This window comes from Atractosteus spatula, chromosome 5, assembly GCF_055471065.1.
Source record: "Atractosteus spatula isolate fAtrSpa1 chromosome 5, fAtrSpa1.hap1, whole genome shotgun sequence".
Lineage (NCBI taxonomy): Eukaryota > Metazoa > Chordata > Actinopteri > Semionotiformes > Lepisosteidae > Atractosteus > Atractosteus spatula.
The window spans coordinates 40,775,615-40,836,562 of NC_142710.1; the positions used below are offsets into that span (position 1 = coordinate 40,775,615).

A 60,948-nucleotide genomic window follows, 5' to 3' on the forward strand; every position below is an offset into this window, starting at 1 on the left:
GATAATACAACATGTTAAGCCAATCCTCTCCACACATACTGTATGCATAAGGCAGAGTATCTGCTGAAAATTAAAAAATAAGCATTTACACATATTTTGGCACACAGAAGAAGACACGGCATTGAATTGGTTAGAGGTGACTGTTTGTTCACCATTCTTCACAGCAGAATTTAGCTTTAGCTTTTTTTAGATGCAGTCTAATTCGACATGAGTTCCCAGGACATGGACCAAACATATACTGTACCAGTGAGGTCTCCTCAGCACACTACATAACACTGACTCTGTACCCATCTGTTTGCACTGTGGACTTGCAATGTGAAACAGTAGCAGGTGATAGAAAGGCTTGTTTATGAGCAGAAAGTATGAGTGTGTACCATGTAGCATGTCTTCTTCATGTTGGCTGGAGCTTTGCAATGTTGATTAGCAAATACCAGTTACAAAATCTAGTGGCTACTAAAGCTTACAAAAAAAAAAACCCAAAATCTGGTGATTTCAAATATACATGGAAAAAATTTGGAAGAAAAAGGCCAGAAGAGAACCAGGTCGAGGAGTCAGTTAAGTAAATATTGCTATCCGTGGTTCCTGTCAAACATTTGCCATTAATTCCTGCTCAGGCAGTAATTGTTCCCTAAACAAGTTGTACTACTTACTAAGCAGAAGCTAATTCCAGAATCTCAGCACATGTGCTCTCCCCAGTTTGACACCATATGAGCAGTTGAATACCAGGGACTTTTTTTTTAATTACATTGCTCGGTTCATTGGCACATTCCAAGCTGGAGAGAGGGATTTAAAGGAGCTGGCAAAGGTAGTGCAGGAAGGCAAGAAAGTATTGCTTCAGTCCAGAATTCATTATCGACCTTTTTCAGATCAATGGCTCTGTTGACTGTGAAGCACATACTCTTTTTGAACAGCCTTGAAGGAAATTTACTTGTATCAAAACATATCATTATCGGCAATTACTTACTGGATCTATATATGCTTCTTAAAGTTTTTTTTACCTATCCCTTAAAAACACATTTTAATACAATCACAGATCTTTTAATTTCCTAAGTTGCTTTAATATCTTTTATGTTATTGCAATACCTCTCAAAAAAATTCAAACACCTCATACCAGGGGGTGTAGGATGGTTCCTGTAGGAATGCTTAGTGTATTCTATGTCTATGTGGATTAAGTGCCCAAGGCTGTGTTTTAAGTCTAGAGTCTAAGGATACGTTTCAATAGCAGATCTTTTCTGGTTTAACACACTTAAATCTTTTGCTGTAGCTTGCATTGCACAAGTAACTTCCAGTATGAAATGATACTAAAAGCACTTAATGATGTCTCTAAGTAACAACACTGCTTAATGTGTGGTTTTCACAAAAAAAACCCAACTAACACAACACCTGACATCAATTAACATTGAAAATTGGATGTAAGTTATGTAGTATTCTAACAAATGGAGTTTTTAAACAATTTTGGCAGGTTAGACTTTATTCTTGTCCATTATGGCTGTCCTACACAGAAATATCTCACCAATCCATCATCTCCTCACAGTTTCCAGCTTTCTTAACATGGTTAGACCAAAAATCAATCCACAGTTCAGGACTTAGAGTACTTCAGACTCCTTTCTGCTATTAGCCCTACCCATCTCTTCATTATTCTTTTTGCTTTGCTCTGTCAGATATTATGTCCATACTAAATAAGCATCTGCAAGTAATCACTTAATAACAGTTCCCCTAACAGCCTCCATCCAGGACTAACCAAAGCCAGTCACAGCACCGATAGCTTTTGGATCAGTTTTTTTGGGCCAGCGCAACATCCTCAACAGCCCATCAGCAATCAAATTCCAATTCAGTGATCCTCTGAAATCACAAAGCTTTGTGATTGAAGAACTCTGCATCAGTGTTTTGGGGTTCCTCTGATCTCTTTGCAATCCTGTTAGCACTGAAGACAGGTCGCCATTTCCTCAGCACAGTGAGTTACATCAAATAAACTTCAAACACACTGTTTCTATAAAATTTGTCACCCTACTGTATTACAGTTAGACAGGACCACTAAATTATTTTTAGTGATAGAGGTTAACAATGTCACCTTTTAATAGCTTAATGCTTAGCTGCTTTATTTTTGGGTTTTGGGGTTTTATCCAACAAGACTCGTTCTGTATTTTTCTTCAGACTGCCTCTGTACTGTCTGTTCCACCAAAAGCTGTAAATGTTTTAAAGCAGGACTCAATGGAAGAGCAATGCAGCCCTGAAAAGATAGGGCTGAAAGGTTAGATATGGTCTTTATTAAAGCATTTTTAAAAAACAGTCAAATGTTACATAGACAAGAAAAACAAATACCCAAAACGGAATAGATTGCAAAAGGGAGCAATAAAATATAATCTAAACACATTTCAGTTCTGGCAAAGTTATTTTTCTTTTAAGTTTACTGCAAAATACATTTTCAACAAAATACTGTTAATGTTGATTTGTACTGCAATACCTGTGAATCTTTCCTCTTTTCAATGGTTTTCAAGCACTGCACAGCAGAGCGTCATGTAGAGCTGATTGTAGCTGTACATATGCCTGACTGTGCGCAAGATGGCATGTTTATTATCATATTCTGTCTAGTCGTCCAAGTGAGCGTATGCAAAGCTATTGGAGTGCGAGTTGACTGATTAACTACCAATGAAAGGACAATCCTCTTGGATATTCATGCAAAATAAATTTAATCAGTATCCTGACTCCACAAGAGCACTGTTGACCCACATATCCTCATTGTTGCCAATGAAGAGTGACAGGGGTACCATGTTGCAGCAGTTTCGACAGGATAGAGTAGGAGTTTTAATTCCCTGCCCATGAATTCAGGCAAGCCTCTTAGCTGTCTCTTTTCTTTAAAAAGTGCAGTACTTGCAAGGAATACCAGTGAAAAACAAATTTCAGCTGTCACTAACTGAATCTGAAACCACAAAGGAAAACCTAGAGCATAAAACAACATACCAGGTGGGGGGGGGGGGTCCATTTTTTTCATTTTTTTCATTTCACCAGAGCAAAAGTTATTTGCTCTCTTTTTTCAGAAAGCATAAATGAAGTTAGCAGAAGAAAAAACACAGGTATACTAAACTGAAACTAAATCAATATAAGTCATTCAAACCCAATCAAGTGGTAGCAGCACCAGGATGCACTAGAGTGGTTTTTCAACATGGATTTCAACCAAGGAAAATGGCAAAGGACACAGTTTTTGGAGGGCTTGCTGAAGGATATAAAGGAGATCAGAGGGGGAGATGCGAGGGGCCCTTAACACCAACTTTAGAACTCAACAGCACAGTATTATATCTGGGCCATGTGCTGCCCATTCTGTTACACCAAGGGTAGTTTTAAGTTTCAGTATAATAATGTTCATGGAAAGTGTCCTTCAAGAATTTCTGCATAATACCGATCTCTGTACTACGGGGGCAACAGTCTAATGAAGAAGCAGTGCGCTTTTTCAATGTTCATATCCACTGACATCACTAATTCTCCTAACTTAAATGCTGCAGGTTGTCTCTCCTAGCACATGTAACATGTGACCTTCCTCGGGAGAAGCTTGTCCAGGAATGATGTAAATGTTTTTCATTCATAAACTGTATGATGAATGTTGCTTTTAATCAGAAACCATGCTTCTTGCTAGTTTTGTTTTCAAGAGACCTCATGAGCATAAGGTTTTGAAGTTTCTGACATACAGGGGATTTCAATATTTTCCTTATATATAGCGTAGCTCATAAAAAAAAACTAAATTATATTAAATTATGTCTTTAAAACAGAGCTGTGTATTTTTAAACTTTTAAATTCTGTCTGTTGCTTTCTGTTCAAAGTGGACAGTTTGATTTGTTAAAACCGAGCTTACAGAATGTGTAATTTGAAAAGAGCTGAACTAAATATAAACTACCAAACAGGACAGATGGTCTGAATGTCCTCCTCTTATTTGTAACATTTCCTATTATTATTATTGAAGAGTTCTATGCCTTATTTTACCATCTTATGCCCTTGTCCCCCACCTCCTTCCCTCTCCTAATGCTTTTGCAATAGTTTAAAAGTGAAATGTGAAATAAAATGAAATAAATGCATGCATCATGACACTGGAAAAAAAACATTGGGAATTTAATATTCTACATCACAAATGCTGCATAAAAGATTTTCTCATTTTTCTTAAACAATAAAAATAAATATTCAGTGTTCTATATAGTACTTAATGGAATCCCTCCTCCCACATACAGAAACTTCCAGAGATTCACACATTTCTTCTCTACATAACACCCTACAGCTTAAGGAAATAAATAAGATGGCTCAAACATAACTGCCACTGGCATACTCAAATAGAAAAAAAAGCTTTCATTTTTTCCCAGTAACAGTTCAAAATCTCCTTCTAAAAAGCCACTTGGCAAAAATAGGTAAGTTATTTTCCACACTAAGTAATCAGCTCCAACAGTGATATTATCCAGTATGTTCATAGCTCAGCAATGTCGTTGTAAGTGTCTAGAGCAGACCATGAAGGCCAGGGTCTACAGATCTAGAAACTATATACTGCTGTGTTTGTGTCTGTTCTGTTTTCTTTGGTGTTGTGCATATTAGGATATTGCTCATTTTAATTCTTGCTCTCCATGATTGATTGGTTTGAGAAAAGACCTTTAATAGAGTTGGCTTTCAAATTAATTGTTCCAACTCTATCAAGTCTGATGTTCTTCTTCTGATTCCCTTTCCCTTTGTCTGTATGGAATCTTGAATTGCCCATCTCCAACTTGTTGGGTTTCACAGACAGCAGCAATGTTGATGTCATATCTCCAGTATTTTCTGGGTAATACATAAAGTTCTTGATATTCCAAGTCCCAATTTTAATCATTTTTAACTAGATAAAGCTATTTCCTCTGGAAACAGCGGTGCTGTTAGACTATTTTAGGCCACCTTTCCCAGACCAGAAGAGTTTAACATAGCGGACCCTAAAAATGGATACTCAAGCATAGTTACAGTTACAGTTTCTTAAACCCAAGTGCTTGACCCTATTGGAAGGGCAGCTTCTAAACCAGATCATAATGAGCAGCTTCCAGACATTTCTATCCTTACATCACTATCCGTCACCATTATCAGACTGTCAAAGCTTTTGGACAATTTGCTCAGTATGGAAAACAGTTGTGCAACATCTTTAACTGTCAAAGTTTCAACATATATCTTATCAAAAGGCAAATTATTATTATTATTATTATTATTATTATTATTATTAAGTATACATGAAGCTATAAAAAAGCCTATAAAACATGTAATGAAACATTACTATGTGGAAAGAATCTACAGTAGTTTGTTTTCCTGGAATCATTTTACTAAGAATGTCACTCCACCATAACATAGCTGAAGGTAGAAAACATAGTAACATTTTTTAATAATCAGTACAAAATCGTAACTTCCAATAGATGACAGAAATAATATATGAGTTATTTTTTTGCCATGGCATCATGGACTATTGTCAGTTTGGAAATTTTATCTGGCAGGTTATGGAATGAGATCATAATCATAACGTAGTTCAAGTAGGGAGCTGCTTCAGCATGCATAGGCTGCAAAGGAACAAGTAAAGGTTATATATCATGCTGAAAAGAGAAGAAAGAAAAAACAAAGTTTCAGCTGTGGAGCCTTCATCGAGTGTGACAGCCGAAGAAGGCTCCACAGCAGAAACTTGCGTGTCTTTTCCTCTCTTTTCAGCATGGAATAAACTTTTACTTGTTCCATAATCATGATGTGCTCTTGTCTTGGTCTTTCAGAATTCATCAGGAAGCTATGCTTCTTATTAGAAGTGTTATCCAGCATTATTTAGTCTTTAACTTTTTGTAAACGTTAACTGCATTTATTGTAAAAACTCTTACATCCAAGCTGTTAAAATTGTGAGGGTCAACACAAATTCACTACACCCACTCAATTTTGAACATGCAGACTTTTATCCATGTTTGACTTATCTGCTAAAAAATGAAGTTCCTTCTCACAGCCAATTTATTTTGGGGGAAAGTGCTTATGCTGACAGACTACAAGAACTAGGGAGATTTACTAGCCCTTAATGGAATTTTGATCATGACTGCACACCTGTCAGCTCCTCACATTGCCCTAATATATTTGAAGAGCACAGCTTTTATAAAGAGGAACAGCAAAAGTACATGCCTGTAATACTTTAAGAGCGCAATCACAGGACTATAACAGGCAGGGCATGTCAATAGAATATCACTGACTGATAACTGGAGTAATCACTTGTTTATTTTATGACTAATTAATACATTAAACTGTAATTGAAAGGTCAGGATTCTTTGGAGTGGAGATAATTAAGTGGACTATAATATGCTATAGAAAGAGACGGAAGGCTGCCTTTGAGTCTTAGAGCTTGTTATTGACAGAAGTCTTTTGGTTGTTGAGATTTCAGTTCTTCAGCACCAGGTGTGTCCTTTCCATTAAAAACTGAACTCCACAACACAAAAAAGCAAACAAACGTCATTTATTCTCAACACTAATAAGGAAGTGTGGTAGCGCTTATATTTAAAATTACATGATATAGTGCTCAGTAGGCCTTTTAAACTGATTGAAGCATCACTGTTTCCCTATCATCACTGAGACAAGGGCAGTAAGTACTCATATTGCCCAGGGCTGCTTAAACAGAACAGAATTGCTAAAATGAAGGAAAGCATTAGCCTAGCTCTCAAGGGGGCCTCTCCTGCTGGTGTTCTATACCATCTTTGTATTTACAGGTCTTTTTTTCATTTAACTGTTTTTTTTTCGTTTTAATTTTCTTGCCTGTGACAATTACTCTGCATGTCAGGCACTATTTGACCAAATTAGAGTTCTTGTGTATGTTCAGTAAAGAGGTGTTTATTTGCTCGTTTCCACTTAATTCCTGATTAAATTGCAGCTGTGCTCCAGGTGGACTGCAAGGTCCCATGGACCCACTATGGAAAAATGTCTCTTCTCAAGTTGACAGAATTAGGGAAGGGCTGGAGCCAGCGAAAAAAAACACAAGCTGCTGGAAAATAGATGAAAGAAAAACTACTGAAGCTAAGTAAGGACTGGGTCCCAGCTCTAATTTCCTTTCCCAGCATTCACTGCACAAACTTGATTGTTTTGAAACATCAACCTCTAGTGGGACGAGGTGGGCATTCAGAAGCAGACCTATTCTTTATTTACAATTAAAGGCTTTTAATTGATTTATAGTGAACGCATCTGCAGGGCTTATATGCTCATCTATAGTAGTTATGCAAGGACACCTTCTAATTACATCAACATTCTATTGGCAGAGCTATTATTAATTTTATGTCAGTGATGTCTTGTTTTGAATCCAGTGTTTTTCAATCCTCAGATGTATACGTGTGTTTAGCTGAAAATAATAAGAAATAAGCCCTTTCATTTTGAGCAGCGCATTTCAGCTCAAAGGATCCAAAAGCACCTGACACATATGAAGGGACATACTTCATCCACCTGTGATGTGCAGCACTGGGTGACACATGCCAGCAGCCAAACTACACAGCAAATCAGAGATAGTTCCTCACAAACTGAACTTAATCGTAGCCCAAAACAGAATTTATTGAAGATACCAGGGTAAACACCCCTGCTCTCATGATCATTGCTACAGGATCTTTACCAACCAAGTAGTCAGGATTTCAATTTAACAGCATCTCCTACAGCAGGTTTGAAAAATTCGGGTCTAGAGGGAAGTTCCCCACTTACTGCTCCCCCACCTATAGCAAGAGTTTCTATCCCTGGTCCTGAAGAACCCCAATGAAATAGTTCACCCTAAACTAGGAGTCTCCTGATTAGGGATTTTAAAACCAGGCATTTTCTGGTGACAGCCTAACTGCTTCTATATGCAACGTTAAGCATGTACTGCTCCACCTGGTGGTTTTAACAAGTAGTGCAGTCCAACAACTGAATATTTTTTTAAAAGGGCAGAATGCTGCGTTATACGGCGTGCATTCTGAATGTCTGGATCTGTAGGTTAGGGTAAGGGTTAAGACTTTCTTCAAAAATAATTTCCATAATCTTCCACTGATTCTAGAGGAAAATATTCTTCACAGAATCAAAATATTTGTCTAAAATGACTAAGCAACCTCACCAAACCAAAGAGAATGTATCAACATTCTCAACATGAATACATAAATGTATCAATGGTAAAATTATATTTTTTACCAGTATTCTGTTATTGGAATTTTTGTGCTGAATGATTTTTGTTCCAAATGACTGCTCTAAATTGCTTAATCAAACATATAATTTGTTTAAGGAAAACAAACCACTGGTATATGAAGTCTATATAAATTACTGTAACTATAAAACCTGCTGGACAGGGACACTTCACAGCCAGAGCTGGAGGTTTCCGACTTACAATGGCAACACTATTTTTCACAAAAGACTCTCATCTCAGTCCCAATCAAGGTAGGCCTTGCTTAGCTAGAGGTCCAGTGAGACCAGGCTACAAGGTCATAATTCTGTTATACTGTAATCAACTCAGAATAAACAATACATTAAAATTATCCCTAACCTTATGCAGGCCCTCCAGTATTATATTATATACATTGAGCTACAGTATATACTCTAGGTAGGCTTTATGGGCAATTGGGAATGAACAGTCTAGTGCTGTGCTTGAACTGTGGACTCAGCAAAAAGAAAGTTTCTTTAAGCTGATGCTTCACTCTCAGTAATAATGTTAAATGTTAAATGGATTGATCATACAAAGCACTGTTGTCAAAATGTTTTCAGCTGGCAGCCAACTGGAAGCTTTTCCATAAAGAAAACATCCTTCAAAAATTGGATTATATTTGCTGTACCATTTGAAGTTAACATTACGGCAATCAGAAAAATTGTTAAATGGACCAAGGAAAGTTATGTCAGCCTGGATTCATGGTTTATCAGATGCAGGGCCATTTCTGTATGAAGTCATTCCCCCACCCCCAAATGAGAAGAGGAGATTGCCAAGGATCCTTTTCATTCATTAATGAAAATAAATTAAAACGCTTGTGCTGATAAATACCGGTTTGAGGCATTGTTGTCTGCTCCAGAGAAGATCCATCTTTTCACAATAGGCATTAAATAATAGGAATTCATAAAAAAGCCATAGAAACTTTTCTATAGCAGCAGCACATTTCTCTTGAATAACTACAACCCCTTGAACAGGCCTAAGAAGTACAAAAATGGTAAAAATAAGTACAGGTTTTATTCCAATAAAGCTATTTTAGCTTGCACCATGCAAATCGAAAGAATACTTGTCTTGGTTGTTTGCTAGAGCATTGTTAAAACAATTCTTGTTTTTTAAGTTGAATACTCAGTGAATAATAATCAACAACATGGCTGTAGATGGTTGGACAGACATCTGCAACTCTTTCCTTAAGTTGGACAGACATCTGCAACTCTTTCCTTAAAACAGTGGTGTCCTAATTTGAATCTATACGCTCTAGTGCTCCAGTACTTTTAATCTTACTTTTCATTTGTGTTCCTAATATTATTTTCATTATTAAGCATGAAAATAGTCATTTTGGGATCTTTTTGGCCCAAATACAGTCAAAACTTTGATCCGCTCTGCATCCAATATCTCAAAACCCAATATTTATGCTTGGCAGTAACTTCTTACATCTAGTGAGATGTCAACATCATATAGTGGGCTAGAAGCTGATGACTGGCAGCAGTCATAAATGGCAGCAAATTGGAGAGCTTATTAAATTAAGGTCCCAGTCCTGGTCCTGCAATGTTGATATGTCTGCAGGTTTTCCAAGTTACTTTAAAGCACCAGCACCTGCAGAGCTAGGAAAAGCTGTTAAACTCATCCAATTAAGGCATGAATATGCAAATTCAGATCATTACAAGCCAGCTTTAACTGAAAACCTGTAAACTCACCAGCCCTCCAGGACCAGGATTGGGAATTAATGATTTAAATACTCAAGGTATTTATTTGTTCTTTATAATAGGGATTAAAAAGGGGGAGAGAGATCAAAGTAGGTCCCTAAAGATTAAATGAACACCCTACCACTATCCCCCTACCTTCTTTCAGATTAAAATAAAATGTAGAAGAAAATTCAATAATCACTTTAACAAACGGATGGTCTTGTCTTCTTTTTATGTCAGTCTTTCTATTCCCAGTTTTGTTTTCTTGTATGCTACTTATTCAAGAAAACAGCTCCCCTAATCCCAAGATTGCCATCATTTTGTATTTTAGAATTCAATCTTACACATTTAAAAGTAGGTTTAGTGACACACACAGGCTGCACATTATATCATGTGCGCACAGGACACTTGAGTGTTTTCATTGATGCTGAACCTTCCTCTTAAAAAATGTCAGGACATATTGTCATATTGTGTTGTTCTTCATTATTAAATACCATGAAAGCGTTTGTGCTATACAAAAGCTGTGCATTGTGAAAGGTGTGTTAAATGTAACTGCTCAGTCATGCACACAATGCTCCAAGTGGCAAAATAAATCACAAAATTACAGTGCAACTATAAACAGTAACTAAAATGTCACAGCCTGGTGTGTCATCTGGTTCAAGACATCAGATACAGTATGTCAGAGAACAAATGATGGAATGCTGAACTGCAATAATATTATCTCTTAAAGTACTGCTGTAGTAATGGCTGTACAAACGTTTTTTCCCTATTCTGGAAGCCATGGAGATTTTATTTTTAGCCGTATGTTCTTTCACCAGAGGCAATTAGGCAAAAGAACATTCTAAGCACACACCACAAACATGTTAGATAGGAAATGCATCCATTTTTGCAAAAAGAAACAAAAAAATCATATTCAAAATGGAGCAAGAATCCAAGAACCTTCATAGCATTGCACAGGTTGTTCATACATTTTAGATTCTCTGTTGAACTCTATAAGACTCTGGCAAGAGAGCTTTGACATTCTGGCTTGTATAATGCTTTCATGAGGTGTTCAATGTTCAATAAAGAAGTCTCTGAGGAGGTTTCAAGGTTATAAAAAAACACTGACAAAGTGAACCCAAACAGTTAAATTACATATTTGCACACATATCACAGAGCCAGGCCAGACACAGTTTCTACACAAATAATTGGAATTGTGATTTTCTAACACCCTACAAGAAAGAGGACCTATTTATGATATAAAATATAATAAATTAAAATAACTGCACAGTGTTTTAATTTGTTATCGTTATTATGTACTTAAAAATGTTTAAAGTAGAAATTGAGCTACAATGTAAGAAAGGTGTGGATGAGTTGCTCTGTCAACCTGGTAAGAGACAAGTGGGGACCTGGCAAAGTAGCAAAGTTAACTTGGAGTTCAGTTAAAATTTCACACAAGTACTCAGCAGAGTTCGAGGGGAGCTGCAACATTAATTTTATATTTTGGGGTTAGAAGGAATCACCATTGATGAGTGCATTTCAAACCACAATAAAAGTAACTTGTAAAACCTCCTATTTACATCACAAAATAGACAAATTTCCAGGTATGCACAGTGCCACATTGTCTGTGATTCAGAACAAGGCAACAAAACATCTGGTGATGTAAAGCAGCCCCATTATATTGTAAAGAAGCAAGCTTGTGAATACACCTCTTTTAAATCCAATAGAAATATTGCTCTCAACTTTGAGACGGTTTTGCCAACAAATACTACTTACTTGTTAACTCTGCTTGCAGATCACATTGGAACATTTCTGTGGCTAAATGTCTGCTGCACAACCTGTTCTTATTCGCTCATACATCACATTGCATTAATCATTACAGTGACTAGTGAGCAGGAAGGGCTACTTCATGTGGCAATTAATGCAAACTCTTGTTCTCGGCCGTGGGGAGACCACCTGTTTGCGATAACAGTGCTGACCAGACAGTACTTTAACAAACTTCACAATTTGGTGTTTAATTTGGAATTTGTAAAAAAAATCTATACTGGTCAATTAATTTATTTTGTTACCGAGATTTAATAATTGGTCTGAGAAATTAGGACTGCAGTTCCCCTTTCAGTGACTGTTCCACCTTTGAAGTTACCTGGAGGTGTTGTACAGTGACTAGAATGCATCTCACATACAGTATGAGCTGTTCTTTACTGTACAGCAGTACCAAAACAAGAAAGTGCTCTAGGACAGCCATATAAAAATTCTATTTGTACCATATTATATTGCTGTGGTGGCTCATCCAGAATGACAAAGAGGGAAGGATGATTAGGGATGAAAAGAAGATGGCATTTCCTTCTGTGTTTAAGGTAGAAGCAGTGTCATAAGGAAAAGCAGGACAAGCTTGAACATAATTTTTCTTGACACATTAAGCCATGAAACAACTGAACAAAACTTCAAATGTCTGTCTGTAGTGTTCTATGGGACACTCAGTAATTGATTTATGTAGCATCCAGGGTGGCAATGTGACCTTTCACCTTCATATTTCAGTGATGTTCATTGTTCAGCATGATTCTGTTGAGAAACATCTGTGAGCTCGTGTCACTATTCTTTTGCTAGAGCAATTCAATAAATTGAGCACACACACCTACACACAGCCAGACAAGGTTGTTGGAACTGTACAGCAATTCAGCACACAAGGTCATATCCTACCTGCATGAGTTTGTGGCTGAACTAATAGCAGATGAGAAAATGTCAGCATTGTGTACATTATTCATAGATTCACAGGAAACAGTTCTTCTTAAAAGGAAAAGAAAACAGCCTATTTTCTATTACAGAGAACTGGGGGAAAATCTGACAAAAATAATGCTTTTCTGGTTTGACAGATTAGGGATTTTTCCAGGGAATATGACAGGAAGGAAAGGTTCAGGGATGTCAAAAGCCGGTGGGATAAGGACTCCCAGGTGGCTTGTCCAGGAAAAAAGGCTTCTTCTAGATGAGCTCAGGCCAGAGATTAGTGTGGAAGAAGAGTTCTGTGTCTTGTTGTGACCTGAAATAACAAAAGTGAGTCTGAAGGAACAAGAGGCTATAAGTAAACAGAATGTTGACAAGAGCCCCTTCAGCCTTACAGAGATCCATGCTTTCTTTTACACTGAATAACTCTGTCAAGCTGACTTTTGGAAGCCCACAGCCCCTCTGCCAGCACTAAACTGGGATTGTAATGTATTCTGCATTTATTCTAAACCACAAATAAGTTGTTTCCACTATAAGTGCAGAATTATCTCTTTACAAGCTTCAAATGTAGCTTGAAATGAACATTTTTTTTTACTTATTAGGCAGAAATTTGTCTGTGTAGTAAATAACTTTCAATATCTCCCTAGCTTTTTAGTAAGACGATTTTCTCTTCTTCTTGCCCATGCACAATGCACAACAAACAAAATTACTAAGGCTGCTTTTAAGACTTACAAAGTAAGCAGTAACAAGACGATATACTTTTTATAATGCAAAGGTTAACACTAAAAAGAAACAGTGACATAAAATCTACAAGAGGAGTAATATGGGTATTGTCTTAAAAGGTGACAGAAATATCAATAGTACCAAAACCTTTTTTCCACTGGAATATAATGAGGGGAAATTAATTGCAGTTTTAACGTGGGGAAAAATGCCTTTGAAAAAAATGAAATGCCAACAGGATCAACATCATCTTTCTCAATGGCACAAAAAGGAAACAGTCTTCTCTGCCCTCTGCTGTCCATTATGATGTATAACAAGGAATTTTGCAAAGTCACAAGGCTTTAATTTCTTTGATCTGTCTTTCTCTTAGAGGATGTCGGGCTGTTTTTATTAAATACATTTTATTAATAACTTTCCACCAGATCCAAAACATACCGAGCTCTAATATCATTCTGGAACTCTATACAAACCGTCTTGTCTCATGAGCAATATTTGCTGTCCATACAGACCCTATGAAATGCATACTGTCATCTAATTTCCATTGTGACACCCATATGTGTACAGTGGAATACAGAACTGTCTAAGCTTGACTGATTACCCTATAATCTCACAGGGGTCTGCTGCACAAATAACCCTAGTGGACTTTCAACCCAACCAAACAAGGCACAGCTTGGCTTGGCTGTTCACCGCTCAGTAATGGCTCTCAAGTATACTCACATAAAGAAAGCAGCCCAAGTCCAACCAATTCCATAACTTAACATCTCCAATGGAGTTTCACACAGAGGACTTTAATGCTCGAGCCACTTGGCATCCCGTTGATTCTTTTATTTAATGAAATTTAGAGAGAAAACCTGAATTTTCTCTAATCTGGCTCTGGGTGTGGCTGTACTCTGCAGCTGCTAATGCTTTAACGTGTCGAGACCCTTGTGCGTCACACCTCGCAAACATATTTCGAGGAAGCATATGTTTTGCACATCACTTCCACATCCCTTATCCTCATCAATGTGCTAACCTCTCCGGGCTGAAGGATCGCTATGGAGCCAGGTTTATCCTGTCATGACTCTATGTTGGTTATGCAGCTGTGATCAAAGCCAGAGAAGGAGCTGGCAGAGATGCATAACCACAAGGTCTTGTTTTTCAGCCTCCTTACTCTATGCTGTGAAGGGATCAGCCTAAAACCAACCTGAACAGTGGGAAATAGGATTTGGTTATTTAAGCGCCATGCTGCATTACCTAGGGCAAAGTCAGAAGGGATGATAGTCTGCAGTGAACAGCACCACAAGCTCACTGCATATTTCACAAATTAAAGGCTTAAGAAGAATCAGAAAGGCCTTTCAGCACCTCTGCTTCCAGATACAACATGACTGAATAACAAAGTCCGATTTCCACAATACCGTGTTAAGTCAGCTCAGCAATGCCACTTCATGTGTGTTCAGGAGGTTAAGACCATTTATCCTACATACAGTAAATATAGACCACTTTGGCAGCATCCAGTATGCAGGTAGCGTGACCAGACATGCAAAGCAATGAGTTAAAAGCATATAACCTCAGAAAGAAACAGGTGAAATACCAGAAATTACTACTAAAACACCATGCCTCAGTTCAAATCAGTATACAGTATCAGTATCGTGGTTTGTGTCACTATAACTAAAGCTATACAGTTACTACCACATTTAGCACCAGGCAGTGACATGAAATGACACATGTGTGATTTTCAGTGCTATTTACTCAATGGAACACAAAAATACAAACATTGAGCCCCGTCATATTTGACTACACTGCAATCCCTGTAAATCAATGTCAACTTACTAAATGAGCATCAGCCACTACAAGATATACAAGACTATCACATTCTGCTGTGTTTGTTCCATTTTGTGTTGTGTAGAAAAACACTATGATCATAACTAATTGCTCATTTCATCATGATTGTATATGTCCACAGGTTTTATGTAGAAGAATGAGGAAGGTTTTAACTAAGGTGTTTGAAAAATTCCTCAAGGTTGTGGGAGGCTCCAAGGATATTGAGAATCGCACACATGTTTCCTGTTACTGATGGCAGTGGTCTATACCTGCACTGGGGAGAGGTCTACAGAGATAGGATCAATGCCTAGCAGGACGTACAGCCTGAGAATATGCAATCCTGCTAAGGTAAGAGGATTACAAAAGCAAACAACAGATTCCTTTGGATGTGTGACTCACAACAGAAGACCACAGACACTTGCTCCCAAAACATGAGAATTAGAAATTGTCTTTGAGTGTCTAACCTGAATAAAATAAAATCCTGAACTCTCAAAAAGAAGGTTGTTAAAACTAAAAAAAAAACTATTGTTTCTCCCTATCCCCTGTCACAGTGGTAAGACACAGGAGTACATTCAAGGAGGGAAATAGAATATTTATACAAGACCAGCTCTGAGACCAGCTCTGAGTCCATGATAAATCACAGGGAACCATCTCAGATTCCTTTAGAGCAGTGCTGAAAATAATCGTAATTGAAATCTCCCTTTAGTGAGCTTGCCCGGTGTGTAATCGATGTAAATAAGTAATTCGGAACCACACTGTTTATAAATAAGAGATTTCACCTTGGCTAAAATATAAAGAAATATTTAAAAAAAACAATCCCACACATAAATTCTTAAATGAGCAATAAAAATGGCAGATCAAAGACGTAACATTAGCTGAAATTGATAGAATGGCTATCAACACCAATTCATAAATTATAAACTACAGTACATGTATACTACTGGAGGAAAATGACTGTCAATTTACAGCCACATACTATACAGTACATGTCTTATTAACCCCATTTTTAAAATCCATTGCCTCCTGATCCAATGTCACCTACTCTAAAAGAGTGTTTTTAAAAAATATTTAAAAAACTTAAATGTTTAGGTAGCTGTTACCCCAGGCATCAGTCATTCTTTCGTCTTGTTTTTAAAAAATATTTATGAAAAAAAATAGATAACAATATGATCCAGAGGATTGTGAATGCATGCAGTATAAGGACTTTTCTCAATCTGTAGGCTATAAACAGTGCCCTGATGCGGGGGTTTAAATCCTGACATTTCCCAGTAGATTTGCTCTTTTCCAGTATTAATCCAGAAAATTAATGAATCACAATTGTTTGGCAGTGGTATTAAACTATGAAAAGACAAAAGTAGCCCACAGCGTAAACATAAAGCTATTTACGGCAAGTGTTTCATTATCTGAGCAAACAAATTAGTACATTGTTTCCTGTATTAACTGAGGCTAACCAATAACATAGCCATTGATGACTACTGTTTGTTGTGTGTTGGAAGGGGTCATGCCAACATTTTAATTTGAACAGATCTTTGCAAGCAAAAACTAAAAAGTAAGGGCTCTTTTTTTTTATTTGGTGATGTAAGAGGAGGAGATGAATATCTAGCAGCCTTTAAATATGGTGTGTACAGGCTTTTTTATCCCCGGTGGATTATACTCTCCAGGAAACCTCCACCAAACATTGAAGGCTAATCAAAGATAAGTGAAGCGTACTTTATTTAATCTATTTTTTATGTAGTGTTTTCAGTCGTAAAACATTTAACATTAAGGTCGAATAAGGGCTGGATTAAATTAAAATTTCATCCTGCATGCCAACAGAAAAGTACAATTCCAGATCCAGATTATGATTGGTTTCCACTGGGTAAAAGAGTAGACAGGAAACAAAAACAAATAAAAAAATAAGTTGGTAATTTTCCATTGTCAGGTGATTATGGATTATGATTTAGTCAAAGCATTTAAAATTATTTTATAGCAGTGACTGGCAGTGTTCCGTGCTGGTCTGGGAAGACCTGCAGGCAGAAGGTCATGCTTAACAAAATCTTGCTTTTAAAGAAAGAACTCAAATTTGCAGAAACAACAGGAGGTTCAAAAGGCAGCAGAAGAAGAAAGTTCTGTATTGAACAGCATTAACATGGTAGTGTGGCAGTAGTGTTCCTGGTACTAGAAGTTCTCAAGAGTAATAAATTCCCAGGATGTGACTGCTTTCTTACAAATTGTCCACAGAAGAAAAAGAGTTCTGTTATTCAGAGGTCATCGACAACTCCTTCAGCAATTACTCCAGACAGGAGACTACCCAGGGACTACAGATTTTCAACTATATAGAAGGGTGAAAAAAACTAAATCAAGTAACTATAGACCAATAGAGGGTCACCTACAGTGGTGTGCCCCCTTCCTGATTTCTTTTTTTTTTGCTTTTTTGTCACACTGAAATGTTTCAGATCATCAAACAAATTGAAATATTAGACAAAGATAACACAAGTAAACACAAAATGCAGTTTTTAAATGAAGGTTTTTATTATTAAGGGAAAAAAAAATCAAACCTACATGGCCCTGTGTGAAAAAGTGATTGCCCCCCCCGTTAAAACATAAATCAACTGTGGTTTATCACATCTTTGGAAAGCTGAGTTCAATTTCTCTAGCCACACCCAGGCCTGATTACTGCCACACCTGTTCTCAATCAAGAAATCACTTAAATAGGACCTGCCTGACAAAGTGAAGTAGACCAAAAGATCCTCAAAAGCTAGACATCATGCTGCGATCCAAAGAAATTCAGGAACAAATGAGAAACAGAGTAATTGAGATTTATCAGTCTGGAAAAGGTTATAAAGCCATTTCTAAAGCTTTGGGACTCCAGCGAACCACAGTGAGAGCCATTATCCACAAATGACAAAAACATGGAACAGTGGTGAACCTTCCCAGGAGTGGCCGGCCGAGCAAAATTACCCCAAGAGCGCAGCGACGACTCATCCAAGAGGTCACAAAAAACCCCACAACAACATCCAAAGAACTGCAGGCTTCACTTGCATCTGTTAAGGTCAATGTTCATGACTCCACCATAAGAAAGAGACTGGGCAAAAATGGCCTGCATGGCAGAGTTCCAAGACGAAAACCACTGCTGAGCAAAAAGAACATAAAGGCTCGTCTCAATTTTGCCAGAAAACATCTTGATGATCCCCAAGACTTTTGGGAAAGTACCCTGTGGACTGACGAGACAAAAGTTGAACTTTTTGGAAGGTGTGTGTCCCATTACATCTGGCGTAAAAGTAACACAGCATTTCAGAAAAGGAACATCATACCAACAGTAAAATATGGTGGTGGTAGTGTGATGGTCTGGGGCTGTTTTGCTGCTTCAGGACCTGGAAGACTTGCTGTGGTAAATGGAACCATGAATTCTGCTGTCTACCAAAAAATCCTGAAGGAGAATGTCCGGCCATCTTTTCGTGACCTCAAGCTGAAGCGCACTTGGGTTCTGCAGAAGGACAATGATCCAAAACACACCAGCAAGTCCACCTCTGAATGGGCTTAAGAAAAACAAAATGAAGACTTTGGAGTGGCCTAGTCAAAGTCCTGACCTGAATCCGATTGAGATGTTGTGGCATAACCTTAAAAAAGCGGTTAAGGCTCGAAAACCCTCCAATGTGGCTGAATTACAATAATTCTGCAAAGATGAGTGGGCCAAAATTCCTCCACAGCGCTGTAAAAGACTCATTGTCAGTTATCGCAAACGCTTGATTGCAGTTGTTGCTGCTAAGGGTGGCCCAACCAGTTATTAGGTTTAGGGGGCAATCACTTTTTCACACAGGGCCATGTAGGTTTGGATTTTTTTTTCCCTTAATAATAAAAACCTTCATTTAAAAACTGCATTTTGTGTTTACTTGTGTTATCTTTGTCTAATATTTCAATTTGTTTGATGATCTGAAACATTTCAGTGTGACAAACATGCAAAAAAAATAAGAAATCAGGAAGGGGGCAAACACTTTTTCACACCACTGTATATAGAAATAATATTCTTGGAAATAACATGAATTTAGAGAAGGTAGGTCATTCCTAACAAATTTGTTAGAGTTCTTTGATCACCTACAATATTGATTACACACAAACCATAGGATATAATGTATTTAGATTTTCAGAATGCTTTATCAAAACTTAATTTTTTTTTAGGAATTCTCAAATTGCAGGGAGCAGCCATTCAGGGAAAAGTGAATCTTTGGACTGAGAACTGGTTATTTAATAGGAAACAGAGGGTACAGAGAAAGACTGAATATTCAGACTGGGTTGATGTAATTAGTGGTGTACCACAGGGATCTGTACCAGGACCACTGCTTTTCATAATTTAAAGCAGGAATCTATATCAGGAAGTTAGGAGAGGCTACTTGGATGTAGGTGTTTATATTGATACACAATTTACAGTACATCATCAAGACAAATGTGGGGAAACAACTAACAAGGTATGATAACACTAACTAAAAATGATATATAGTTATAGAATATAAATCAAGGCATATTATGTTCAAATTGTATCTTGCTAGTAAGGCGTCATTTAGAACTTGGTACAATGTTGGTAGCCACATTATAGAAAAGATAATAGAAGAGTAACCAGATACATTCCTGGGCTTAAGATAATGTTCTATACTGACAGGGTGAAGGAAGATAATCTTTCTTGTTCAAGACTCAAAAGATTATGACAGAACTTGTTACAAGTAATGGATTTCTTCTTAATAGAGAAACACAAACCAGAGGGCACAAGTCTAAATCAGGTGGAAGTGCATTTAAAACCAAGAACAGGAGGCACTTATTTAATCAAAGTCTTCCTTACTCAAATTAATGTAAATAAGGAACTCAAAGGGTTGTGGAAGTATGCAACGGTCCAAGGTCAGCCATGTTGTTGAGGTTGATACAATAGTTTCTTTCACTAACAAACTGAACTTAATGGTGAAAACTGAATGGTCTCCTCTTGTTTCTCTCTTCTTAAACTCATATGCTCTATTTAGCCCTACCCTGCTTTGTGAAGTTGCATTGCTTGTTTTTTAAGGGCTTTGAATCTCCAAAAACACTGGCACAGTTGCCCCAATGGAATTCTGCAGGATCAACAGAGAAACACAAACCAGAGGACGAAAGCGGAAGCTAAGTTAAGAATAGGAAGCATCTGGTTGCAGAAAGATTTGTGGAATATGCTACCCAAACAATGCTATCTTAATTCAATAAACAGTTGGATGAGATCTTCAATCAATTAGTTACTTACAACTACATGAATTAGATTAGATAAATAAATGAATTCTAGCTTGTAACCTTTCTTGTCTTCTTAGGTGTGGCTTTCATATATACTGGACAATGTCCTATACTTATCTGTGAGCCTGAGACTGTAGCCAACTCAAATGAAAAGCACACGTGAGTGATCTATTTGAATGAACAGATTATCTACATGACATTCTAAAATTATTCAGCTACATAAACAGCTACATATAATATTTTTAATGAATTGCTTAAAACACAAAAATAGAACAAATTTAAATAAAATGTGTTGTTCCGAAAAAGGCCTAGTTATTGGAAAGTTCAGGTGGGTAGCTGCATCAGCATGCGTAGGCTGCAAAGGAACAAGTAATAGGTTTATTCCATGCTGAAAAGAGAAGAAAGTGAACACAACGTTTCAGGCGTGGAGCATTACTTGTTCCTTTGCAGCCTAGTTATTGGATGTTTGCCTGCTTATAGAAATTAGGGGCTTTATGCCTACCAAATCTTACTACCGTGTTGTTACCTTATATATAAACAAAATAGATGTCCTTGATTGATTCACAAGAGTGTATTAGAAAACTATTTTTTTATCGAAAAATCTCAAAAGTGTTGCTCTGCTTCATATTTAGTTTTTAAATAAAACAAGTTCATTGTCATACTGTATGTGCCTGTGTACAATGAAATGCTTACTTGCATGTTTTCCTCACATGACAAATGACAAATAAACAGATGACATAACATTGACATAGAAAAATGACATAACAATTCATGGAGCAGCTATCATTTTAACCAGCGTTTAGAAAGCAGCTGTGTGCAAAACTCAGCAATGACAGCATTTTCAGTTGAGTGCAAAAATTCAAGTGGTGGCAGTATTTTGAGTTCAGTGCAAAACAGATGGGTGTCAGTGGGGCTATGAGGATTTAAGAGATGGTGTTTAGGAGCCTTATGGCTGTGGGGAAGAAGCTTTCTTTGAACCTAAAGGTCTGTCTTTTGTACTCCTAAATCTTCTGCCAGAAGGAAAAAGAGAAATGCATTGCCAGGTCAGTTTTGATCTTATTTGCCATTCTGAGGCAGCCTGTGGTTAAAATCAAAACTATGAAATATGTCAGCATTACTATATTTGCCCAACTGTAAAGCACAAAATGCACTCCAGTCTGAGATGATACTGTATTCAATTCCCTTTATCTCATGTAAATTAATGCAAAGTTTTAAGCATACCCTTGTTATAATAATAGCAGTAGTAGTAATCTCATTATAAAAATGTTCTATTAAGCTGTAGATCATGAATGATATTGGATTTAATGCTATCTTTAGGAACTGCACAAATCAGCATGAAATGTCTTTGAAGATTTAATCATTTAAGCCTTTTCAGGCTTAAAAATATTCTAGTATATAGATTTTTACATTATATTGCAGAATAAAAAAAACAGAATGAAGAAATGATGATGATTACACGCATCTCTCAATGCTCTTTATCAGTGATGTACTGTAACTAAGGGTCAACAGGTGTTCACAGTCTTTTAACATGACACCCTCACCAGCAGAGGCTGATCAGACCACAGCTCGTTTGAAAGTAGCATTCAGGAAACCCCTGTGAGTCTAGTGAGTCCAGTCCTCCATTAATACAAATTCTAGTTAATTCTGGTAATTCACGCTTGTTCATCCAATATTCAAGGCATTCATGCAAAAATTAACATGCATAATACAGGTGTGGCAGTTTTCTAAAGAAAACTTTGTGGGCAATTCTAAAGCTATAGGATATTATACAAATTCTCCTTCTGTTTGGGTATATAGTATAGTTACAAAAACTAAACAGAACTCACAGAAAATGCCTTCACTCCTGTTGACAGGTTTTGATTAATTTGTTTTTTTTTCCCCATGAGTTTTGTAACATTCCTTTCACCCCCACACTCACCCTCACCTCAGCCACCCCACCCAGGAGCCCTGCTCCTCTGCCTGCACTTGTCAATGTGACTCAAGCCCACGAGCTGTCAGTGCAGAAGGACAGGAGATTTCTCAGAGCTGTGCTAGATGACTCACTCTACTGGTTCGAGGGAGCCGAGCGTCTAGTATAGTCAGCATGGCTGGATGACGCAGTGCTTAGTCCACAGGACTGGGAACGCAGCAACAAGGGATGACGAGGCAGACCAAGCTACGGCAAGATCAATAGAAAAATCATGAAACAGCCATGCTAGCTCAAGAACCGAATTGTGTCTTGCCTGGTCATTGCTTTCCTAATGCTCACAGCTCTCCTGAGGATTCTGACTTTTGCAGGAATCATGCAATACACTACGTTAACAAGCTTGTGTTATTTCCAGTCATTTTTACTTATAAATATACTTATATATACTTTACCTTTGCAGTATTCCCCCTGTTGATCAACCCTGTCTATTATTCAGTATAATGATTTCACATGTCATGTCTGCTCATGCACAGTGGCACAGTGGCATGCTGTCTCAAAACACTAAGGCTCTGGGTTCAATTCCTGGGGTTCATAAGGTTTCAGTGTGAAATTTGTATGTCCTCCCCATGTTTGCATTGGTTTCCTCCCATAGTCCAAAAACATATTGGGAGGTTAATTGACTTCTGGGAAAATTGGCCCAGGGTGGGTGTTTGTGTCTGTGTGTGAGCCCTCCTATGGACTGGCATCCTGTTAATGGCGTCTCCTGCCTTGCACCCGTTGCATGTTGGGCTCCGGCTCCCCCATGACACTGAACTGGATAAAGCAGTTTGAAAATGGATGGATGGATGTCTGTTCATTGAAGTGGCACTGCACTTGCTTACCAATGCTTGAATTTGTAATTTTTCCATCACAATTCATCTTTGTGAATTTGCTGAAGCTTCTTCGATACAAAGTATAGAAATATCTGCTTTTAGCATTAGTAAATTCCCATCAAGCACTGTTTGAGACAAACGTTTCATAAATAAAACATCTACAATTAAAACAAAAATTAAATGTATTGAAACGGTCACACTTTAAATACAGCATACTGTGCTATCTTGTGTGCCCACAGAGATATGATGACTAAAAATGAATAAAGAATTAAGCGATTTGTTAAGGGCTAAGTTAATATGAAGGTTCTCAATATTGCCTCGATGCTTTTTAAATACACACTACTATTATTTTAAAGGCTAGTTATACAACCTAATGTGATACTGGGCACTATTAGTGAGTTTAATTTAGTTAAACTCTACTCTGGGTAACGTTGCAGCAGCAGTTCATTTCCTAGTTTGGAAGAAGAAGATGCATGTGTCAACGTTAATGATGTGTGTTACAAGTATCGCTGTCAATGTACAGGCATAATGGACAGAACAGGGAATGCTCATTTCATCTGATTGCAATTTGCTCCTCAAGAACCTTCTGCACCAGGTAAATTAAGAAAAACTAATCAACACTGTTCATGTTATCCACTCGTTGATGGTAAATGATCCTGCTAATGAGATCCAAGCAAGTTCTTGAAAGTGAAGGGGGAAGGTGGCATACAACCAGAAATAAATATAAATGCTTTAGAAAAATCCACAGTAAACATCCAAAACACCCATGACTAAAATTAGAGACCACAGATTGTAATAGCTGATTAATATAATAGGCAAGCAAAGCACTTCAGCTCATTTCGCAGGCTTCTCTTCTAATTAAAAACTACTGTTGCCTTAACAATAATCAATTACAATTAAACTGAATTAGGAGGAGAACCCAGATTTGCTCAGCCATATGTTTCAAACATAAATCTGTTCCTTTGCAGGGCCTTGGCTTGTTACCAATAGAATCCTTGACAGAGATTATATGTAAGAGACATAACACCAAGCACAAAACAGAGAGAACATTAACACTGCACTGCACCTTCAGTTCTGTCTTATACATAATGCATGTGCAGACACTCACACGAATGGCTGATACTTTATGGATATCTTGCAATGGAATGGTGTCCTGTCTAGAGTGTAGTCTGATTTGCTCCCCATGCTTCCAGGACAGGAGCCAGGTTCCCACAACCCTTGCCAGGAATAACCAGCTTTCTGATCATGGATGGATTTACACGTTTACCCTGTCAATCTGGAACAGATTTTTTAAGGCCCAGCTCCCTGGCAGGAACTGCAGGACTTTGAATTCCAAAAATTGACTTGCTCCTCGGAAATGCCCAACACATTGCAATCTGCACAACGCCCAACACTACAGAGGGCCAACACGCGTTAGATGCGAGCAGGCTCCTGTTACTATCAGTCAAGACATTTATACTTGTGCCATGTTGGCGAGTTCTGAACCTCTATGTTAAAGTGGTTTACAATATTTAATCTATGCTTCTTGCAAACCCTGCTCCTTGTAGGCTTTCAGGTAGTTCCACAGTATATCCAGTCATCTAGGCCGGGAACTGTCCCATACAAGCATATTACAGTTATAGTGGAATATCCTATTACTTTGGAAGCAATGTGCCCTCCTTTTCTGCACAGTGAATGAGAGAGATAATGCACTTCCTTTGTATAGAAAAAAGTGAAATTCACACTAAATGACTGCACACAGAACATTTTTTTAAAATAGGTAATTCATCCTCACCTGGGAATTCATCAGGAGCAAAAACCCTGCTCCATTATTTATAACCATCATCACAAGGCCCACATTGTAATAACAATAAACCAGCTGTTTAACTTATAAATCCTACTAATTTTCTTTTCCTTCTTCTACTTTAAGAGCTGTACTCCTTTTTCTTCCTGTCCCGTTCTTTATATCTCAGTAAAATATCATACTGTATATTGCTTGTCATGTTCGTATACCAAGATGTGTTCATCACAGTATCTGTCTCTTGATCCATTTTGTATTAAAACTTGCAAAAAAAAAAGAGTAAACAAAAATCAGAGGATAGGCACTTCTCTGATTGAGGTCACTGCAAGCCAGGATGTTGCTGTTCACTAGATGCTTCTTAACCCAAATCCCCCCCCGAGGCTGTCTGTTGTGTACTACTGCACTGCACTGGAACCCGAGTCACAATCAGCCAGTGACATGACCTGTGCTAGAACTAGCAACTCAACCTGCATTGCAAGCAAGCTTTTTCCCCATCTTAAGTCGAGCCATTCAGAACCCTGAGATAGCTGATATTTTATAGCATAGATGTAGAACTTAGTACTGCAGAAAGAAAGTGGACAATTCCACTGTGATGATAGCGGAGGTTGTTCAATTTAATAGGTCACTGGTTTTGCTGTACAGCAAATGGAAACTCTCTGGAGGCATATTCCACATTCAGATATCAAACGGTCTCCGTTTCTTAATTAAAGTCTCAATCTTCCTCTGAAGAGGTCTGCGAGAGTGGCTTCCATGGCAAGCATACAATTAGATGGGTGAGTCTGAGCTCAAAGCAAAGTTTTCTGTTTGCCACAGGGCAGCAATGTCTCTGACTGACAAGACCCGTGTGTGCTTGCAGTGCTAATGTGTCAGATGAAGGTCCTACAAAAACGTCTTAACTCTTAAGCTGGTATATACATGTAGCAGTTAGCCGAGTAACAGTTAAAGATTTCAAAACATCAGGCATAAGACTTTTTCAGTTACAGACTTTACAAACCATCTCCTGATCTGCAATGAAATTATACTGGGGCACTTCGGAACACAACAGGAGTCAACCAATGAAGACTTGTACTACACTTTTTGGTATTACTACATTATTCCCTTCATTATTAACTCCTGAACTGGACTATGTAAGATACTTAACTTTGCAATTTCCAATACCTTTGTAATGTTAAATTGCTCTCTTTGTATTTATAATCCATTGTATTTTCTAACTATAATCATTATGGTCCTTTGGATAAAAGCACTAATCATATAAACAACCTAATAATTCTTTTCATGTGTATAGCTTTTCCTTCCCTAAGGATCCCAAAACACGCAACACCAATTGAATTAAGGGAAGATTTTGGTAGTTCAGAATATGCAAATCCAAAGTGGAATTTCACTAGGACACTAGGGTTAACACCCTGGGATCTTTACTGACCATGTAGTCAGTTTGCAATGTCATATGAAGAACAGAAATACCTGCAGCAGTAGCTCCCAGCCCTGTTTCTGATGGTTCTTTTTCCAAATGACCTGTAAATCGCTTATTCCAATTAATGGGCTTAATAATCTACATCAGTTTGCCTACCAATTTCTGCTCTCATTCAACCATCATCCATTTTCTAACCGCTTCATCCAATCCAGGGTCGTGGGGGAGCCGGAGCCTATCCTGGCAAGTAGAGAGCGCAAGGCTGGGTACAACTTGAACAGAATGCCAGTCTCTTTCAGGGCACACACAGACAGGTGTGCACAGACTCACACCAAGGCCAATTTTATTGAACACATTTAACCTACCAGTATGTCTTTGGGCTGCAGGAGGAAACAGGAGCACTCAGAGGAAGCCCGCATGAAACCCACATGAATGAGAAGAACATATAAGCTCCACACAGATAGCACACCACTCTACCACTGTACCACCCTGCTCTCATTCGTTTTAAAAATAATTTAATCCAAGTGTGTTGTTCCACCTATTTAAGCATGCACAAAAATGCCTTCTGCCGACTTGTTTATCAAGAGTTTGATCCCTTATTTCTGTCTAAACAGCTCTTAAATTGTGATCAATTTATGAAGGAAAAACACATGAAAAACAGCACCAGAGGACTCCCAAGGATCAGGTTTAGAACCAGTGTCCTATAGCACAGTTTCCCCAGACAGAATTCAGTGGAATTGGTTTAAACATTTTGGTCTATATGAAAGAGCACTGCCTACTGATCCATCAACCCCACTTACAGAAACATCTTGGTTTTTCTTAGATATGTCCAATTCCAGTACTGATCAAACCCAGACTAGCGTCTGAGATGAGAAAAGATCAGTTTAGAAAGTGGTAATGCTGCTGTCAAATACTGAGGCATTATTAACCTTTGCTGCTGATAATTTTGACTCTTGGTATATTGGAAGATGTATCTGCTGTCTTGCACTGCCTAAACTCCATCAAATCTGGAAGTATACTTCACATCAAATAAAAAATTAAATAGTTAATTAAGAAATAATTTAGTGTTTAAAATTTTGTTTAAAATTCAAACAAGGCATGCAAAATAATGAACCTTGCATGATATTATTTAGTATATTGTACTTTCCTCATTTACATAAATTTAAAGATGGCTCATTAAAGTCTCAGAGATAATGGGAATGATTTGATTGATGATATGTTCTAGCTTTAAAAGAATCAGATAGTATAGGGACTGTTCCAATCCATTTTTTCCAAGGATTCATTTATATTTACTTTTCAGAATGTTTGATCATTTGTTTTTCACTTGGAGGTTGTGTTACAGTGTGTAAATAAAGGAAAAATAACTATTTTAATACTTCTTGATTTCAGGCTGTTAGACCATAAAAAGTCTTACTTAAAGTGCCTGAAGACTTTCTATAGGCACTTTATATCTGTGAGAGATAGCTAGCTGGATTAAGGGATCCACCTGTTGAGATCTATGTTCAGGGATGTACAAGATCTCCAGTTTCCTGTAACTCGCCAGTTTAGTCAAATATGTTGGGAGGTGACTAAGCTTTACGCCCAACAGGTCTTATAAAAGGAATTGGAAAGTAAATAAGGCAACACATCATCACATTACTACTGTAGTTTAAGTAAAATTCCCCAAATTGTTCTTTTCATTTTCTTTTTATAATTGCAGATCTGATGCTTTAGCTTTCAAGTCCTCAGCTTTCCAGCCCATGCAGCTAGGGTGTTTCCTTGAGTCTGCTGTCTGTCTGACATCACTTGCAGCTGCTACAGAAGTACCTTCCTCTGAGCCTTACTGGGACTGAGGCGCCTGCAGTTGGCATTTCTGAACATCACAGTGACATCTGATGGACAGCAGCCTCTAAGACACATCCCTGCTGCCAGCTGCCATCATGAAATCATATGATTAATGTCACTGGCTGGAAGATTCATTTCTGGCTTCCACATTTAACAAGGTTGTCCGAAGAATAAAACTTGTACTATCCTTCAGACATGTCGTCATTTATCCAGAATCATTTACAGCTCGGTCTTAGCAAACTATTTCAAAGGTCATATAGAGTAAACAAGGATTGATGCAGACGTTTCGACTGCTGGTAGAGTGCGTGTGTGTTGCAGGCTGGAGTCTGAGTTATTTCAGCAGAAACGTGTTTCCCCTCTTGATGATTTCTCTATTCATTGCAGTTATCGAACAGCCTGTTGGAGAGTGAAGAGGAAAGGCTTTTGAATAGAGCACTAACAATGATCATTAGCCTTGATGGACCTTGCTTTCATTAAAGAAAAACCTTCAATGACATGCCAAGGCTACCTTGTTAAGAACTGGCAAATGAGGAAAAACCTAGAGGTATATTAAATATCATTAAAGACCGAATGAGTCTTTTAAAACTAATTAGTTGCTGGCCAAATCAATGTGGGTAGGCGGGAAAATGCAAACAAAGAGTTTCAGGTTCATGACCCCCTGGGGTCAAGATTGCTCTATGAATGAATAAATGGTGCTGTGTTACAATATTCCAGAACCTGGGGTGCTTAAGAGTTTCTATGGAAACCTTTTATGTCTCAGGTTGGGTTTCTCCAAATATTAGTGCAGCTTACAATGCAACCTGCTCAGTGTACAAAACTGTATAGCTCATACCTTTGGTGGTTTTGGGATTAGGTCTGGATCCTAAATCACAGAAAGAGGTGTATCTGGGGCATATTTCAGAAATATAGTGACTCTTGTCAAATTTGCACATCAATTAAATATTACCGTCTTCTGAGCTATGAGCGACGATGAAATATTGCTGCTTTCTGAGCTATAGACTATGAGCTATAGGAGGCTGTTACCTGTCACTAGAATTTATCTGCACAATACAATTAATTACTTAATCCAACAGCAGCAATGAAATAATTCAAGAAATGAAAAACGTGGCCTAGAGTGACCTTCCAAATGCAAGATACAAATGTCACTAGATGTCACCTAAGAGGCTTGCGATCTACTCAGACATGTTCTGACTGGTAGCTCGAGGATTAGAACTCCTGATTGACAGGTGGGTCAAAGTTCTTAGGCAAGGCCTATGAGACGTTAAGAAAATATGTCTCCCCACTGCCCTCTTATGCTTTCATCTAAAGCACTCAAAAAATATCATGTCAATGCACTAACCAAACTAACAGTCACACACTTCTACAGTGGAATATAAGAGTCATCACGCTATACTTCATGTTTCCTTCAATGCAATATGTTGCTGTGCAATATATGCACTTCCTATCCCCCATTTTAATAATCCAACTAATTTATTCCTCTGTTGTTTTTATCCAAAGCCACATAGTTCTGTGTGCATTTATACAGCTGGTCAGTTTACTGGAGCAATGTGGGTGAAGCACCTTGCTCAAGGATGCAACAGCTGTGACTCACCTGGAATTTGCACCCACAGCCTTTCAGTTGCCAGAGCAGAACCCTGATCACAGCAGCTCCTTCCGCACCAGGAGATGAAATGTAGTAAAATCCCAGAATCCTACCTGCTAGATTAATGGTAGTTTGTACTTTCCATAAACTACAATCCAAACACTTTAAACTCCATTCCTAGAAAGCTGCAATGTTTTCTGGTCCTCAGTCCAACCTGGGGAACTGCAGTTAACCAAACATTTACACCAGAATCAGAAGCCACATGACACTGCCCTCCAAGAACTTTAACACCCCACTATAGACGAATATCAAAATTGGTTCCTCGGCTCCAAACTATAATGAATGGACTTTATAAATGAAAGTAAAACCTGCCAATTTGTAACGAAAGCAATAATATCATTTTTAAACCAGAAGTGATATGTTGCTCTTACATTAAAGTATTATGGGAGTGATGTATTTTTCAAAAGTACATCACTCTCATTTGGCTCATTTCCTGAAACTGCTTTTAGTTTAACATATCAGTTGGGATGATAAACCGCTACACTTATCAAGTGTGTAAATAAATTAGCAGCCTTTCGGCAAAACAATAAGTGAGGTAAAAAGTTTGCAATAATAGTTCTAGTTATGTTTTTTTTACAGAAACCGCCGCATATAAATAAGAAATGCTGCAGAAATCCAACGCAAACAAAATAATACACAGACACACAGGTCTGATGCAACAAACATTTGAAATTTGTGCTTTTAAGTTAGTATGGTACAGTACTTCCAAGTGAAGCACTATGAACTGACCTCGATCCAGTTGCAAAATACTTTAAATTAGGAGATCAACTGATCATCAGGTTTAATGTACACAGCTAAAGATGAAAACTTTCTTTTTCCTGAGAGCTCACACTCTGTCCGAATTAATTTCTAAGGAATTCATTTTTGAGGAGATTAAGCCTAGTTTCCAAGAATGGACCATCGGCATAATTATACTGCAATACTTAATCATTACAATCCAGATAAAACTTGTTGTACTTAAATACTATTAATAGTGACACATAAATAACAGTGTTACTTCCAGCAGCATGCTGCTCTTCTCTCCAGGACTCGGCTGTCAATGCCAGACACACCTGGCACATGTTCTGCACAGAGACTGTGCTGCGCTTGCTCTTTGAGAAAAGTCGATTTCTTCTGGTGCCTGGAACCCTCACTGCCCGACCCTTGTTTTAGCAGCTTTTCCTTTGTCTCTGCCTCTTCATCTCAACTACTCCCAGTTCTTTAGGAGACTCCTTGTGTGCTGCCCCCACCTCACACGTATCACATTACATATTTACAGTTCTTGGCCGATGTGGTGTTCCTGAACCTCCAAGTGACTTTGTGCTGTAAAATCTTCCACCTGAGAACAACTAACTCCTCATCAGATTCCTGCCTTCTCTTCCACCACTAGGGCCAGGCTGTGGTCCTTGTGAGGCAGTCCAGGCACATTCTAACCAGCAACGCACACAGGCTGGAGTGGTGTAGGAGGATATTACACATTCAGCCAACCTCAAGTTCCTATGAAACATGTTGCAAAACTCACACAGCTTATCTCACTAAGCAGTCACAACAGATCACTAAATAAGTATACAGCAGCTCCTTTTCATTAACACATTTTCTCCTGACATATAGGAATCAACGTTTTACTTTATGAAATTGCCAAGGTGAAAACAAAATAAATGGTGGAATGTTTGTGCAGCAACTGTCCTGTCCTACCTCACCCCAGCCGTATTTAATATTTAACTTGCACAAACAAAAATGTTGAACCCATACCACAATTATTTATTAGAGTATTTTATTAAATAACATGCTTGGGTTCATTACACCTTTCAGCCACTTAACTAAATGTTCATGTATAGTATTTATCATGAAAAAGAATTCAAGATCACTGTGATAGAGTGTATCTATGCTACCAGGACATTCAAGTTCATTGTCATATGCACCCAAGCACAATGAAATGCTTACTGGCGTGTTTTCCCCACGTGACAAATGACATAACAGATGATATAAAAGATCACGGAACACTGACATAGAAAATGACATCACAATTCTCGGAGACAGAATTGTCATCAGAATCAGATTAACAGAATTACAGGAATACACTTTTCTTGACAACATATTGCAAGACAGCAACAAATTGACACTTTTTGGCAAATTTCAAAGAAGTGTGAGAAAATGCAACTACAAGGCGGAGAGGGTTTTCTAAACTCTGGAACATTGCTTTCCTTGTCATGAAGAATTTATGCAAGTTCCCCAATATGGGCAAACTCACATGCATTTTATTCTTCATACCACAATGCCTCTGCACAAGCACGTAAAAGGTTTTGGATACTCTTTTATGGAACTCCATGCATTTTGCAAGGTTTTGTGAGCTTAGCAATTACACTAAGTTGTAAAAATAGTCCTAAAAAGTCCAGTTTCCCATGCAAACAAGATTATACTGAACTTTATCATATTGAAACAAGCTACTGTACCTTGATGAAGAGGCAACATGTATGGAAAGCATAACCGGCATGCACTGTATGTTGTATAACACCAAGTGAAAAACAGGATAGACTCAAACACAGCAATATCTGGTAGAGTGGCCTTCTACAGTATATCATGTGAGGCCTGACACAGAAGGATCATGCATACCTCATTGGGACAAACAGATGTGAGGAAATGGTTCTTTTCCACTATGGTGCTCATTTTAATGGATTACTTCATAAAAACTGCAGGTGCATTAACCTCATTGTTAAGCTGACATCTACTGGTGCCATATTGTCTGTCAGGCAGCTTTCTGAGGGACTGTTTTTAAGCACTGCCCCAAAGCCATGTTAAGATGAATTAATTCATCTATTTTATTTGAAAGGATGGAAGTGCTTACTGTGTTATTGCTTACATTATAACATATTTAGGATTTGCAGGTTATCATCCATTGTGAATGGTATAAAATACCAGTAACTCTCCAAGTAGTTTGGTATGGTACTCCATGCATTACTTTGCAGATTATATAAGACAACAGGTCCAATACCTAGAGCTTAGACAGATGGATGTCTCTTGTATAATATAACGAAGTATAAAGTTTAATATATCATTACTATGTACATCAGGGAGGCACATGAACATCCATTTGTGCAAGCACAGGGCTTGCCTCTTCGATTCAACCCAGTTATTTAGTGCTGTGCCATGAACAGTCAGACCTCTTTATGAGACAAAAACAACCTCACTCCCCTATGGGGAAGGACGCCTGTGCTTGTGGGTAATACGATCCACAGATCCTCCCCTCCACGTTAAGCCTAAAAATATTAAGAGGGCAAGATTAACACTACTAAAATTATGGGGAAGCAGATTAATGGCAATCTGAGGGCCTGTCATGTTGTAGGATAGATTCATTTGAGCTGACAGCAGGGTCCATTCAGAGGATTTTACCAATTTTAATGATGACTCTTGCTTTCTTTATGAACTTGAGGACATAGACTGATTTGCCTACAATCTTTCTTGTTCTCCCTCTTTTCCTTTCATTCTGGCCTGATTTCTGTTCTTTCAAAGGCCTCCACAGAATGGAAACCAAGCGACAGCCTCCACCGTTTACATTCAACCTTGTCAGGACTTATAGGTTTAATGACTCCTCAGTAGTTTTCAGTTATTTCCCTTTTGCATTCCGGAGTCCCATGGTGCTGTTGCAATGTGCTTGGTAAGTGAAGTGAGCTATTTTAACACTCATTTTATATACATGTTGTCCGTTTCGAGAAACTCGACAGAATTCTTGGATCATTAATCTACTTCAAAACAAACAATTTTTCCCATATATTTATACTCTTATTTTTTATGTGGATTATATATTGAGAAGGTTACTGCAGTACTAGAATTGTCCTTTCCCCTCCTCCCCATACTGTCCAAAGAAAAGACGGTGTCAAAGTGAGGGTAGAGTCAACAACTAGTTAACTTGTGAGAGACAAGTTGAAACTATGTTTTAACTACAACATAGAGCTCAAGCTGCACCTTGACCCTCAGACACAGTATTTTGCAAAAGTGACATAAGACATTAATCATATGGAAACTAATTAGCAAGTAATGATGCTTGGTTTTGGGCCGGAAGGTCACAACTTGAATATCAGCCACGTGCAGGGGACAGAGTCCGTCCATTATCAGTGAGAACATTCCTTTCCAGAAAGCTGTGGAGTTCCCGGAAATTTTCCGAGATGTTTTGCTCACAGTCCCAGAGCAGCTCAATACATGAGTTCATAGGCTCAGCTCGGCAGGTTTCTTTTTACAGTGCTGTCCAAGTTTTAAAAAACAATACAGTCGCCAGTTCTTTTTCCATTCGCTCCCCTTTCCTCAGTTTAGAACCAGCAGCTTCTAGTCAATTTGATTCACCGCTACAACCCACATACAGTACATGGAAAGATGAAGACTATTTCCACAGCTCCTCCTCCTCAGGCACTCTTTTTCGCAAGCAGCAGAACTGGAAAAGAATGAAGCCTGCACCGGTAGTGGTGGGTACTCAAAGGCACCCAGCAAGCCAGAGGGGTTCTGTAATGGAGCAAACCAAAGCAATCTCAGCTAAAATTGCAACCTCAGCAGTGACAACAGAACACAGATTCTTTGGAGAATCCCAATGCCAGATGCTAAAATATCATTGTATTTTCTTGGTTGCCAGCGCCTATGGCACAACTTCTGAAATACAAGTGGCCAGGCATAAAACAAACTATTCTAGCTAATGGATTTTCCTTTGTGGAAGATGATGTAATAGAAATAGCCACCCCAACCACAACCCCCTGCATACACTGAAACTACTGCACTCTAATTGTTCAGTATTTTTAATCATCCTATTAGTTACAGCATTTTTAATAGATATGTGCAGTCTTTTCTTTCCAGATCTCTTTATCAAGCTATAATTAGTACACACTATGGTTTTGACTCTGTTTGCATTAGCAGATTACATGGTAATACACCGACATGTATGTTCACTTTCCTAGATCCAGATATAAATAGCTCTCTCCCCACTCAGAGCTGTTATTGATAGCAGATATTTGCAGGAGCCAGTGTTTGTGCAATTTGACTGGAAGTGACTGCATGAGTGAAGTCAATCTGTCATCCCATCCCCCCACTATGTTAGCTATCTTCCACAAGCCTGCCACCATGAAAATGGTCCCCAAGGCAAGAGACTTGGATACATAAATCTGACTTGCAAATGATATCTTTTTTGTCCAGAAAGATTCTAGATATTTAATGTTTCACAATATATTATGCACGGAGGCACACACATAAAATGGGAAGAGGCGCGATACATATTTCTGTGAAAGAGAATTCTATAGCAGTGCTTTAAAATAAGTAGCACAGGAGTCATTGTCAGAGATCAGTTACTGAGCAGGGTCTTCCCTGAACAGCGAGAATCATGCAGAGAGTTGCACAGAATGCTAGCAAAGCTCATCTACCATGCAGCCAGGGTCAGACACTGCATTTGCTTCTGACTGGAGCCTTGGGCTGTGCCAGCCCCTTTTTATCTTCAATTCAGGGGGACATTACTTGGAAAAAAAATGATCAGTTACAAATTGCTTAAGCAAAATAAATTGTTTACAGCTATTAATAGTTTTGGAACCATGTAACTCATTACTGGTACAATTGCAGCATTGGAATAATTAAAATGGGAGCACTGGAAACATTAAAAGTAGACCACATAAGGCTCATCCCTTTGATTTATTTTTTAACTGTAAAGAATGCATAACTCAATGTTTTCATTTCTGGACAGGAATTCCTACACTGAAGAGTTTACTTGCTCTTTCCATCTTTGTGTCGGTTTCTCTGAATGCTCATATTTCTTCCTGACTTCTAAAGATGTGCTAACTACAGTTGGTTTATTGGCCTCTCCTTATGTGCAAACAAAGTATAGTATAGTATATATTCTTTGCATAGAAGTAACACAATAGTGACAAAACAGCAAGCTGACAATGGAAGGAATTGAATCTGATCTATAGCTTATCTTATCTCTCTCTTATCTCTTATAGCTGTGTGCATCATGCATGGCCTAAAGGATGTGGTCATGCTGAAGTGGGATATTTATGCGACTGGTGCTGAAGTCTCAAATTGCCTGCAGGCTTAATTTAGGAGTTCAGAATCCCAAAAGACAATGACAAAATCAATTCAATTCAAGGAAATTCATAAAAAGTAACAACGGTCCAAGAAACCAGAAACACAAGTAGAAACGTATGAGCTTGGCATTCTTTAAAGAAGACAATTTGATGTAAAGATTAACGACAACAAGAAATGTTGTACAGTTCTCCCCCCATCATTCAAAAAATACCAGGGCTACAGAGAAAATACAATATTCAGTTATATTTACTAATTACACTACTGCTTGGTTTTTAACAGGTATCTATACCGACATCTCAGCACAACTACTGGAAATAAAGAGCTGATTTTTGATAGAGAAGAAGGGCAAGAAGGAGTGAAAGGAGGGAAGAGAAAGGCAAAGAGATGGGAGCAGAAGGTAACAAAGTAACAGTAACAAAGTCTGAAGTGTTTGATTCAACAAAATTTACAATTATGGAGAACATAGCCATGTATGTTAACATTTTTGTGTGTGTTAATATTGAGATCTACTCTGTATCTGTAATTGGATTGCGAAGTTTTCTATGAAGTCCAAAGCTGAGGAGTAGTGATGTGACTGCAGCTATACCACGATAAGCACAGACTGCTTACACCACCTTGCCTTCAAAAGAATCACAGTCTGACGATTCTTTCATTTGAAATTTAAAGGGACAGAGTACACTTCTTTGGTACTGAACATGTGAACTGACATGGTTTAGGCTTGTTCATGTCAGAAAGTGAAGCCCAGGATATATCACTGGGTCAGTACCAGTGTGTGGTTAATCAGAAGATGTAGTTTTCATTTAGAAAGCTTATTTAAATGTGTTGGCATATTGTTTTCTGTAAAAGCACAATGCAAAAGTAGGCTACAACAGCTCTGTCTGGTTGAACAAGGGTGAAAAAATGAAATCCAGTTCCATACTGTAACCTAATTACAGTTCATGAAGGCCATTGTGTCTGTAATCTTTCATTCCAGAGCAGATTTTAGCCACACAATTGAAATCGGTTCACAAGTTCTACTAACATGGTAGACAAAATTCATGATGGCATTTAGACATTTTGCTCAATGATGCTGAAAATAACTGGATTAATTTTTTTATTCATTTTTAAGGAATTCGTTTTTTAGTGCAATTGTAGTTATTTTACTATTCTTTTGCTATTATTTCTATGTTTTACTACAGTGGGCTGATGGAATGCTGTGATATGCCATAATAGAGGTTTCTAACGGATATCTACAGTACTGTATTACACTTTGATATCACTCATATTTGTTTACGCGTGATCTGGTACAGTACAAGATGGTAAAGGCACATGTAAAAAAGCCTTAGCAAAAATGTTATGATAATTTCACCATGGTAAAGTTCCAGAAAAAGTATCAAGTGTCAAGATGCACCATGTAACTCTGATGAGGAAAAGAGAAACAGAAAAAAGAAAAGTCTGAGAGAGGATAGGAGAAAGGAGGGAGAGGAGGCACTGAACTCCTCAGTGAATGTTTTACAAATTTAGATGTTTGCTATTCAGCAGAGAGAAAGGGGGCCTCGGGAGAGGAAGTAGTACCTCAGAGTGGGAAGAACAGAATCCTAGATAAACCTTAACAGTTTGAAGACTGGATTAAGGGAAGAACAAACTGTGCTTAATGACCTAAGAAAAGATACCCTGAAGTGTGGAGAAGTTACTTAATAAAAGAGAAAGGCGATGAAAGAGAGGGCAAGGGGCTGTAAAATATAAGGGTATAAGGAGTACAAACAAAAGCATCCAGGTTCTCCACTATCTCATCTCAAAGCAACAGGTTGTCTACATAAACCTTCTGACACTGGATTTCATCAAATCCACGTTTTTATACAAAGAAAGATCGAAAGAAATAGCACAGAGACAGATGACTTTGGGATACTACAACTGCAGCTGTTAAAGAAATTCTGTAATAAAACAAGCAGACATTACAAGACTTGCAAGTGATATATAAGGTTTCATTTTGTTCTGAAAAGTAACCATAAAAGTTTGACAATGGGAAACCTGTCCAAAGGAAATACAGGATATAATTAATAAAAAAGTATGTTTACTGGAAGTAAAAGAAGGTGGTTTCAATGTGTCAGTGACTATGAACAGTTCGATTAATCCAGCAAATGGTTTATGAATAACTGCTGAAAATTTCATGTAATCGGTACATGCTTATTTTGTACAAAATCAAAAATCTCTTCACAGGAAATCACATACTTTTTCATTTACAATTAAGCATATCAGCAAATTATAAAATATTACCAAGAAATTGGGATGTATTTTTAACTGGATTAAAAAAAAACAAGAAAATCATCCCTTAAGATTATTTAATAGATGTCTATTTTAGACCATCAGAATTTAATATCCAGAGGACTTTTTTCACTCTGTACAGCCATATTTCTCCAGGATGCAATGAGACAGACAATGGCAGAGACAGAGAAGCAGAGATAAAGCAGGCTGGGTATCGGTGTTACAAGCAACAGTCGTTGTGTCGGAAAGATGGGTCTGAGACTGATAGCCTCCCTATGGCAGAGTGGGGGAGGGCAGGGATCGAGTAACAGACACAAACAGGTGAGAGCAGGTGTATTCATTCCTCTGATTATATCGCTTTCTCAACGCCTTCCTAGAACACAGACCAGTGAAGGGGATCGAACAGACGGGCAGACAGAGAGGACAGAGCATTTTGTTTGCTGTCCGACCCACCTGTGCTTGGAGTGCCCCTGCAAGAGACACAGAGAGAGAAGGAGAGGGTGGGAAGGGGGGGGGGGACAGGAGGAAATAAAAGTCAACCACAGACTGAGGGAGAATCAAAGAACACCCAGCGAAGGAGAAGGGAATGCTTTGAAGGAGAGAAACACGGAGCAGCTTGAGTCAATGGTAAAATAGAGAGGGCAAACCAACAGCACAGGGGAAGGGAAAGGAGATGCTGAAGAGTAAAATAAACTGGGGTGGGTAGAAAAAGAAGAGAGGTAATAGAGCAGGAAACAAGAGAATTAAGAGTTCTAAGAAAATTTACTCTTCTAAATGTAAAAAGTGACAAATGGAGAGGAAAAACTCACAGTGTAATATTATCACTCTAATGTGTGCTCCCAAGTCAGAATATCCTTACAGAGGGGATGCCAAGAATGACAAAATTAAGTGAACGAGAAGGTTAAGTTCAGTTAAACAACAAACAGCTAGAGAGTGTCAGCAAGGATCTATAGATTTTCCAAAGGTGAGGTGATCCAGTGGAAAGTCTTCTGTTCCTTTGGAATAGGGGGGGGTGCCTGGGTTCAGAAAGTGGCATGTTGTAGTGCAGGGTCTCTCTGACTTCAGTTTCAGCTTGGCTTGGGTCAGAGGAACAGGTAGCCAGAATGATGCAACAGATCCTACAGGACATGTACATTGAGCCTGATCTGCTGGCTGAGCTCAACGAGGAGCAGAAGCAGATCCTCTTCTACAAAATGAGAGAGGAGCAAGTACGTCGATGGGCTGAGAGAGAGAGCCATGAGAAGAACCAGGAGCGGCAGCCAAAGACCAAAAAGAGTGAGTACTAAAAAAGTTGCTGACATTTCCTAAAATAATAATGAGAGTTCTTGCATCCTGTACACCTGTGACTGATCCCGTCAGATTTCACAGCTAAACTAGGCTGGGCCTGGACAGGACTGGGATAGGAAACCTCTGAGGAAACCCATTTTGCTGCTGTAAGCTGTTTTGAACTCCAGTAGATGGAACTCTTCCTTCTTGGCCAGATTTTGCAGAAACTAATGCTCCAAAATAGTGTTCGAGGACACTGTACTCAAGAGAACCTGCCCTTCCAAAAATACATTTTAAAAGTTCCTGAGTAAGGCTGAGCTGGTAAGGCTGAGCTCTGTGATCTCAAATCTGAGCCTGGGTTATGGCACTAGCCAACGTTGAATAGGATTCCCCAGGTGGAGGCGCACAGTTGGATGAGCTGTGTGGCTTATTCTTTTTAGTGTACAGTGAAAGCTTATCCTAGCAGAATGAGAACTAACAATTCTATCAACTTTACATCCATTTATAAAAAGACCAACCAACGTACCATCCATGAAAACAAATTTATGTTATGTTATGAATGTTATTATATTCAGTATAAATGTTTAACAGTACAATGACATGAAATTCAATATTAAAGAGTCTTTACTACACACACACACAAAATATAACCTGTACTGCCCTTTATAAATGGAGTGGATATTGGCATGCTATGAGTGTCTCGAATTAATAATCGAGCCTAAATATCAGTATTTGTCCACCTTCTCTACATTTTCCAACTTGATAGCCACTTATTTCTTTGTTTGAAAATCGATAACTATCTGTTCTTTTGCATTATGTAGCAGAAAATTGTTTCTACATTTGTATTTATATTTCCTGTCTATACCCATCTTCGGAGTTCTTTATCAGACCAATAACAGCTGGTAGTTGTCAGCTGTCGACCAGCTGTTATTGGTGACATCAGCAAATTTTACAATGAAACAAAGATGAGCTGCTGACAAAGTCATTTGTGTATAATGTTATATACAAACACTGACAAAGTTGTTTGTGTATGCTGCACTACCTTATGGTGCTCCTGTGTTTCTAGCAATAAAAATATATTATCAAGGGTAGATCATGAATGCCGAGTTGAAAACTCAGACCAACAAATTAGATTACCGTTCACACACATACTGTTCCAGAGGATACTGCATCATAAGTTTTGGTTCAACAGAATTAATATTTATTATTATTATTCTGCATTTAATTCTAAATAAAGTATCTTTAATATTTTCTCTGCTTTATAAGCAATTTTTTTGTAAAAGACATTTTAATTAACTAATTTCCAAACATTTCATATCTACAGATATAAGGGAAATTGGATAATAATTACTAAGGATTTGGGACTTCAAGGTTTCCAAAATGATCAAGATATGGGATATGACGCTGGTCAATAGACATGTTATTTAATATGTGAGAGAAGATGTATTCTACACAATTTCTTCTTAATTATCAGGGTCAGCTGTCTTTCAGGGATTGCTCCATGGAAGAGAGCTACAGATCAGCATTTTCCAAAATAAATTTTATCAGATACATGACTTCTTTTATTGACAACCCCCCCAACAAAATCACCCTTCTTGATAACTTTACCCTCCATAACATTAACACCTCTCCAAGCATGACAAAAAGTATTTTCATTAAACCCATCTTATAATTTGGCATTAACAATATTTTTCATGTTTTCTAAATGAGTAATTCAATATATTTCTGGATTTCACTTTCTTTTCTGTCTGTGAAATGCTGTGAGAAAATGGTATTATTTTTTCCTTCTCTTATCTTCTAAACAGTTTCCTCTCTGTTACACATTATGGCACTGTGCCATAGTGCACCGGGATGAGAGTAATGGCAGTGTTTACTGAAACATTAGTATTTCTGTTGTATCAAATAAAAAAAAAAACTTTACATCAATACATCAACCTATCGAGGGTAAGCTCAAATAGTTGGTGCTGTTTAAAAGTGGGTTTAATGAATGTACGTGAGATGTGCGGTAGAACCGTGGCTGTGGTAAGACAAAAAGTAAGAAGGATACAATAAGCCCCTTGACTTTTGAACTTGTCTGTATCACTTTAACCCTGACCTACTGTACATGATACTGGGTATTGTCCTTTTGTTTTCCGTTAGTCTTAATTCCCTTTTTATCCCATGTTTATTCATCTAATCAACTGACATTTCTTTTCATATCACACATTTAAAACTAACAACTTGAAATGAATGGACAAAGGCAAATGCAAAAACTAAATAATGTATTAATAAATCATTGTTCTTGCTATTATATACTGAAATAATGTTTATTATAACAAAATCAGAAACAGTAGTGAATGGAAAACCATAAAGGAAAGGAAACGTTAAAATAAGAATCAATCAGAACAATCAGAACAGAGCAATATAAAACTGGTCAATGGTCTAGTTCAGTTGTTGTTTTCAAATATCCACATGCAGGGCCTTGTAAAGCAGTGAGCAGTGCATTTGTCATTTTGCTTTTCTTTCAAGTGTTTTGCTTTTTGAACTTCTGTGGCCTTGTTTGCCATCTTCCTCTTTCCTACTGGGATGTCAGCCCCCCTCCTGACAGTGTGTTCCTCTGTCAAGGTGCTGCAGGTGGTGATAAGGGCGTGCAGTGGCTGCTGGGCCAGGATGGAGATGTGTGGGTGTGGGTGATGGGAGAGGCGCCGGGAGACAAACCTTACGAGGAGATTGTGGAGGAGCTGATGGCAGAACGAGCCAGAAGGCAGGCACAGCAGGAGGCCAAAGAGCTCTGGTGAGCAAAGAGCATGACCAGTAGGCAATTGGAATCAGACGTAATTGTCTGTAACTAAAGGCTAACGAAAAGCCAAATAGTGACAGTGCATGTCAAAGTATATTTATAATTGTATCATTATCCCCCAAGCAAGAACATGCACCATTTATAACAATCACTTTCTTTTGTAACTACAGTAAAGTGTCTCACAAGGGGAAATTCTAGTTAATTTTCTTTATTTATTTATTGGCTTTCCGTTGACGAACGTAAATTTCTGTTCAATAAACAGGCAGTCTAGCCATTAAAAGAAAGTAAATGCAAGTGGAAAATATTTGCGTTGAAAGTGGAAATTGCTTACAGGGATTGTGTAGAATCTTTATGCAGCTATTAAATACCCAACTATATCAGCACCAGATGTTGCATCAACAAATAAGGAAAGAAAGAGCCCTCACATATTCTGTGAAAGATGCATCTAAAATGTCCTCTGCTAAAATTCATCCAAAGCCTCTATAGTAGTGTATTTTAAAGGCCAGGTTCCTATTTATTGTTGTACATTTCTAGTGGGGGTCATGTTCCGTTAGGAAGACAGGGACAAGGAAGAGGTTTACAGTGTGACTACAGACTGCACCACACACAGCAGTTCTGCCCAAAGTGGACTGGCAGAGGAAGGTTGGCTAAGACTGAAAGAGACAGGGAAATGGAGACGAGAAGTAACTGTGAAGCAGAAGCAGGGAAAAAGAAAGATAAGGTAATGCAGTGTGGAATAAAGGAGAAAAAAGGAGATTGTCGGAAGGAAGGACAGAAAGAAAAAGGTGGAATTTTAAGGCAGAATGATAAAACAAGAGGTTCAAGATACAAGGGGATTCAGCTCAGCATTATTGCTGCATGCACACAATAAATTAATCTAAATTATTTTTTTTAAATTATAAATGTAAAAAGTGAGCAAGAACTCACAAGAAGTAGCCTAACTAACTCCCTAAAAATACTGGCAATCAAATTTTCAGTTCCATGCCTGGGGCAAAACTGTAAATGATTCACAAGTAGATGTGTCTGTCTCATGAACTGCATATCGCACAGCATCACTACAAAGAAACATCCATTGACAATTAACCATCACATCCACACTGGCACTAAATTTAACAAAGCAGACCAAAGAAAATTACATTTGGTGTTAGAAGAAACAAGAGCCAGGATGTTGAACATTGCAAATGTATTTGGGCTGATCTGAAGTAATATTAAGCTTCACTCATGACCTCCAGATTTAAGAAAGATTTTGCCCTTCCTCTTACTCGGGGTGACGCATACAAAGCTTCATTGATCATTTTGGAGAAGGAAGATCCGGTAGCATCTATTCCATCTGTGGTGCGCGTGCACTCCAAAGTCTCACGTCTCTACATTATACTCACTCAACTTCTCTTGTTGAACAGATCGTTCAAGGACTGTGCCAGTTCACAAAGGATGATTTCATTAAAAGGGAGTGAATTGTTCACAAACTGCACAGCACTATTTTCCAAGAACATGGGGTACCAATTGAATTCTGCAGATCATTTCATAAAACCCTGACTAATATTTTCTGATTCAATCATTGCCAAAGGATTTCCAGCAGATGAACACAGCCATTGAAATAAAAACATGTCAAGTCACCTTTATTGGTTACAAGCATTCTAAACCAGATCTGATCACTTAAATGCGAGAGTAAACATGTTCACAGCAAGAAAGATGTTTGTACTATGCTTGTCTATATCTTTTTTAAACGTTACGAAATCAGTAATATGGTCAGCACATTTCATGACAGAATGATACTCTCTGCTATTCTCTGATATTCTCTACCAGCATTGTACCAAGATAAAATACCTTCATTTAAAGTTAAATACAAACTCATAAGGAAGGCAATACAGTTCTTGACAAGGTATCTTGCATTGAATAAAGGTAGTAAAGTAAGCTCAGAACATGTGGACAACCCACTAATGGAGATTTCTAATTATTTTAAGGTTGGCACAAATATAGAAGAGTTGAACCAGCTTATGCAGCCAAGCTTCGGCTATAAAACTTGGAATAAAAGGTAGCTCAGTTGCTGCCTAAAAGTAGCAGTGGGAGTGCTTTGAAGTCTATTTTGGAAACAATAATGAAGCTGAACAAGCTGGTTGAATCCAATTTACACCTGCACACAAGACAATGAAATGCAACTTTTGCACTTTCTTTTTTTGGAACACTGGCTGAAGGATTTGCCTGCCTGTAATTGGAAAGTGTTAAACTGCTAATAACACTGCCTAATCAAATTAGAAAGTCGTGTGTGTTAAGCAGTACCACCTGTGAACACACCAAAGAATGCAACCTAAATGACAACCAACTTTTGCTTTCATTTGGACAAAATACTTTAGCTGTCAAGTCTCCTACATCTGCATAAAAGCTGAAATATGATAAAGGCCATTTCTAATCTACTGGCATGACTTCTGTCAGAAACCGTGGATGGAAAATCACAAATGAGCGGATTCAGAAACAAACTGATTGCCCAAATGCTCCATTTCCAACCAGGAGAAACTGGAATGGTGACATGTTAAGAAAAGAAGCATGCAGTTTTTTCAAAGTTGATTGTTATTTTTTCTGATCCCCCCCTTATGAGTAAACTAGTGTGAAGCATGTTTTTACACCTAATGCAGAGTAAAGGAAACACTTTCCAATCCGAAACAAAGGTTAATCTGCTGTGCTTGTAACAATACCAAATTGCTCAGCATGCTATGAGTTCAAACCCTCCCAACAACTGCTGGGAATTTCTAACAAGTTCTAGTAAAGACTGCTAAAAATCTCAAATTCTGTTTCTAACACAGCGAAATCTTGTGACGCTGTCATCATAACCTTAGAATCAGATGTTAGACATCACGCTCTGTTTTTTGTGAAGTATGTTTAGATGCAGTAATACAGCTGGTGTAAAGACCTTCCAACCACTTTAAAGGTAAATGTGCCACTAATAAAGTTATTATATTAAATATCATTCCGTCTATCTAGGTGTATTTTTGAAAAATTTGAAACTCAATTTTATATGCCAAGTCTCTTTATGAAAAGAGATTAGCATTGAGTTTAAAAATGCTGTAAACCTTCCATACCCCTAGTCTACACAAGTTTAAAAAGTGGCTTGTCTCTTTCTCTCACCTCTATCCTTCCAAACTCAGGCGAGCAAAAGAGGCCGAGATTGAACAGAAGTTTCGGGATGCAATGGCAAAGGAAAAGGCTCGCTTTGTGGCGGAGAAATGGAGGGAGGAGACAGAGGACAGGAGAGCAGCAAAAATGGAAGAGGATCGGATTCAAGAGGAGCTAAAGGTAAATGTGCATTGGAATATTGTGCACATCTGTCCACAACCTGGGTACAGACTTACAGTATGTGAACTCCAATAGGTGATGGAAGGGTTATGGTCAAGTCACTTGAGAAGTGATCAACTTGTGAACAGTTATGTACACTCAATGGAGCTCACCAGTCCCTAATGACTAATGTTAAAGAACTCTGTCAGGTCCAGATAACCAGACTTTGGGTGACAATGTGTATATGGTACATACTGTAGTATCAAGAACAAAATTCAAGCAGATACAAACACAGCAGCATCTGCTTGTGTAACCTCATGCATCATGCAGGACTTGAAAGTAGATGCACATGCAGAATGCCAATATTTATTCCACAGGCTAAGCAGGGTTTTGAAAAGGCTCGTTGTAACCTGGCAGGGGTCTGTTTGCATATTTTGGGGTAACGTAGCTGGACTTTAAGCAAATATATGGCATGTCCTGATAAGAGTGTGCGTGCTCTCTGCATTGCTCTATGAAGCATTTGGGGGCTTGGTGAGGAGGAAGGGATTAGCCAAAGGCTGTGATTGAGAGCTCATTTCCAGGCTGCTTCTATAAAGCCTTCAGAGGCCTGTCAGTCCTGAATGATTTAGGACCTCTTAATAAGACCTTCTTAAGAAGCTCTTCAAATATTAAACATCTTGTTTATCTTCGCCCCTCGACATCCAGCCAGCCAGTGGGAAAGCTCTCAGTCATTAAAGTTTAACTGTCTTTCAAAATATTCTTTCAGTTGAATACTTAAAAGAAGGAAAAATGTAATCCAGATGCCTCTCACATCAAGGCTGGTTAAAAGGATCTTCTATTCTATTCATTCTAAAATAGCAATAACAAAGGAAATTAATCCACTTTTAATTAATCCATAAATACACAGGTCAGGTTCAAGGGGAAGAAAAAGCCCCATTCTCTAGCTTTTGACCCCCATATCATTTCCATTTTCATTAGTTCACATGTACAAATAGATCCAGACGTAATAACTGGCTATAGTACCTCTCACTCATTTTTATCCATCAGATTGATTGATAGTCTTTTACATGTCTTGATGGATTCTTTTCATTGGCCCAAGCAGCAAGCAGCACCAGCATATATGACTGGCCAAGTGTTTTGACTGATTTAATTTTTTACACTCAGGATGTCCCTCTGCTCTTTAGAGAACCCTTCAGTGTTCAAGTTAATGAAGAGAGGCAGGGATGTTGCACATAATATTTAATTGTACTTCAGTGCTACAGACAGAGCAGCCTCTGCACAGAGCACATGTTGGGCTCTAGATTGATTTGAGTCAATGTTTCTATGCATAGTCCATAACTGGCTGAAGTCCACCAGGTCTGGGTGGATTTCAAGCCAAATGGGGTTTTATCAGCCTGTCATTCAGCAATGATGCCTATAGTATATCTCAACAGGAACCTATAAGCTTACAGTGTTATTGGAAAGAGCTGTTGTGATTCTGCTGTATATACTGTACTGTGAGACTGAAGATTGAATAGGAACGGAAGAAAAAGACTAAGGAAGATCACAAATTAAAGGAGGCCATTCAATCTGGCTAACTTCTTTGGATGCAGCACCTAGCAGATCCTTTAAATAGATGTCTCCTTTGACTACATGGCTATGTAGCTTGACTATGACAACCCCTTTCCAAGATGTGTATAAACAATCTACAATCAATTAGACTACAACAAACTCTTTGGTAAGAGATTTGAGACAACTTGAATATTAATGATCAAATCCCAAAATGGGGGAGAGCGCAAAAAGAAAAAAAATGATCATGAAAACATTTTGGGATGATTACTAAAAAAAATCATCTATTAAGAGAAGCGGCACAAAAAAAGATAAAGACTTTTGATTTTCAGATTTATTTTCCAAAATTATTTTATCTTTCAATAAGTTCCCAGATAATAGGGCTGTGTGATGGTGTGTTGGACAAAAATAATTTGAATAATGAAAAATCACAAAGGAAACTGACAGACTGAACTATCATGAAAGAGTCGGTAAAATGTCTGTCCTGTGGCCTGGAGATCAAGAATACTAGTACTGTACATTGTGATCTGTAAACACCTTAGATGTCAGAGTTTGCTACAGTCATTTACAGGTGTCAGCAGCTCTCTCAGCTGTCTGCTCCAGCTGGCTGGCCAGCATAAAGTACTGCAATGCTTTATACTGACCAGCCAGCTGGATCAGAGCTTTACGAAACTCAGAAAGCTGAATCATTTTGACACAAGGATATTGCTACCATGGAAAGAGTTCAGCAGAACAAGTCACTTTGAATACCAGGTGACTGATACTCAAATATTCAAAAACCTGAATGGTATTACACTGCTTAGAGTCAATAACAAAACAATGTCCAAAAAATGAAAAGGGAATTAAAATTAAGAGGACAAATATTTAACACCAAGTATAGGAAGCACGTGTTTATGTAAAGGGAGGCAGATGTCTGGAACAAGAAGTCCAGAAATGTGGTTTCCTGGGAAAGAAGCTGTGAAACAGCTGTGCAAAATCCTACTTTAAACTCCCAAAAACCAAATAAGGTGGATAAGGTCAAGCAGGTTAGTGCAGCCATTTCAAAGTTACAACATGTATTGTAGATTCAGGTGTTTTTAGAACTTGGCTGTTTGTAAATAACTACTTCAGTACAAAAGAGTCAGATGTCATACAAATTACCACGACTGTCAAAAACTAACATCAAAGGCACATTATAATAAACAAGCATGCATGAGTCTGAAACGTAATGAAAACACTTGAACAAACCAACAGTACAAGGAAAGAACAACACGAGACCTAATATCCGTTACAGTTCACATTAATTTCCCAATTTCACTCAAAACTACTTTACATTAGATATACTAGACAGAGACATAAGGTCCCTCAGCAGACATGGTTTACCGATAGCTTCCCAAGTCATCCTAGTGGATCGCCTACCCAAGAGCATGTGGAATTACAAGAACGCAGTAGAAGGAAAGCAGATGTGGGAGGATGGGTGCACAACAAAGAACAAAGGGGGCAATGAGTCCATATGGTCTCTCCCACAGAGGCGAGAAGAAGAAGAGAGGCAGCGTGGGGAGGAAGAAATCCGCCGCACAGAGGAGAGGAGAGCGAGGGAGCTGTACATGTCCCTCAAACAGGAGGAGCGAGGGAGCGAGAGGGATGACAAGGAGTGGCAGGAGCAGTGTGAGTATGGGTACAGAAAGGGAGGAGAGACAAGAAACTTTATGACAGTGACTTTGTGACAGTGGGCAAGGATGAACAATCAAAGGATAAGAGTAGAGGAGTTCGTAAAAACCATGTGTGTTCCATCAGCTTTTCAGTGTGTTTCTCGCTTTCTCCAAAAAGTATATTATGAAAACAATATCAGTAATTCCAGCCTTTCTTCTGGTTTTGTTCCGTCTTTCTTTTTTCCCGATTTCTTAAACACTCACTTCTCCTCCCACCTTTCTTTTGCCTTTTTCTCATCTTGCCCCTATCCCAACACACCTGTTTACTCATCTTCGATATCTTCATGTTTCCTCTCCCTCCCCACTCCACACGTTCCTCTGGCTGGCTCTCTACCTTGGTCTTCTCCCTTACCCTTCTCTTGCACCCTACTGCCCAACTCCATCTATCTCACACTCCCGCGTAGTGCGTCGCTCCAAGGCTGCGGACGAGGAGATGAAGCACAAGGCTCGGCGGGCACGGGACGAGTACAAGCGCCAGTCTCTGCGTGCCATAGAGAAGGGCCGGGTGGCAGGCCTCAGCGGCCTGTTCCAGAAAACCCAGCTGAACGGTGCAGGGCAAGGCCGCCGGCACAGCGCCAACATCGAGGCCACGCCCTCCGAACGCAGTTCTGACACCGGCCACGCCCACAGCGGCATGGCCGCCCCGTCCGCGGCACCACCCTCACACACCCGGAGGGGCAGACAGAGTCGCCGACACAGCACCAGCACAGCACTGCAGTCCCCCGCTAACAGGTACTACAGCACCACATACCTCAGATATGACACATACCAAGTTTCTAAAAAGAATCTTTGGCAAACAACCCCAGGTATTTATAAATATTACAGATGGATGCCGACCAATATCACTTCAACAGAAAAACATACAAAGCCTGTGACATCTCACCATACAATCATAAGTATCCACTACCTAATGCAAGCAAACATATAACCATGCACAAGAAGCACTTGACTGGACACATCACCTCCCTGTGCAGACAGGCAGACACAGACAGACATGAACAGACGCCTCTGTTCAGGCTGCTAATACTATACAGACAGACCAAGGGCTGTTAATACTATCAGCATATAATACAATTCTGTACATTCAATAAACCAGGGTCCCAAATACAGAGACAATTTAACTGGAACAAAAATGAGTTGACACCAGTGCATCCATTTCCCAGTTTCTTGCCACTCAACAGGATCATAGAAATACCAAGAGTATATAAGATACCCCCCAAAAAATCCTGTCTTCTGCAGGGAGGTCACCTAGATATCCAGTATGCATCTCCTCAGGTGTGGTCAGCTTGGAGTGGGTTTCCTCGATGAGAAAGTAAAGCCCATACTCTAATAAGAATGTTCCACAGGCTACCATACGATCTGCTATAGAGGTTTCTTCACAGTCTGCTCTTCTCAATGTCTACTGTGAATTTGTCTTTAGGGTGTTTGACTGTTTTTGCCCCTGTGATGATATAGCCCCGCTTCTGTATGTGCTCCATGTATATTTACCCAGTGTGTAGTTACCCTAAACGCTGAGAATTTGCCCATCTGGCCATCACTAAGCATTAGCCTGTATTTACTGAAGTGTTTGCTCTTCCGCCCTCCTTAGCACCCCATGGATAAGACCTCCCCGCCCCAACTCCCGCGAGTCCGTGCTGCGCTGGTTCAGAGAGGAGCAGAGGCCCAGGCGAGCCGGATTTGAGCGCAACAGCAACACCATCGCCCCCTGGTTCCATGGTGAGAGCAGGCTCCCTCCTATCCATCTTCCTGAGCACGAGCGTTCAGCGTGCACAGCTGGTCCAGTTCGGGCTGTTGCCTCCTGCGCGGAAATGAGACCTAATTCTCGGAAAGGCAGTCTGGCCGACTGTACTTGAGGAGATAATTAATTCTCCAGATAATCTCTTCAATGTCAGCTTCAAATAATCAGAAGATCTCTCTACTCATTATATTCAATTAATTTTGGTAATTAGCACATTTCAACAATTCATCTAATTATTTTGTCTGTGGATGATTGTGCAGAGAACAATTCAACCTGGGGCTGCAGTACCTATCAAACAAATCTGTTCACAGGCTCCAGGTGCTGCTTGGGTAGAAAATAGAGGTTCACACCTGATTTGTACCTCTCTGACACCCCTGTCATTGTTTGAGCGACACAGCCCAAATGCAGCTTTAACTTTAACAAAAGAGCACTCTTGAGAATCAGGGGAAGTGATGAAATCATAGCTCACTGCATACTATGACACTCATGCATTCAAGCGGAATGTCAAGGTGGTAGCAGCATCAGCATGCATAGGCTGCAGAGGAACAGGTGAAGGTTTATTCCATGCTGAAAAGAAAAGGAAACAGACAGCTACAGTTACAGCTTTGAAGAAGAAGAACCTGAAGATGGCTCACACCTACAGAAGGCTCCACAGCCGAAACGTTTGTGTCCGTTTTCTTTTCTTTTCAGCATGAAATAAAGTTTTACCTGTTCCTCTAGGAGGCATGGACACTTTAAGTGGCAAATGGGAGGTAAGTACAGGAGGTAATTTCCTCGTCCAAGCCACAGGCCAGAGCTTCTGATTACTGCAAAGTTAAGCAGATATGAGAGCACATAATGTCCTTGCTGGACAGGATGCCAGCCCTTTGTAGGGATCACCCCTGCAATGTTTGTCCCCCGGTTATACAGTGGGTGAACTGGCCCAACTGGGGAAAGTACCTCACTCAAGATATAATAACAACGTCTGTAGCAGGGACTCAAACCCACCACCCAGTAGGTATAATTCCAGAGATTTGCCCACTGTGCTGCACTGTCTTCCAAATAGTAGGGCATGACCTAAAAAAACAAGTGAAGATGTGAAATTAGCTGATGATTTTCTTTATCTAGGAAATCTGGGATAAGAATCAAAATGCTGACAGAATATATGTATGCCACAAAGATTAATTTTTGATTTAAAAAATATATCCCACATTAAAATATTACGAGACTGGATATCAACGTTTTTTTTTTAATCCATGATAGTCACCATTAAGAAAATCCTGATGTCATTGTATACATTTTGATTGCATCAGATCAACAGTCAAGTCACTGGGAATTTTAAAACATGCCTGGATAAGATACTGGACTTGATTAGCCGCTAGAAATCGAATGATTAATTCGTAAACTTTCTTAAACACTTCCCCTTCCCCACCACACACACCTAAGCTCCCTGAGCAACCCAAAACCACTGTTTCCAGCCCTTGGATCAGGAGGGATTAGTGAGAGGAGTGTGGAATATCGCCGTGCTGTGTAACTGGAGAGGCGCTGGCACAGAAGATGAGAGTGCAGTGAGGGCAGCTGTGTGGCAGAGCAGGAGTCTGCAGCGAGGGAGAAGGAGCTGCTCAATAATTTACAGCACCTGGGGCTAATTACTCCCAAGAGTCCTGCTGTCTTTTGTCCATGCGACAATGGGGTCACAGTGTGTGGCTCCTGTTTAAGTGACAGTGGTTCAGATTAATGGACCTAAGTGACGCCTGCTGGGCCCAAACACAGGGCTGTCATGAGGACCACATGGTCACAAGGTGCCCAGCTAGACAGGGCTGACACAGTACACGCTTTCGCACGGTTGTACTGCTTCAGGAGACTTGACAGTGACTGTTGAAGGAATCCACTATGACTACTTGCACTGCCATTTCAACTCCAACTCTCACTCTCTGGAGCTCCTCTCTTGATCTCTCTCTGTATCCACGCATAATCTTCTCGGCAGGCACAATCTCTTCTTTCGGTAGGCCTCCTTTTTTCCTCTCTGCAGGTATGAACAGCCTCTGCTGATACCATCTTTGTGTCGAGAGGTGTGATTTATCACTGTCTCCAGGTGCAATCTCTTTGTCTCAAAGTTTAATCTCTCCCTTGACTGTGGGTGTAATCTCGTTCTTTGGAAGTAGGTTTAATATGGCCGTTCATGTGGGAGTCTACAGTTATAATCTGTCTTTGTGTCTGGCTGTTTTAACATAACATGTTGAACCTTGCTAGACTTACAGTACTTTTATTTGTAGAAAGAAAACTGCTATCAAAATGTCTTTATACTATTACATCTTTACCTGAACAATATATTAAATTGGGTACTATAGGTCAGACTTCATCTGAATCTTCTGCATGTGCTTTATCATGCATCACATTGACTTCTGTGATTCCTTATTCAGTGGACTGTCAAAACTGCAGCTAGCAGTGAACTCTGCAGATGCAGTTATAACTCATGCCCAATTAGCAGAACAGTCCACTCCTTTGACTCTCTGTTTCTTTTAAGATTTTGCTACAGTTGCACACTGCGGTAAATGCACATTGAAATCACAGGAAAGCAAACCTCTCTAGTTACAAATTCCTATGATACAGTCATGGGAGGCCAACACAAAGCAGAGTAAATGCATGGTAAATGAATGACAAATAGAAGACAGATCCATATATTTATAGAGATAACATTTCATTTCCTGGCTTAAAGGCAGGGTTGTCAACCATCTGCAAATTTACAGCCTGCCAGTGGAAAAAAAGGATCAGTTTTATCGCTGCCTGTAAATTGATATATTAGAACAAATACCAGTGAAAGGCAATAACAATAAGGAAGGTTGTCTAGTTCTCTGTTCTACTGCAGTTTAAGAGTGGTTTGAGATGAGCACACACTGGGAAACACACTCACGAAGCAGGTCAGATGGGAGAAGTGGTGTGGCCTGGACTTCACTCAAAACTTTGCTTATATCCCACCCACTTAACACCACAGTTTTTCAGTTTCATGAGGCACACTGGAGATGAAAGAGGGAAGTTTTTTTAGTAGCTACCTGAAAGTGGCACATTTTGAATCAGTATACCAGCAAAAATATATATATATATGTATATCTCACCTTGAAAAAAGGAAACCCCTTTAACTCTTTAAATCATGGCTAAAAGGTGTGTTTTTAATAGATTTAACAATTTATTCTGCAGTGCCTACATGTTCCTAAAAATCACACTGTATCTTGTTTTCTCTATCCATATGTGTCTGGGTGCAATCGATGTGCTTGTCTCATGCAGAATAATCTCTCTTTGTTCTACAGGTATAATCTCTCGGCAGGAGTCTGAGGCTCTGCTGATGAATGCCCCTGAAGGCTCATTCCTGGTGCGCGTTAGTGAACGGATCTGGGGTTACACCCTCTCATACCGCACACACAGCGGCTTCAAGCACTTCCTCATTGATGCCTCCGGGGACTACTACAGCTTCCTGGGTGTGGACCAGAACCGACACGCCACATTGGCCGATCTCATTGACTTCCACAAGGTAGAATCCACTGGGTTCCACTCATGCCAAACTCTTCTGTCCAGCTGTGTAAAAGACATCTGTAGTTACGTTTTGCCTTGATTTTTTCTTTAAACTTGCCTTAGGTTTAAAGGTGTTAAGCAAAATCAAGAGAACACATTGAGACCAGGCAAGTCACGCATAAACTAATCTATGCTTTACACTGAAGGTATTCAATATCTAATAGTCTAATCCTTACTGCCCCAGGGTAGTGAGGTAACTATCCCTGTTGTCTTGCTGTATTCTATAGTTTCCCAGCAAACAAGGCATTACCTAAGGATATTTGTATTAAGTTTCACAATTTTCCATCATGAAGAACTCCAAAACTCCAAACATCACTGCACCTATATGCACAATCTGTGCCAAAATGAATGCAGTTTATGCAGAAAATTCCTGTTTTATGATTCTGCATTTTCTATTCCTTTATTTTACCATACATGTTAAACAAGAATAAAATTTAACTTACCATGATGACACAGAAATCCTTTTATAATCAATTTCCAGAAACTGAAAATACCTTGGGTGCCACAGTGGCATTCTATCCAGGATTTGAACCCACGATCCCGCAGTGCAGAGCTCTGGAATCCAATCATACCTCCATATTGTTGGAGTCCTGTATCCCCTCTTGATTATGTCAAATGCAATCTTTGTCTCTGCAGGAGGAAGTGATCACTACATCTGGGGGAGAGCTGTTGCAGGACCCCTGTGGCCAGAAGGGGTCTAATACAGACTATGGGGGACTCTTTCAATAACACCCCCTCCTCCTAAACTCATCTGTGCTCTGGTGCACATCTCTGGAGACTTTTTGGAGACTATTTGTGTGAGTGCTGCCCAAAGGACACAGAAAAGACTTATATTAGAAAAAAAAAATCTTTCTTACCTTCTTAAGGATGTAGGAATTCCCTATAATCTGAAGATCACAAGTTCAGGGTTCCTGAATTCTCCGATGACCTGGATTCTTCAAGAACAGTGGCATCCCGTCGTCTGACACACTGCTGGAATCAGGCGGATATGAAGTCAGTCAGGGATGTCTTCATCTTGCTACATTGGCTCCTGTGACTGCTGACTATCACTTAGCTTGGGAAGAGCTGTGTCAGCCCTCCCTCTCATTCCCTTTCACTGTGAATGCCGTCAGCTTGCATCGTGCAGAAGAAGGAGAGGACAAAAGAGCACAAAGTCTGCATCTCTCCCTTGCTAGCAGGAAGGCTGGAACAGCCAAGCTGACTAACTGCAGAGGTATAAATATTTGGCATTTCCATATTGATTTTATTAAAAATGGACATTAACTCACTTTCACTATATCTTCACCATGTTACCCGATCTGAAACCTCATGAATGGTAGATACAGAGACCTCTTCATGTCTCATCCTGAGATCAACTCTAGCACCTTACTGAATCCCAGAGAGCAGCTGTTCTTAATCCTAACCATGGAGGATCAGTTTTCTGGTTTTTACTCCAGCTGAGCTTAGTTACAGGCTAATTGATTTAACTTTTCTACTTAAGGCCTGTTTTTAAATTTGCTTATAAGTTCTTAAACATTGAACAGGATTTCTAATTGGTATAAACACTGTACAAATTAAGGTGTTTCAAAGCTTCGCTTATTTGGATGTGTCATCTGAAAGGGGATCAGCTGGTGTTAAGACAACGTAGGAGTATCTAATCATTCCCAACTGTGTCTGTTTATCATTAACTGATCACCTATGAATAGCTGTTTAGAAATGGAGGAAAGGCTGAACCATCAAGGTCAGAACAGACACCATAAAGGTCTGCATGCTGAAGGTATTGGAAATACTGGTAAGAGAATGGTTGAAACCAAGGTCTTAGTGCAAAAAAAAAATGTATAAACAGCTAGCAGATCACTTAGAGGCACCTGTGTGCACTGGAAATTAAGGGTCCTATTGGAAAGAAAGCCAGCAGACACAGGATCAAGAACCTCTTCTTTAAAACAAATCATAGAGCAGCTGGACCAGATTGAGAAGGACGAAGCAAGTCTCATGCAATTAAAGATCAACACATTTGTACTAACGCCAAATTACCAAACAGGCTAGACGGGCTGAGTGTTCTCCTCGTGTCTGTAACCACATTTGTTAGGCACTGTTTAATGTACATTATACCACGTCTGTATAAACATTTAAACATTATTTTTAAACACATTAGAACAAACCTTACCAGTACAACCATGCTTAAGACAAATAGATTAATATCACTGTTCTCTACTGCAATTCCAAACACACTGAGGCCCAACACCTCCACATCCTCAACCTTTACATAGCCTCACATTGGTAGATTATGATGTTGAACTAAAACTTTGATTTCTAACACAAGAGCAAAGTAGTCAACTCACTGAAAGCAATAAACAAACACAAGTGACAGGATCAATCTGTAGTATATATATTGTACATTGTTATAACTGCACTACACAGCATCTTTGCACATTACTGGCAAACATTTGTACTGGGTGGAGAAAATAACATTTGTGTATCACTACATAGGATAGGAGCAGCATGACAGTGCAGTGGTTAACATTGCTGCCTTGCAGTGGTGGGACCTTGATTCATTTCTGGTTCTGGGGTGCTATCTATGTGAGGTTTGTATGTTTTCCCTGTGTTTGTGTGGGTTTCCTCCAAGTGCTCTGGTTTCCTCCCACATTCCAAAGAGGTAGATTAATTGACTCCTGGGAAAAATGTCTCTGTGATTGTGTCAGGGTTTGTCTGTGTCTGGCTTGTGATGGGCTTGTTGTCCTGTCCAGGGTGTATCCTGCCTTGTGCCCATAACTTGCTGGGTAGACTCTGGCTTTCCCACAACACAGTACTGGATAAAGCAGTTATAAAATCAATGTATGGATGTAGTGGTTAGAGTAGACTTTCCCAGCACCTGTCTCTTAGAATCTGGAACTCAGCCAGACTATTTGTGTCTCCTAAATTCATAAAGAGCAACTCACCTGGGAGAAGTGAAGTGTTAAATAAAGTAGGGTGTAACCCCGGCATCCTGGCCAAATTTCCCATTAGCCCTTACCAATCATGGCCTCCTAATAATCCCCATCTATGAATTAGCTTAATCACTCTGTTCTCCTCCCCACTGATAGCTGATGTGTGGTGAGTGTACTGGTGCACTATGGCTGCTGTCGCATCATCCAGGTGGGGCTGCACATTGATGGTGGTGGTGGAGGGGAGTCCCCATTAGCTGTAAAGCGCTTTGAGTGGAGTGTCCAGAAAAGTGCTATATAAGTGTAAGCAATTATTAGTATTATTATAAATTGTATTCAGGCTCAACAGGACCAATACAACCTTTATCTTAACTTGTTGACCATTGAAAGAGACAGAAAACCTGGAGGATGTCGGATCTCAAGGTCTAGAATCCAGTTCCCAACTACTAGAGAAATCTGCTCTTCTAGATTTTGGACTCAAGTCCAAAATCCTGCCGGTTTTCTTTGTTCTGTGTTGTAATTTCTTATGGTTGAAAAGATCAAAAGATCATCAGGCGTGTTTGTTAGTTTATTTAGAGTAAGCCTTAATGCTGAATGCTTTCCAAATTTCCTGAAGTTATTCTAAATTAGCAGAAGGGTCTTTGTTTTCTATTTTTGTATACTTTCACAGACATTAAGCACAGGATGTTTCTTCCTTAAAACATACAAAAAAACTGCTGTATAGCTTGGGGGAACCTCTTTAGTAATCATTATGCACAGAAAGAAAAAAAAAACATCTGATTCAGGTGCTAAAGACAACTGTGCCTTTCAAACAGATCCAGACATACAACCATCTTATTCTTACAAGACCTTACAATTTCAAATGTTTTATTCGTATTTTGTTTTTGCTGGAATGCAAAGGAATTTATTATTTTTATGTCTTAGGCCCTTCACAATCCATTAAACAGATCTTGTTGGCAATAAACAAACACTACTAAAAACATTTGCCAAATCACACAGGGAAGGTGAGAGATTGAGGAGAAGTGATTACAGCTTTATAGATAGGCAGGCTGGAAGAAAATGTATTGAAAACAAAGCGCCTTTCCAACACCTCAAACATGAAAAGCTACAATCTCATCTTTCCAATTTTTGTAGAACAGCAAAAAAGTTTAAAAAAAAGTTGTTTTTAAATATATGATTTCTTAATTCATTCACAAATGTAAAGCAGGTGACCAAAGCAGTTTTATCAGTGATGTTTGTGTAAGAAAAAACTTTGCTTTGAGGTATCCAAGCTGGCAGCGGTAACAGCGGTAACTAGAAAGCATTAGAAAATCCAGATTTGGACGATTCCAGGGACATTCACAGTAGGCGGCTTCCCGCCCTCACACCGTCTGCTGAGCTGATAAGATTGTGTCTCCCCTGTTCCACTCTAGTCCCCAGTTTGTGTGTGGTTCTGATGTTTTTCCATGCGGGAGATTGACTTACCCTGACTGCCACTGTAATTGGAACCCTGCCTTGCTGACACTGCGCTATTGTACCACACTGCAATAAACCTTCCTGTTCACACAAAAGAGCCCATGTGTGCCTTCATCTTCATTACCAACCTCTTTAGCATTTCTGAGAAGCCCCTTAACAATGACTACCAACACACAGCTTGAATTTCTATAACACACATTAATAACCAAGTAGAGTCATGGTGACTTTGCCCTACAAATACACCTCTGGGTTTGTATAGCACAGTGGAGATTAGCATAGCACGGCCCTGAACTCATCTGGTGTCACTTTACAGGCACAGCTTCTAGAGAGAATAGGTGTATTTCCATTGACTAAGACCCACTGAAGAACCAAGTCCCAGAGGTCCTCTAATGATAAATGAAGCTGTAAAAATATTTCAGGCACAACATCATACTGCAAATATTGGTCAATAACCAATGGATGACTGCCTACCTTATACCAAACAAACAATTCAGATGACTAGATCTTTCTCTTTTTAGTTGATCCTAATCTGCAAAGCCATACCTGCTGGGAACACAATAGAATCATATGCTTGCTCTTGGAAGATCCATTAAAAAGTGAGTGAATAATGTTAAGACTTCCTTGTTGGAATTCTGGTTTCCAACTATACACCTGGAGCCCACTCCTCCTTACAAAACTGCTTCAGCTTGGTGAGGTGTGAGGGCATTTGTTTAGCTCTTTAGGTTCCACCACACCTTCTCAGTGGGGTTGAGGTCTGGACTTTAACTCGGCCATTTCAAAACCCTGATTCATTTCTTTTTCAGCCAATCATAGATTTAGTGGTACATTTTGAGCCATTGTCCTGTTGCATGATCCACTTTCAGCTAACCTTTGGCTGTTGGACAGATGGTCTCACATTTTCCTCTAGAGCAGTGGTTCTCAAACTGTGGTACGCGTACCTGCTGTGGTACGCGGCGTGGCGCCAGGTGGTATGCCAAATGACCCTGGAACTGTGTTGTGTGCGCTGAAAAATCGGGACGGGTTTTCATATTTTGTATTTTTATACGTGTCGAATACGCAGCCTACGTACTACGATACAGTGTGCGCTAATACTTCAGTGGACACAAGAGATACTCTGTAATTCTATACCACTCTATAGGAATGCGTGCTACGGACGCAAGTGACCAAAAAAAAAGCTACTGTATCTCCAGCAAACAGGGAGGTAGGAGAATGTGCGTGATTTTGGAACAATGCCAACGTTGTAAACACAGGAATGCATAGAAATGCGTGCTACGAACGCTGGTAATCTTGTGAGCACAGGAAAGCGTGAAAAATAACAGAAAAATATTAAGAACTGTTCTAAGTTAATTTGAGAAAAATACACCGAGCGTCTCTGTGTTTCTCTCCCATGCGCATGAAATAAAAACGGAAACGTGGAAAAATGCAAGCTTGCGGATTGCTAAAGCAGGTAAGCCCCACACTATTATGTGTGAAGAAAAAGCTGCTGAACAGCTCAACCTGCTGCCCCCCCTGAAAGACACAGTCAGTCATAGAATTATTGAAATGAAGGATTATATCAAAAGTACGCTGACAGAGCGCGTTAAGATGAGCAGATGTTTTTCACTGCAATTAGATGAGTCTGTAGTCGATTTGGCCAATTTGCTCGTTTACGTTAGATACGAGTTTGAGGGTACGTCCCATGAGGACTTTCTGTTCTGTAGACCGCTACCAACAGGAACTACAGGAGAGCACATATTTCAGCTTCTGAATGAATTTATCGAAGAGAATGGCATCGACTGGAAAAAATGTGTCGGAGTTTGTACAGACGGTGCTAGAGCAATGACAAGCCGACACAGCGGTGTAGTTGCACGAATTAGAGAGGTTGCTCCAGAAATTAATGGATGCATTGCAACATCCACCGCGAGACCTTTGCCGTCAAGAAAATGCCTGACGATTTAAAATCTGTTAGACTCTGTTGTGAATTGTATCAAGGCTCGAAAAATTAATTCACATCTGCTTTGCTCGACTAAACAGGCTCACCCCTCTCACTGAAATGGTGCTTTATTTTTATTTGTTGTTGTTTTTTTTCTGTAAAACACTTTGAGAAGCCACATTTTTTTATATCAAACAAAGTTTATTATTATAATATTTATTATATGTATGCGTGAGTGTGTGTGCACAAGCGCTCATGTTGGTCATTGAGAATTTCTGGGGTTCCAATGAGATGATGACTTGTAGGTGGTACTTGGAATGCTTTGGTTGGATTAGGGGTGGTACTTGGTCCAAAAAGTTTGAGAACCACTGCTCTAGAGTATGCAGTGTATAGAGTATACAGTAGAGAGGAAATCACGGTGGACTCCGATTGTGTGGCATCCAGGTCCTGCAGCTGCAAAGCAGGCCAAAATCATCACCCCTCCACCACCATGCTGGACGGTTGGTATGAGGTTCTTGTGGTGTTACGCAGTATATGGTTTTCGCCAAACATGTTTTCTATTACAGCCAAACAACTCCATGTGATATCCTCTGTCCTTGAGAATATTGTTCCAGAAGTCTTGTGTTTTATTCAGGTGTTGTTTTATAAACCTAAGCCAGGCAGTAATGTTCTTTTTGGAGAGAAGAGGTTTTCTCCTGCTTACCCTTCCACAAAAGCTATTCTTATTCAGTCTTTTCCTAATGGTAGAATTATGAACTCTAACATTTACCATATTGATAGAGGCCTGCAGATGCCTGGATGTAGTTTTGGGGTTCTTTGCATTTTCTAGGAGAATCATATGGTCT

At 39.1% G+C, this 60,948-nt stretch overlaps 1 protein-coding gene across 2 annotated transcripts; it reads left to right on the forward strand.

Annotated features, from left to right (window-relative positions):
- Nucleotides 1-39,095: 39,095 nt before the first annotated feature.
- On the forward strand, nucleotides 39,096-54,562 carry LOC148835076 (SH2 domain-containing protein 4B-like). Of its 2 annotated transcripts, none has more exons than XM_088917638.1 (8): nucleotides 39,096-39,267; nucleotides 41,863-42,031; nucleotides 45,181-45,328; nucleotides 48,364-48,502; nucleotides 48,951-49,278; nucleotides 50,135-50,262; nucleotides 53,572-53,792; nucleotides 54,470-54,562. In XM_088917638.1, exons 1-8 carry the CDS (start codon nucleotides 39,096-39,098, stop codon nucleotides 54,560-54,562), a joined length of 1,398 nt encoding a protein of 465 aa, XP_088773764.1. The 2 variants fall into 2 exon arrangements, with proteins under 2 accessions (XP_088773764.1, XP_088773765.1); XM_088917639.1 differs by having other exon boundaries at nucleotides 41,872-42,031.
- The last annotated feature ends 6,386 nt before the right edge of the window (nucleotides 54,563-60,948 follow it).

Bases quoted from the DNA above. Each gene is read 5' to 3' on its own strand.
- LOC148835076 (XM_088917638.1), top strand. From the start codon at position 39,096: ATGATGCAACAGATCCTACAGGACATGTACATTGAGCCTGATCTGCTG. The intron at 42,032-45,180 runs GTGAGCAAAGAG...TTCCAAACTCAG, and splicing joins CAGGAGGCCAAAGAGCTCTG to GCGAGCAAAAGAGGCCGAGA. The intron at 50,263-53,571 runs GTGAGAGCAGGC...TTTGTTCTACAG, and splicing joins CATCGCCCCCTGGTTCCATG to GTATAATCTCTCGGCAGGAG.